The sequence below is a fragment of the Takifugu flavidus genome, chromosome 21 (genome assembly GCF_003711565.1).
Source record: "Takifugu flavidus isolate HTHZ2018 chromosome 21, ASM371156v2, whole genome shotgun sequence".
Lineage (NCBI taxonomy): Eukaryota > Metazoa > Chordata > Actinopteri > Tetraodontiformes > Tetraodontidae > Takifugu > Takifugu flavidus.
In genome coordinates, this window is record NC_079540.1 from 6127189 (window position 1) to 6194060 (window position 66872).

At 52.9% G+C, this 66872-nt stretch overlaps 5 protein-coding genes, 1 long non-coding RNA gene and 4 other non-coding genes across 23 annotated transcripts; 6 read left to right on the forward strand and 4 right to left on the reverse strand.

Moving 5' to 3' along the window:
• Positions 1–794: 794 nt before the first annotated feature.
• Positions 795–5661, reverse strand: LOC130518063 (terminal nucleotidyltransferase 5A-like). Its single transcript, XM_057020394.1, has 2 exons — positions 5273–5661; positions 795–2323 (listed from the first exon to the last, which is right to left on the reverse strand). The coding sequence occupies exons 1-2, from the start codon at positions 5426–5428 to the stop codon at positions 1304–1306; spliced, it is 1176 nt and encodes a 391-aa protein (XP_056876374.1). The 5' UTR covers positions 5429–5661; the 3' UTR covers positions 795–1303.
• An 8401-nt stretch (positions 5662–14062) lies between these two features.
• LOC130518065 (palmitoyltransferase ZDHHC18-B-like) lies at positions 14063–17850 on the reverse strand. 5 transcript variants are annotated; one of them, XM_057020397.1, is made up of 9 exons: positions 17217–17849; positions 16873–17033; positions 16647–16796; positions 16429–16566; positions 16279–16330; positions 16071–16173; positions 15888–15997; positions 15737–15821; positions 14063–15348 (listed from the first exon to the last, which is right to left on the reverse strand). In XM_057020397.1, the coding sequence occupies exons 1-9, from the start codon at positions 17450–17452 to the stop codon at positions 15280–15282; spliced, it is 1104 nt and encodes a 367-aa protein (XP_056876377.1). In that variant the 5' UTR covers positions 17453–17849; the 3' UTR covers positions 14063–15279. The 5 variants fall into 5 exon arrangements, 4 of the variants coding, with proteins under 4 accessions (XP_056876377.1, XP_056876376.1, XP_056876379.1 ...); XR_008947912.1 differs by having other exon boundaries at positions 15888–16173; positions 16425–16566; positions 17217–17850; XM_057020396.1 differs by having other exon boundaries at positions 14063–15821; positions 17217–17848.
• Positions 17851–18598: 748 nt separating this feature from the next.
• rab42a (RAB42, member RAS oncogene family a) lies at positions 18599–22295 on the reverse strand. Its single transcript, XM_057020404.1, has 2 exons — positions 21790–22295; positions 18599–21094 (listed from the first exon to the last, which is right to left on the reverse strand). The coding sequence occupies exons 1-2, from the start codon at positions 22002–22004 to the stop codon at positions 20653–20655; spliced, it is 657 nt and encodes a 218-aa protein (XP_056876384.1). The 5' UTR covers positions 22005–22295; the 3' UTR covers positions 18599–20652.
• A 216-nt stretch (positions 22296–22511) lies between these two features.
• On the forward strand, positions 22512–24226 carry LOC130518070 (uncharacterized). Of its 7 annotated transcripts, none has more exons than XR_008947919.1 (6): positions 22512–22664; positions 23055–23254; positions 23484–23528; positions 23696–23741; positions 23869–23974; positions 24142–24226. It is a non-coding gene; the product is annotated as an uncharacterized LOC130518070 (long non-coding RNA). The 7 variants fall into 7 exon arrangements; XR_008947918.1 differs by having other exon boundaries at positions 24147–24226; XR_008947916.1 differs by having other exon boundaries at positions 22514–22664; positions 23936–23974.
• Positions 23284–23419, forward strand: LOC130518841 (small nucleolar RNA SNORA16B/SNORA16A family). The gene has a single exon (XR_008948154.1). It is a non-coding gene; the product is annotated as a small nucleolar RNA SNORA16B/SNORA16A family (small nucleolar RNA).
• LOC130518840 (small nucleolar RNA SNORD103/SNORD85) lies at positions 23561–23633 on the forward strand. Its single transcript, XR_008948153.1, has one exon. It is a non-coding gene; the product is annotated as a small nucleolar RNA SNORD103/SNORD85 (small nucleolar RNA).
• LOC130518836 (small nucleolar RNA SNORA44) lies at positions 23765–23892 on the forward strand. The gene has a single exon (XR_008948149.1). It is a non-coding gene; the product is annotated as a small nucleolar RNA SNORA44 (small nucleolar RNA).
• Positions 24002–24073, forward strand: LOC130518839 (small nucleolar RNA SNORD99). Its single transcript, XR_008948152.1, has one exon. It is a non-coding gene; the product is annotated as a small nucleolar RNA SNORD99 (small nucleolar RNA).
• A 39-nt stretch (positions 24227–24265) lies between the features above and the next one.
• ctps1a (CTP synthase 1a) lies at positions 24266–28818 on the reverse strand. Of its 2 annotated transcripts, none has more exons than XM_057020390.1 (18): positions 28605–28818; positions 27532–27713; positions 27286–27456; positions 27102–27202; positions 26906–27022; positions 26473–26556; positions 26319–26399; positions 26102–26253; positions 25895–26027; positions 25727–25815; positions 25545–25639; positions 25419–25481; positions 25233–25276; positions 25067–25163; positions 24945–25000; positions 24773–24869; positions 24559–24703; positions 24266–24493 (listed from the first exon to the last, which is right to left on the reverse strand). In XM_057020390.1, exons 2-18 carry the CDS (start codon positions 27698–27700, stop codon positions 24409–24411), a joined length of 1779 nt encoding a protein of 592 aa, XP_056876370.1. In that variant the 5' UTR covers positions 27701–27713; positions 28605–28818; the 3' UTR covers positions 24266–24408. The 2 variants fall into 2 exon arrangements, with proteins under 2 accessions (XP_056876370.1, XP_056876371.1); XM_057020391.1 differs by lacking the exon at positions 28605–28818 and adding an exon at positions 27983–28273.
• A 34062-nt stretch (positions 28819–62880) lies between these two features.
• cited4a (Cbp/p300-interacting transactivator, with Glu/Asp-rich carboxy-terminal domain, 4a) lies at positions 62881–66299 on the forward strand. Of its 3 annotated transcripts, none has more exons than XM_057020401.1 (2): positions 62881–63065; positions 64228–66299. In XM_057020401.1, exon 2 carries the CDS (start codon positions 64243–64245, stop codon positions 64918–64920), a length of 678 nt encoding a protein of 225 aa, XP_056876381.1. In that variant the 5' UTR covers positions 62881–63065; positions 64228–64242; the 3' UTR covers positions 64921–66299. The 3 variants fall into 3 exon arrangements, with proteins under 3 accessions (XP_056876381.1, XP_056876383.1, XP_056876380.1); XM_057020403.1 differs by having other exon boundaries at positions 62902–63065; positions 64236–66299; XM_057020400.1 differs by lacking the exon at positions 62881–63065 and adding an exon at positions 63152–63774.
• Positions 66300–66872: the final 573 nt, after the last annotated feature.

Consider the following 66872-nt stretch of genomic DNA (forward strand, 5'->3'; position numbering starts at 1 on the left):
CAAAATACTGTTGAAGCCTTTAGTTCGAGCATTAGCATGCTAATGTTAGCACTTTTGGAGCGTTTAGGTCGATGCCTTTTTCTCGAAACGTTTCACTGGTGTGTTGAAGGCCAGATGAGCTCCGTCTCATCCCTCCGTTCCGGTGGAACTCTCCAGAGCTGTTTTCTGCAGACGTCTGCCAGCTTGCAGCCCTCCGGGGAGGAAATTCCCCCGCGGAATTTGGAGCTCATCGCCTTAATCGCTCTGACAGATGCCTCCCTTAAAGATGAGCTTTTATTAAAACATCGCCGAGTGATTCACTCGAGGGTTCCACCGTCCCGAACACCTTTAGCCCAGCAGGCAGGTGCGTTCCGACGTCGCTACCTGTGGTTTAACGCCCTGTTTAGCCTCAACAGGCCGTTCGTCCGTGTAATAAAGTGCGACGAGGAACTTTCGGAGTGACCCGGGCTGGTTTTTGGGAGGTGAGGTAAGCGTCGTTCTCGGAGCTCCGGATGAGCAACAGCTGTCGGCGGAAACCCGCTGTCGGATCGCGGAGGCAGGAAATGGCTGCGGGTGCACGCAGCCAGAACAAGCCAGTGTTTGTGTCGGGTCGGTCCGCCTGAAGAGACGTAGACGACACACTTGGGAGTGATGGAGGAAGATAGAGGGAAATGTTTAGAGTCTGGAACAGATACGGAGACGGAGGGCTTTCATGGCCCCCATCCCCAGACCGGCTCAACTGGGGCGGATTAAAGCCGCTTGTTCTCCTCACGGATCCACAAAGTCTGCAAAATAAAGACCAGCAGACCACAGCGTTCTGTTTTTTGGACTTTTTTTTAATCGTTTGAAAGACAAATACCCCGACCCTGTGTACAGAAATGCACAGTGAACCCGGATGAAACGGCCCGAGAAGAAGTTCTTTACAGAGCGAGTACAAAGGTTCAGGCACTTGGACCCACCGACGGGCAGCAGAGACCTTCTCCGGTCCCTCAGGTGAAAAACCACAGACGGAACAAGCGGCCCCGGACTAACCCCGGGATGTGGATCGGACCTGGCGACGTTCCGCCGCCGTCTCACCAATCTTCGTTTTCCAAATGCGTCATTTTGGTGACGAAATAATAGAGAATTAAAAAAAAAAAAAAAAGCTTTATTGGCTCAAACGACTTTTTACAGCAGTATCGGTGGATATAACTTAGCGGAGTCATTCTCACTTAAGGTAATCAAAACTCGTTGCTTTTTGTCCGTCTTCGTACTAACAATGACCCGCCAGAACCAGAACCAGAACCGGTACCGACGCTCGGCCCTGGACCTGAAGCGGCGGCGCTCAGCTGCAGGGCAGCCACGTCTGGTAAGAGTTACTGCACAGGTGCGACTGGACCTGCGCCACGTAGTAGTTGCTGAAGTTGACGTCGCGCACGTACGGCGCCGGCTGGTAGTAGCAGGTGATGTTGGCCAGCGCCGGGATGGCGTTCTGCTCGGCCATGACCCGCAGCGCCAGCGTGGAGATGAGCGCCAGCGTCTGCCTGCGCTCGTGTCCCATCAGGCACACGGTGCTCTCGTCCACCACCCGCCGCAGGGTCAGCAGGTACTCGTAGCGCTTGTTCTCGATGCCGGCGAAGTGGTTCTGCAGGTACGCCTCCAGCTTCCTCTGCTGCTCGCCGATGTCGGGGAAGTCAATAAAGAAGCGCGAGCACATGTAGCGCTGCATCTGCTTCATCTGAGCCTCGGAGGACGGCCGGAAGCCGCGCACCAGCAGGTGGCAGTACTTGAGCAAACCGCCCCCGCGGATCTCCTCCGGGCTGCGGGTGGCAATAGTCCTGGAGACCAGGTGCCCCAGGGCCTCGTGGAAGTCCCCGTACATGCTCTCGCCCTGCACCGTGGGGTGGAAGGCCTCGGACATGGCCGTCTCCGAGCAGCGGTCGAAGAGCAGCAGCGAGTCCAGGGTGATCTGGAAGGAGTCGACGCTGAACTCGAACTGCCGCCTCAGCGTGTCCACGAACTTCAGCTCCACGTTCTTGCCGGTGTTGTTGGAGAGCGAGATCAGGCTCCAGCGGTCCGTCTCGTTGCAGACCTTCACCATCTTTTGCACGTACGCCTCCTTCAGGGCGAGGGCGGTGATGCGCTCCCTGCACACCCCGTCGGGCAGGAAGTCCACCAGGCAGTCCAGGACCACGTCCTTCACCAGGCGGAAGGTCCTGTCGTCGGTCAGACTCAGGCCGAAGATCAGGTCCAGGTCTTTGTAGCCGAGGCCGTTGTCCTGGTGAAGCACGTGGCTGGCCGCCGAGCCGTTCAGCTTGACGTCGCGTACCGCCACGCCCCGCTCCTCCAGTCGTGCCCTGACCACCTGGAACATACAAAGATAGGAAAAAAACTGAGCGATGGACGTTTGCGAAAAAAATTCCTCCAGTCACGATTTCCTCATCTCAGAGGCTTTATTGATCCTGGAGTAATCGGACGGTTTTAGCGTCCAGGTCGTCCTGTTCTCCAGCTGAAGCTGCCGCGCACGTGTCCGCGCTCGTTCCAGATCTCAGCGGCGGATCCAAGAAAATGACATTTGGTTTTTCCTCCAGATACGGATCAGATATTCAGGCATCTGATTCGAACCTCCTTCCCGTTTCTTCCAGGAGATAAACTGGGCAGGACCGTTTGCTTATCAGTCTGGTATTTAGTCGCTTTTTTTCTCGGTCAAAATAACACAAACACGCGGCTCCTCGTGCGCATTTTTGTAGCAGGTACGACTCTGCCCCAGATTTGCTGCTACTTGTTCCTTTCATGGTTTTGGGTGCAGGTTACTGTGTGTGTGTGTGTGTGTGTGTGCTCACATTCACTACATACTGAGGACCAAAATCCTCACTCCACCCCCCCAAAATGGGGCCATTTTTCTGGGCTCCACTACTTCGAAGGGCTGTTTGAGGGTTAAGCTGTGTAATTGATCATGTCTGTGGACGAAGATATGAGTGTGTGTCAATATCATATCATATATTGAAGTCCGACTTTGCTATGGACGGCTAACCTGTTGTGCTAATGAGCAAACAAAGTACAGTAAAAGTGCTGATCACATATGGAACACAGGAACCAAACACATGACGTTCCAACCACAGATCATCACACTCAGAGAACCCTGATGCTAACGCTACAGCTAGGAAATCCGTGTTTCAGGGAAACCCACAAGCTAACCCATCATCATCTGCCTTATCTAAGGGTCCCGGAAGGTATGTGAGGAAGCGCCGGCCGCCGCCCCCGGACACGCCGTCCTTCTACGCTCGTAAAATTTCCTCCCCGATGACGCAGAAGCACCCGGAGAGCCGAGCTGAAGGGAGACACTTCCGCCAACGTCTGAGCTAATGAGCCTTGTAAAAATAGCCACAAACACAGCAGACGGTCTGTGTTGACGCCCCGGTGACCCGTCACAGTTTCCACTTCTGCAGGCTGGCTGCAGCGTTCCAGCGTAGCTGTTTTACTCAGTGGCGGCGCGCTAGTGAAGAGTTATGAGTCCCTGACTGTCGTGTTAGCTTCTGAGCTAACCCAGCTGGCGCTCCGTACAGTAGCTTGGCAGGCAAACAGGACAATGATGGTTTGACCAGAATTCCGACGGTTCACCTGCATGACGCTATTACGTCCCCCCCCCCCGATGGGCGCTCAGGATGAAGGAACAGCTGTCCGCTACGTGGTTGTTGCACCTTCACCTCCTGTTAAAGAGTTTCAACCTTCATAATCGACCACCAGGGGGCAGCTTTCCAATACAAATATAGCATTTATTCATTCGCACGAGTTCTTTGTACAACCCATAAAATGCTAAAGGCTAAGGTGAAGTCATCTGTTGTTTGTGGTTATTAATCCCAACAAAATCACCATGAGAGACCATGTAGCCTGTTAGCACTGTAGCCCACACAGGAAGTTGAGCGCTACACCTCCTCCTCCTCCTCCGTTTCTCGAAAATAACCCGGTGAGGAGTTGGTTTGCATGCTAGGCGGTGGAGTCAGGTGACTCCTCTTCATCCACCTCAGGTGTACGTCGTTAACCCGGGACTTTTCTCCGCTTCCAACATCTGGAAAAGTGGAGTTACGTCAAAACTTCGGATGCGTTTTTAAGTGCGGAATTATTTACATCCCGACGATGGTGGTCACCCGATGCTTCCGTAACGGGAGCGATGGCTGATGTTCGTCAGGATGAGGTTGAACAGACGGCGGGGGGGGGGGGAGAGGGGGGCTCCGCACCAGTGAAATTTAACTAGCCCCGCGGCTCACGTAGCAGCTGACCGCAGACGTGTGTTTTTTGAATGCGGCGCTCGCACAAAGCCCCCCATTGAGCCGCGAGCGCGATCCCCGGGGTCACCCTGGCCGAAGCGCCATCAGGATTTACCGCTGTCTCGGGTAAACGGATCCGCCGGCTTCAGGTGGGCTAAAAATAAACGTCAGTCAGCAGCACGGCCGCGGTTTTTACACGTCCGTCGGCCGTTAACCATGAATCACGGACACCTCACATCACTGTCAACTCCTTTTCCAAAACACCTCTCGGCGGTTTCCAGTGTTTTTCCTTCCTTCCAGGCCGCCGCTAGTTTCCGCTCGCATCCGTACGGTTGGAAAATCAGCCAACACAGGCGTGAGGCTGCGAGGACCCTTTGAACCAGCGGAGGCCTCCCGTGTTTGCACATGGAATATTTACTCTGATGTTAAATTGATAAGACAAAAATAGGGAGCAAAGAATCTCCGGGCTGTTGACAAAGCACACATGCAAATATTCGGAAAGTTTCCGACAGAAGAGAAAAGTGAAGTATGGCGGGGGGGCGGGGCGGCTAGCTTACAGGGACCCTTTAGCATGTTGTGTCTATCTGAGGGCCCCCCCAACCCAGCGCACGCGCTCGCTCACCACAGAAAATGCGAATCACTCTCATGAAATCCGAACCGGGATTTAAACTGTCGGAAAACTGGGAAACTAATCCTGATCATCCCAGTTTCATTTCGACATAAACGAAAAACAAAAAAAATGGAACTAAATCTGCTAATCCGCAACTCCCTGCAGGTGATTTTACCCCCCCCCCCCCCTTACAGGTGATTGAACCCCCCCTCCCCCATCTGTCATTAACACGGGATTTCCTTTTTTCATTCACTTTTTTTTTTTTTTTTTGCATATTTTAGATTCGATTATGTTAAAACGTCAAATAGCCCACAGAGGTTTTTAGTTGTGGTTGGTTAAATTAAACTAGCAGCGTTAAAAGGTTGAAAACGGACAGATTTCAGTCAAGTGTGAACCCGTTTTGGCGCCTTTGGGCCGGGAGGTTCGGGGGTCTCACCTGGACGATCTGCCGGGGCTGCACGGACAGTGTGGGGAAGTTTCCGCGGCCGTGGATCGGGACACTCTCGCCCAGGATGGAGTCTAAACGCCGCACTTGGTCCCAACACAGCACGCTGACCCGCCGGCTGTGGTCCGGGGCATCTCCGGAGGACATGACGACCGGACCCGACTGGACACGCGTCCGCAGAGAAGAGCGGCGGGGCGCAACACGACCTCCGGGAGAAGCGCGCAGGAGGCGGAGAGAGACGGTCCTCTGCTGGGACAAAGTTTGAGAAGGCTCCTACAGGACGGGGACCCGGTGAGGAATATCAGACATGTCCTGAGCAAAAACTCCCAGCCGCGCTCCGGTTCCTCCCTCCGTCACTCTGGACCCAGAACTGGGCTGCAGCTGGACTACACCCGCTTTCTACCCGGCAGGGATTAACCGGAGCCTCCTGATTGGCTGGACAGGCACGCGCGCGCACAGACACACACACACACACACACACACACACACACACACACACACACACACACACACACAGAGCTACGCTTACTTTCCGTGCGTGACAGGTTCAAAGACTGTGGGAAATCTCAGAACACCGTTGCCGCCCTCACACCTTCGGCTGTTTTTGCTAACGTGCCAGGCATTAGCATGTTAGCACAACTATAAAGAAACAATTTACCGTCGGACTGAAACGTGATAAAACCTGGAAGTCAGCAGATTAACTGGTATTTTTGAGTCTTTAAACAGAGTTTGGTTTTTTTTTTCTTTCCAAATTTACCATGACGACAGTGACGCTGTGGTACCGAAATTAAATCTTTAATTGTGAAAATTTGTGTGGCGCCATTTTGATCCTCAGACGCGTTTTTCTGTTATTTGTTCTATCAACACAGACTTTATTAGTTTTTGGGTTTTTTTTTTTTTCTAATTTTGGAGTCAGGGTCAGTTTTTAGGACACACACACACACACACACACACACACACACACACACACACACACACACCACACACACACACACACACACACAATGCCCCTAAATATCAGAAAGGCATCCACTAAACCTGCATATTTACCCTAAAAATGACCACTTTAACCCATAACCCTGGAAAAAATATCAGCCAACAATGCAAACAAGACGTGATATTTACTTGGTATTGAGATTTGCTCACACAGGAGGTGCACTTCACCCTCACAACAAGAATTTTGATGAAACAAATACAAACGGTAAAGCGAAAGCAATAAAGGCGGCGCCATCTTGGCTTGCAGACGTGTGCTAGCCAATGCTGTGGCTAAGGCGTGTCATTTGGAAGACTCAGTGTTTGATGAAGGTGGAGATGATAGTTTTCCATCTGCAGAAGCCATCAGAGTGGGAACAAAGCAGCTGTTGAGCTAGTTCGCAGGTGAAACTGGACAAAAGTTGGGGGAGGATTGACTTTTCAAACAAAACTTTCAGCTGTTAGCAGTTATTTAGCAAAATAAGTGCCGCGGCATGGAGAGATGGTGCTGGCAGAAGGTTATTTTAATGTTGAATTAGCAAGAATTAGCATCTTTCCAGTTGTAATAAATTCTTTGACAAGATACAAAAGGAAAATTGTCATTATATTTAACCAGAAATGGTTGAGAAAGGAGACGTTTTCATCCTGAAATGTGAGGCTAACCGTCAGGTTTGGTTCGAAGAAAACTGAACGAGTAAAGAAAACACGAGCGCGACGAGACGGAATGATGTTCTTCCACTTAATCGCGAGTTCCTCGTTGCTCGCCGGCAGTCTGCAGGTGCGTGTAGATGTTCTCGGAAAACACGTGAAGACTCACCTGTGGCCTACAGGCCACGGGGGCCCAGCGCGAGGGGCGGGGCCTTTTATAGCAGTCGTCTCTCTCAACAATAAAAGAGAAACATTTTGTAACAGCTAAAATGCTGCTAGCATAATGCTGTGTTTGTGCATAAATGCTAACAGCCACAGCAAACTACGCTCCTTCCGCGGTGAGAATTTTAAAGGTTCTGATGTTTTCGATCCAAGAGTGGAAGCAGGAAATTGAATGCATACCATCGGCAGGCATTTGCTCTTTTGTGGCGGCTCCTCCTGCTTACGTAACTCCATAGGGGCCCTTGGTGCCTCTTTTCCACTTGCCCCCGGAGTGACGCTCCAAGTTGAAAGGAAAGAATGTGTTAAAGACTCCGGCGAGCTGAACGCACACGCTGGATAACAGCAATTCCTGCACCGACAGGAAGGATTTCCTTCCCGATATTGATGTTAGCGGCCTGAAATCCATCTATCAAGCTAATGTGTGATTAATCGACTGACTATTGAATCTGTTGCTAGCTAGCCTGCGTCTGCTGGCTATCCATCCACTGGCTCTGTTGCGTAACAGACTCATGTGCGTCTCCATGGCAACGTGGAACCTATAGGGCCGCCTCACCGCCACTACCGGAGCAACCTGAGGTTTCCTGATTTGCGAGCTCCCGCTCAGAGGCCGTAGATCAGTGTCATCGCCTCACAGCGCCGGCGAGGTTGATGATGCCGGAGCCTCAGAGGACGGTTTAAATGGCCCAGCCGCCATTTTGTTTTTAATGAGTTTTGGCCTTCCAGCGCTCAGGTGTTTGTGCACTTATGAAAATATTTATTTTATTTTTTCAAATAAAGCGCTGCCAAGTGCCCGAGTGAGTGTTTGTGTGCGCTGGGCCTCACGCTTCCCTCTGAATGTTGCATTTTACGCTAGCTGTAACTGGATATCGATTTTCTCAGGTGTCTCTGAACGCGTAATCGTCCCCAGTTGCCTTTTGTGGCAAATAAAAGGCAAAATATCAGCAGCTCAGACTCCGAACTGGGTCAGTTCATTGTCTTCATCACAGTGACTTCGGCAAAAACATCAAGGATGAAGACAAAAGGAAAACGCTGTTGTCCAAACACGTCGTCTAAATAAAGAAACGGTCCCACGCAGGCCGACTTTGCTAGCTGTTCGTTAGCCTGCTGCAGTTTCACGTAGCGTAGCTGCCCAAATTCGGGATTTCCGGAGGGGATGAAACTGTCAACATGTGAGTTTTGAGGAGTTCTCGCTCTTGTGGACCTTCTCAGATTACTGCCCCATTCAGGGCTGTTGTCAGGGGGAGTTCAGCTCTCACCCTTGGTGCCGCGGAGGCGCCCAGCACACCCAGCCCAGGACAATACTGGTTCCTCTACCGTGCAGCAGGTGACACGTCTCCACGACAACAATGTCTGAGCTCCTCACACGAGGCCCCGTGGCTGCGTCTGTCCCGCTGCCAAGGAGGAAGTCGTCAATAGAGCCACAGAAGGAGCCTTTCATGAGTTCCCGTCAACGAAAGTCTCCCAGGCTCCACCTTATTATTGGAAACATGCTGTCAAAACACACCTGAGAAGTTAAAGCGATTCTAAAATGAAGATCAGCCCCCTGAGCGACGGCACCAGGCCATCGGCCCCCCGCCAACCGAGCCGGCGCCGTTCTGCTCACCGGACCAACGGGACCCCGTTTGGGGGCTTCTCTGCTTTGACCTTTGTTGCTAACGAGATTTTCTGCATTGCTGACGCATCAATTTACGGGAACCTGAGCTAGTGCGGGAATAAGGAAGTAGGTCGATGCCTGCAGGCCCCGTGGCTGGTCTGTGGCTGGTCTGTGGCTGGTCTGTGGCTGGTCTGTGGCTCAGCCTCAGCCTGGTACCTATAGCGGCCTGCAGACCCTAAACTGACCCCAGTGCAGCTACAGAGTGACGGTCGAGGAACAAAACGCATCAAAAAAAACCCACAAACCTGAACTTTTGTCTGTTTTAATGGTGGAGATGAATCCCAGCATGGTTGGAAGCTCAAACCTCCCAGCTTGAGGTTTCGTTTCTGTGAAGATTAAAGAATAAACAAAAGTGAAAACCAAACTTCTGGAACGCCGCTTCCGCCTGGATATAAGCCAAGTTTGGCTCCTGGACAAAAGCTGTTGTTTGACTGCAGCAGCCCTCTGACTGGAGCTCCGCCTCTATTCAGCTCCCTCTGGCCTCCAGCAGTGATTCCTTGGAGAAGACGCACGGACACAGAGCTGATTCAGAGTCTCCCGCCGTCCAGACCGCCAACCGACAGCCACCCACGTGCGCAGCGCCCCCTGCTTTAAAGGGCCTCGCGGCCGTGAGCGGCTGCATTCAGCGCCTCCACAATCACAATCCGTTTTATTGCCAGCTCGGTTCCCCGATAAATAAAACCCCGCTCTGGTATTTTTAGCGCGCTGAACAAGTGTTGCTATTAAGGAGCGTGGACAGAGGACAGACGGGTTATTTCAGGATGTGCAGGAATGCGTAGGTGCTAAAAATGCTTCAAATGCGAAATATAGCAAACCCCGTAAAGGTGCGCGTCAATACACAACTTTATCGGAGCTGCCAGCGTAGAGATGCAGCCACACAACGTGGCTATAGCCGCCGCGGACGCTAGCTAGTTTAGCCCGGGGTTGTTGTGCTCCATCAAACTGGTATTTCCAGTTTAGAGGACTGGAAGGCAGTTTTTATAAATATGTTGTCTTCAGCATGCAAAAGTGTGTCCTCAGGTGTGTCTGTGGTGGATGTGAGGATCCCAGGCTGACCTGCCGACCTCCCCCTTGTAGCACGCTGCAGTTTCGGCCGTGAAAAGGTCAAAGGTGAGAGCGGGAGCGACTGGAACGGAGCCGGCCTGCGGGAGATTCTGAACGCTGATCCTCCCCTGGTGTTTTCCATCTGCTGAGGTCCGAGCCGCCTTACCTGCCCCTCCAGCCCCCCTACCTGGGTCTCTGCCGGGCCCCCAGAACAAAGGCCCTGTGATCCTCGTAACGCGCCGCGCTGGAGATTGGGCACAGATGTGAGGCTGTTTATGCTTACACCAGAAACGGTTTTACGGCCACATAAATTCAGCAGAGCGCGTTTGATGTCACCGATCCGCAGCACGCCGGCCTTTGGAGGCTCACGCCGATAATCTGGGTATTTAGAGACGGCAGATCCACCTTTATCAGGTCTCTGTCGCTTCGCCTCGTTAGCGATAGCGTCCTGTAGCAGATTAGAGAATCGTGTGCAGGCGACATCGGGGGTGTTTCCTAGTTTTTATTTTTACGGCGTCCTCCGGGGGTGGTCCTCACCGTCAAAGCTCCGGGCACAAACGCACCACGGCACCGCGTTTACGGTCGCTCGCCGGCTAAAACAGAAGGCGTCATCGGAAAGCCTCGGCCTGGTGCTGAGCCGGGCGGTTGTTTACGTGGGCGTGTCGCACCTTCAGAGGCGCTCGCGTCAGACCCTGCTCCCCTCATGAGTTGCATAAGATGGAAAGACCGATAATCTGGTGTCAGGTCGCCTTTTGTTCCATTCTGAGCTGAGACACTATGTACTTCCTGTTCCATCTGGCACGGTGACGTCTCGTAACCATGGCGACATATAGTGGTGGACTATATGAAACTATTATTTTCAAAAATGACTAAAAGCTGGTATAAATATTACAGTAAAGATAAATGTGCACTCATCTACTGATCTAATCAGTGCATTGTGGGAAATGTAGTTCCTTAATATCCAGGTTCACTAACGTTCAGTTGCCTTTTTTGGGTGGAGAGTTTTATTTATTTATTTTTATTTTTTTCAAAGAAACCAGAGTCCTCCAACATGGTCCAAACTGGACCGCCAGCTTGGTCGACCAGTTCCAGCGCAGACACGTAAATGAGCTCGTGCAACCGTTCGGGTTAAGGTTGGGCAAGCACACTGGTTGTATTTATGGCTTGGGTGAGGCTATGGTTACGCTTAGGCAACCGAAACATTTCTGGCTTCGGTTATGGGGCCATAGATTTAGCTAGACGTTAAAAGTTGACTCACGGAGCGTTCTGGGCTCTCTGTCCTGAATTAAAGGCCACGCGACCACCGCGGGACCACAACAGCCTTACTGTACTCCCGACCTGCTATTTCTCTGCTGTATTTACTCTCACATTGTCTCTTAAGCAAAGAAAAGTCGCATTTCTTTCGACAGCTCGTTTGGAAATGAGCTGTAGGCCGAAGCTTTGGTTTCGCTAATCAGACGCTGGTTTCAGCTGTTTTATTTCTTCAGTTTCGCCTTTTTCTGAGCTAAAACCTCTTCACCTGATTTTCTTCAGACCTTCCGAACAGTACCGAGGGAGGGGCAGGAGAGCCATTATTTTCCCACTGGATTATTTTTACCCTCCCACCACGGCTCATTGATAGAATTGCAGTCCTTTGCTCTATTTCAGGCTCCTTATTTTCTGGCTCTTATTTGTCACAGCCGGCCAGAACTTAATTTTGTAGCCTTTGATGGCCAGAAATCCTCCCGACATCCTCTGCCTGGGGAAAAATAGCTCGAGTCACATCATCTCGCTTCATTATGAAGGTTTAAAGTTCTAATTGGATGGAAATTTGGGCTTTTTTTGTGCGCTACGACGCACGGGAACGTTTCAGTTCTTCTTGTTCTTAGTTCCATGTAGCATTTTAGCCCGTCTAGCTAGCAGTCACCCGGCCATGTTGCTGCCTCCCATCTGCCTGAAACACCCTAAATTACAAACCCTTTTTGCCTTCATTGCACTTGCACGATAACGCAACTTAGCTTAATAAAATTAGCAGCCGTTTCCATAAAAATAGTCCCGATTCCTTTAACGGCTTCCTGTGCTGTGGCCCCCTAATTTGAACAGAGGTGTTTTTAAGGAAGCAAAGTTGATGACGCGGCGCAGCTTTGCTTTTGCGGTTCCAGGAAACTCCACAATTGCCCACATCTCGCCTGGAAAGCTAACGTCTAATGACGCCGCTGCCTCCGCTAACGACGAGAAGGTCCCCCTCTGCACATTCAGGCAGCTCGCTCCCCCGCTGGCGGACCCCACACGGCGCCAGAGGCTGAGCGCTCGGTGGTTAAGATGGAGGCTGAGGCGCTGGACTTTATGCTAATGAGACCACAAAAAACCTGACTTTGATTTTTTGTTGTTGTTCTTTTGTGGGAGGAGGAGGGGGGTGGGGGGGGGGGGGGGGGGGGGGCTGAAAGGGAGGCTGTTGAGCAGAAGCACCTGGATCTGAGAGACCAGAGAAAAGAGTCCTCACCAGCCTCAGATCTGCAGTCCAAGTGTGCCCTCCAGGTTCCAGGCTTTGCTTTAGTCCATCCTGATGTGACTAGAGGCTCAGGTGGAGGTGGGGAACCATCTGTGGAATTCCAGGCAGCTCTGTCACCGCTGGGGGGCCGACAAGATTCAGTCTGTGCTGGAAACAGAGATTCCAAAAACCCTCTCAGCTGAGTTTACGTCAAAAACGTCTCCTTTTTAACGTGAGACCCACTGAGGTCAAGAACCTCCGGTGGACAGATCAAAACTGCATCTGCAGTCCAGCCCAGAACCATGATGACTGCCCCCCCCCCCCCCCCCTGATGGACGGGTCAGAGAACCCCCTGGTCCAGATCCATTTCTGCTTCCCTCTGTCACTTCAGCCCGTCCACGTGTTCATCATCATCCTGGTGACGTCAGACCGGGCTCCCCTGTTCTCCCCCGGGGACCCCCCCCCCCCCAGGAGTCACGGCCTCTGGTGCCTGCATGTGTCTGAGATACTTTGTTTTTAGAGCTTGATGGTGGAGGTGGGGGGGTCACAGAGGGGTCACATCAGCCCCACTTGGTTCTGGTTAGTGATCATCTGCAGGCTCGGCTCAGAAAAAGTCAACACTGACCCAAAATTTGAGAGGTGGGGGGGTCTCCGGGGTTAGCGACCCCTCCCAAAGACCTTTCTTTAACCTTTCCCCAGCAGCGTTCAGCATGAAAGAAATTACGAAAGAAAATATCCAAACGGGGAACGAAAATAAATGTCAGGGCAGAGAGAACACGGGAACGTGCACGTGAGGGGACCTTCGGAGCGTTGAAAAGGTGGACGTGCACAGACGGCAACAGTTAGCATAGTTGCATTAGCGCACGTGGTGCATGTGATGGACGCGGATCCTGGAATCCGACTTAAAGCCTCGGGCACAAACTTCCGAAGCATGAAACGGTTTATTGTTTGGAAAGGTTGTGTCCCCTTCGTTTATAGACGATCCAAACTTGGTTTGAGGCAACTTTAAACTGGGGCAAATATTTAAACACGGCAACGGGAGCCGAACGTCCACAGAGACGCGAGTGCAGGGGGCAGATGTGCACGGCAGAGGGGGGGGGGCAGCAGTCCAGCGTCTGCTCTCCGTAAACATTTATTTGTCCTTCCGAGGGACTCGTTAAACCTTTTTGTGGCCCACAGCAGCCTAATTTGTCCCGGCATTCCTCGGAGCATATGGCGAGAGAGGGAACCCCGCTTCCCTCGTAAGCTGCACACATGTCAGGCAAACGAGAGCTCGTTAAGGTGTCTCGGCCCCCCCGCAGACGTGTGGCGTGAAGGCAAACACGCAGCCTCGGAGGACGGGGACGATTTACGCGGGATGGATCGGGGGGGCAGGTTCGCGGTGGGGGGGACTGGAACCGCTGCTGTCGCCCTGCAGCACAGACGAACCTGGAAGGTCGTGACTCACCCACGTTAAACTTTATGACAATGAAGAAACACAAACACGCTGCATTCCTCAGGGTTCACTGTCACTCCGAGTCCCAGGAGCAAAGTTGCCAAGCAGGAATTCTGAGCTGCGTCATGAGATGGAAGTTGTTACAGAAAAGAGGCGATTTAAGAATCTCTGGGTAGTTAAAGCAGCCAGCAGCGCTCTGAACTCACCTTTTACCTGCGCCAGGAAGTTTAGCAAAGAGTTGATGCGAGTTTTATTCCCAAACTGGAGAAGAGAGACTTCCCCGCGGCTTCGTACCGCCACCTGGCGGTCGCCCGCGGAACTGAAGACAACGGAGCCTTTTTGGTTTCGCTTCACTTTTAATTTCCTCCATATTGCGCAATATACATCGCTTGCCACGTGCAGCGTGTGCATGCCTGTGCAGGAGTGCGTTTTGGTGCAACTATTTACATGTTCTGGTGGAGAATCCTTCAGTTACATCACAGACGTTGCATATTGACCAGGTTAGTGCCTGAGAATAGAACACACAACCACCGTTAACGGACACCTTCTGGGCTGGCCACAGGAAGGGGGGCAGGAAGGGGGGCAGGACCGGTAAAGGTGGGCGAGGGGGGAGAGTGAATCATAAGCTGCGTCTGTCGTCGCCCCCATGCACCACAGCCACTGGTGTTTAGGCAGCTACGGCTAGTTTACAGCGACGTCCGCACAAATGTGATGCTAATTCAGAGTTAGAGGGGGAATATTTAGGGAAAGTGGTCAGTGGATCCGCCGGCAGACGGTGGCGGGTCGGGCCGGACGCCGCGACAGAAGGTGGCAGGGTGGAACCTGTGGCTAGGTCCCTCAGACATGCCAGGTCATGCTAGCCAACACTGATGACATCACCCTGTGGGGCTTGTTTGTGTTGAATCATGAGTGAGCGTCGACCTTTGACCTGCTAAGGGTCCCCGTGTGACAGATGTCAGCTCACTCTCCGGGACTCGCTTCCAACCGCGTGGGCTCCTGGGTGGGGAGGGTCAAGAGGGTCACGTGAAGAGATACCTTTAGGTTGCTTCATTCCACTGAACTGTGCGCCACCGTGTTGCTCCTGCCGGGGCAGGTGGGTTCTGAGGGTCCCCCCGGGGTCCGTCGTGGCCCCACGAGAAGATGAGAAGGACTGATTAGAACAGCCTGCGAGGTTGAAGGGCGGATTAGATCACTTCACCCGCTCAAGATGATGGACAGCAGCTGGGAGTTGTAGCAGGCGGTGGAAAGGATCAAAGCCCTCCAATCACGTCTGGAGACCTGCTAACAGCTGCTAACAGGTAGCTAACAGCTGCTAACAGCAGCTAACAGCTAACAGCTGTTAGCCTGTTCAGACTGGAGTTTTGAGCTGTGACAGTTCTGGTTGATCTTCTGGGCTGATTTATGCCGCGAACAGGTCCCATAAGAACGTGAACATGTCGTTTATACTCAGGACCCGTGCACTGATCAACTGTGCACGTGCACAGGTGACCGTCGCCGCGGCAGCAGGAGCTAAAGACGCGCGGCAGGACATGCAAACAGAGGACCACCTGTGTTTAATCAGGCGGTGCAGGACGCAGCAAAGTCCAGACATGTGTCCTCCTGCAACAGGACACAGGACACGGCTGGAAGACAGGACTGATGGGAGACGTTAGGGACAAAAGGATGCTTTGTTTTGTTTCAAAAGGTGAAAGGAGATGAAAGACAGGGACTCCCGATCCAGCGTGACGGCTCTGGCGCCATCCAGTGGTGAGAGTCCAGACTGCAAGAGGCCGGAAACTGACGTCTCCAACCTTCAAAGGAAAGACGAGATCTTTGGTTCTCAAAGATCAGAAGATCCCGAATTGACTGCTGCTAATGGCTACAGGGACAGACCGCTAACAGCCCCGGGGGGGTCGTCTGAACAACGTAGCGCCGACGGCATCAGGAGGCGTCAGCAGACGAAGGGTTCGGGGGTTCCTGCAACGCGAGAGTCGGCCGAGAAGCTCCTCCCACCACATTTATCTGACTTACAGGGGCGGCGGCGGGCGGCTGCGTGTCCCCGTCCCCGGCCTGGACCGACTCGTCCTGGGGCAGGAAACCTCGTCTGTCAATCAAACTGGACAGAGAAGAAAGTGCTGATCACTCTGCATCTGTCAGCCACATGAGCCAGCCGGGGACGCACCTGGGGGGCATGGGTCCGCAGAGGGTGGCGCAGCAGTTGAGGACGGCGCTGCGGTGGCTGTACGGGTTGGCGACGCCCTCCCCGCTCTTCCCCGACCACGAGCCTTTGATCTGTCACAGGGGGGACGGAGAAGCGTCTCGTTATCCGGGCGCCTTTCACCCAAAGCAGAAAAAGTTCCCTCACGTCTTCGTTGGTGGTCACGTTGGAGGCCACCAGGTACGTATGGAAGCCCGACAGGCCCAGAATGGACCAGACTGAGAAGAAACAGATCGCCAGCTCGACGGCAGTGGGCGGCGTCAAGGAACATAAGCGGGAGACGCTACGGCCACCAGCCGGGCTGATCCGGTTTGTCCGGACCGTTTTGGTTCCGACATTTTAATCTCAAGGATATCTGCCAGGGCTCTCCTGCAGGGCGAACACCAGGCCTCGGCCCCCCTGGGCCCCTGAAAGAGGAGAAGAAGGAGAGTGACACGGGGCTCCGGACGTTCCGGCTCTTCCGGCAGAGGGAGCCGCTTCCCGGCGGAACGCCGCTCGGACCTACTCAGCGCCAGATGCGTGGCGACGCAGCCGAAGATGAACGCCGTCAGGAAGGACAGCGACACGATGAAGGCGTAGAAGAAACGGTAGTTGCGCTTCCCCACGCAGTTCCCCACCCAGGGGCAGTGGTGATCGAAGCGCTCTGGAAGAGAGAACCAGAACCGCCTGAGCCTCGGCGCGCACGTGTGTGTGTGTGTGTGTGTGTGTGTGTGCACGGCTCACCCACGCAGTTGTCACACAGGCTGCAGTGGGAGGTCCGCGGGGGCCGGAACATCCTGCAGGTGAAGCAGTACTTGAGCTTCACCGGCTGCTGGTTGATGGCCACCTCCAGGGTCCGTGGCGGCGGGCGGTAGCTGGCGTTCCCGGAGCCGTCTGTGGAGGAGGAGATCACCCCGTGTCAGGAGAGGCTCCCGCTTCGGAAAGACCCCGTCGTCACACTGGACCTCACCGATCTGCTTCTCCACCTCGGCGGCCTCGTCCGGCGTGGCTCGGGGCAGGATCCCCGGGTCGCTGAAGCTGGTCCGGAGCAGGGTGAGCAGCACAAACAGGAAGAGGACCCCCCCGATGGCGGGTATGCAGCTGGTCAGGTGTTGGACCAGGAAGGGACAGCTGGGACACAGACGCAAGCAGGAACATTATGACTGAGCAGAGAGTAATAAGCAGGTTATTGATAGATTATAAGGTTCTGGTGAGGGGCTGCAAAGGTCACGTGGCCGGTCGGGGCCATCCGGGTGACCCTGGGAGACGTATCTAATGCAGAGAACCCAAACTTCCTGTTCGATATCAACTCACTCGAATATGAAGAAGAGGCCGCAGGTGAGCAGGATGAGCCCCAGGGTGAGGGGGAAGACCCCGCTCTGCCGGGCCATGATGACCCGGCCGCCGCAGCAGAAGCGGTTCTTCCCCGGGAAAACTTCCCACCGTCTCCTCGGCCTCCTCCGCTCCTCTCTGCCGTCCCGGGTCGGGGGGGTCGGCGCCGGCGTGGGTCGCGCCCGCGGTTCGATCTGCTCATACTCGCAGCTGTCCATGCTGGAGTTCGGCTCTGTCCCGGTTCGGACCTCCGGGGCATCTGCCCAGCATCCCACACCCCCGCGTCACAGCGCCGCCGTCGCCATCCCGCGAAAGAACCTTTTGACAGAGGGGGGCCACATGTAAATAAACCCTTCCAGAAACTAGACTATCTGTCGGTTCCTCCGCACGCCTGGTTCCGTGAGGACTCGGCAGCCGTTAGCATCCAGCGGTCCAGGGAGCCTAAAAACCACCGCTGCTAGCCTGTTAGCGCAACATCTGCACGTTTTTACGGAAACCCCCATTAATTGAGTGAGAAGAGAAACTTCTTAATTTCATCTATCTGTTCTTCTCCCACCAGTTCGTGACTGGGCTGAAAAAACAGACCGCCGGTTAAACTGGTTGACGTGAAGCTGACGCAGCAGAAACAGGCGTTTCCGGTGGCATCCCGCCAAAATTAGTGTCGTTTAAAAAGAAATATGTGGAACTATTGCCGATTATTAAATCTTAATAACGCAAAACAAACCAAATTTACTTCAAAATGTTATCCCTGTGACGTTCAATTCAAATATTATGGATAAAATTGACCACAAATAACAAGATATTCAACTTCCGGTTTGTCGGTAATATGACGCTACATTAAACAGTTAATGCGATATAAATAGTGTGTTTCGCATGTTGTAGTATGTTTAACTATGTTTTCTTATCTATTTCATTACGAAATATCCATTTTCACTTTTCATGTTATTCACAAGATTGCGCTGAATTAAATGCGTTGTTGTCAAAATCCCCAAAACACGCAAAAAAACCAAAATCTGGTATGATATTTTCTTGATGATTAAAAAAGAGAAATTAAAAAAAGACGCATTTAAATATGATTTTCTTTCATAGTTCCGCTCTTGTACGCACGCGCGCCAACCGAAATCAACAAAATAAGCATATATATACGTATAGATAAACTATCGACGTTAGGTGCTATAGAGCTGATAAACATCTAATGTAATATGATACCTCTATAAAATATAATCTAGTAAAAATAAAATGAAACAAAATAGCACAAACTGGAAATTGTCGTGTGTTATAGAGGAAGAAATGTGGGTCATCGTGAGTTCTCCCCGTCAGCCAGCAGATGTCGCCAAATTGCTCGTTGAAAAATGGACTCCATATTATTGACTGAACATCTATTTATTTTTATTCTTAATCCAATCAATAAAATCACATCGAAAGAAATACAGCATTTACAAAATAATAGACATTTATTGACTGAAGCTGTGAAATCACGTGGATCTGTGCTGTAGAAGAGGCTGATGAGGTCTGGAACTAGTGAGGAGTCTTCAGTGTTGCTCCCATTTGACTTTACTATCAAATCTAGATGTCATTTCTCCTTGTTTGCGCTAAAGCTTGTCATATAGTCATCAAAGTGACTTGAGACTGCAATCTGAAACTATTTTACACCAGCAGATCAAGGGAAGTGTTGCAAATATGGAAATAAGCAGATTTCATCCAAAACATCCATCATGTGTCCATCAGGACCCGAGAACACGCTGCTAGGAGCACCATTTGTTAACATGTAATGTTTGTTAGCATAGATTTTATGGGGACATTTAAACGTTCAGAGAGGGGCGAAGACTGTGGTTGTGAGGAAGGCAGCGACACAGACGGGCCACGGGGTCGAGGAGGGACTTCGTCTGCCTCAGAACACGACATGCTAACACCTGATCGAAGAACCTGCTGCTGTTGGTGGAGTCATGTGAACACACTGGTGTGTGTGTGTGTGTGTGTGTGTGTGTGTGAGAGAGAGAGACAGACAGACAGACATCAGGGGGTTTTGTGGTGAGATGGTGGTGAGTGATGGAGGAGAGGAAGTGAGGACTCAGGGACCGACTAAGGGGTTTTATTGTCTGCTCCAGACTTGTGGACAGCAGATCGATACCGTCTGCAGCTAAAACCTCTCTGGAGACTTTAAACGCTCCCTGATTAAGCTTCTCACTGGCGCGTTGAAGGTGATGAGCAGCTGTTGATGGCGCACGTGGCTCCGGTACATCTCGCTAACGTTAGCGTCACGTCAACGCGATGCAGATGTAAAAATGCTTTTATGTACAAACTCCAGCCACACAAATATAACTGTGGTTCTGTCTGTAAGCAGATGTTTCACGCAGGTACTCATGAGTCCTTCGGCAGCTCTGAGGAGAGTCGGAAACAGGCGCATTAGAGGACCGTGCTAGGCTAGTTTAGCTTAAAGATTAGAGTCGCCTCTTGGAACCAGCAGGTTGTGTAAAACTGGCTGAGGTCTATACAAGGAACCAGGCTCCTGCTGCTAAGCTAGCATCTCCTCACAGGTTTGTTGTTTACTGAAGGAAAACTGTCAGAAAGGCCGCGCACGAGGCTCAGTTCCCCAAATTTTGTAGCCTTTTTCTTTGGAAAAAAGAAAGGGGAAGTAAAATTGAGGGAGCAGCTGACCTGTCGCCTGACAAAAGACCTCGAGCCAACGTGAACGCTGCGTTCTGGTGTTTGTTGTGTCTGCTGCCACGCTAACGTGGGTTCACCATCACCGGCGACACTTGCAGTTTAGCGTCATGATATTTTAGCTTCTGCGGGTCTTCGTTGGAAGAAGCTATTGGTTAAATCTGAAACATGCTACACGGTAAGGGCCTACCAGCTGAAGCCTAAATGCTAACACGGGCCGAGCGTCACTGCAGGAAGGTTTCCACACTCTCCAGTTTGATTTGAGCAGAATCCGCCCAAACTGCTATCGTTAGCGTCCCGTTAGTCCCTCTCTACATATAATTCTTTATAAAAACATAACTATTCACAGGAAAGACTTAAATCAGTTTTAGCGTGAGTGTGCACACGGCTAACAGCAGCAGGAAGAGCACGATGACGTCATACTAGCGATCTGATTCAGCTTCCATTGACATTTTAGCTTTTGTCCCTATAGATCTCGCTAATATTTACAATATCACAGTTCACACGAGACTGCGGGCAAACGCGAAGACACGGAGGACGGATGTCGGACCGCCGGCGTCGGGTTCGTCGGCACCTTCGGCCTTCCTGTCATGCTACACGACATTTACAGACACGACCCTCCGGGTACACATGGAGACGCGGTGACCCCCCCCCCCCCCACGAAGCACGAGGTGAGGGAGTGATGGATGGCGTGAGCCTGAGTGATGGACGTGTGGGAGGAGGTGGGATCCTGGGACAGGACCGTGGTCCGGGATCAGCAGTGGCAGCCCTTCTCGGCCGTCGCCATGGCGACTTCCTCTTCGTCCTCGGCCGGGTAGAGGACCTTGGCGGTGAGGCCGCTCTTCACCCCGTCCCAGCCGTCGCGCGTCACGATCTCCCCCATCTTCATCAGCTCGTAGATGTCTCTGGTCAGCAGCTCGAAGGCCCGGTCCACGTTGCTGTTGCACTTGGCCGACGTCTCCACGTAGCGGACGCCCAGGTCGGCCGCCAGCTGCTCCGCCTCGTCCCTGCTCACCTTGCGGTCCTTGTTGAGGTCGCTCTTGTGGCCGATGAGGATGTAAACCATGTGGTGAGGCAGGATGTGCTCACTCACCTCCTTGTGCCACTCCCTCACATGGTCGAAGGTCTTGCGGTTGGTCAGATCGAAGACGAGAAGCCCGCCCACAGAGTTCCGGTAGTACGACGTGGTGATGGATCTAAAGGTGGAAAGAGGGAGAGCGTTCAGATTTACCCCCCGAAACTTTGATCTGCTTTGATTCGTAGCGTGTTTCATGTCTAAAAGTCGGAACATATTCAGCTAAAACAGGAATTCTATTAGCGGGTAACAGGAAGAGAGGCAGATACTTCCGGAGGTTCCTGAACGCAACACGAGGTTCCCCACCAGGTAACAAGACTGCAACAGGTAAACGTGTTATTTCAGGAGGGGGGGGGCTTCAAACTCTTTAAAGGGCCGGTGTGGCGGCGCGTGGAGGAAACCTCCGTCGGAAGGATGAGCTTCAAAAGAACGAGCAGATGTGAGAGCTGCTGCTCCGCTGACAGACGCTTCAAACGGGCTCAGCAGAACACGCAACAGGATGATGCGGAGGCGGCTCCGGGTTCGGGCCGTTGCCCAGGCGACGGAGCAGAGGCCTGGATATGCAGGCTGTCCATCACCCGTGAAGGCAGCACCCTCCTGGGGACGGTTCGAACCCTCCCCCGACCCCCTCCGCGACGGTCCGCACTCGCTTCATTACGTCGCAACAAAGAGGAAAATCCTTTAATTGAAATTAAAGGGTTTAATTCGATAATAGCAGCCAATCGCGTCATCTAACCGAGGCCTGGAGATTTAAGGGTGAAGCCCGGCCAGACAGCGGGGAGGGCCCCGCTGCCATCTTTAGTCCTGCTCCCCTACCTGAACCGCTCCTGTCCCGCAGTGTCCCACAGCTGCAGCTTGATCTTCACGCCGGGCTCGATGTCCAGCGAGCGGGCGTAGAAATCCACCCCGACCGTCGGGTCCGCCACGTCGCTGTAGATCCCGTCCGTGAAGCGCTTCAACAGCGACGACTTGCCCACCGTCGAATCCCCGAGCAGAATGATTCGGAACTGGTATTGCCACAAAATATCCATGGCATGACTCTCGGGGGGGGCAGCGGGGCGAATGTGGGGAAACAAAGCCGTGAGCGCGGCGTGTTTACGGTCCCGCCGCCTCCCGGTGCACCCGGTGCTCCCGGTGCTCCTGGTGCTCCTGGTGCTCCTGCTCAGGAAGAGACCGCAGTCATGTGACGGCTTCACCTCTGCTCCGCACTCAAAGACACGGTTGTGTTTTGAAGTCACGGGGCAGCTGCCTTTGATCGGAACCTGTTAAAGCCAAACCCCCTCAAAAAAATAAATCGTCCGCGTTACATAAAAGACGGACGGGCTCGCGGGGGGAGGTCTGGCTGCTGTCCGTGGTTCTGAAGTCCGTCAGCCCGCCACGATATCCAATGACGTCAGTGATTAAGCGATATTACTTTTTTTTTAACAAATGTGTGGCCGAATAAACGTTAAAACGGCTTTTGGCGCTTGTATTTGTGAGTTGAAGTAACAATAAACCGAACGGTGGGAGCGTTTGTTTCAAACGCTAGAAACTTCATATCCCATCGTGCACCTGGGGGGCACGTGGGCCGGATAGACCAATCAGCAGCGGGCGGCGCTGCAGAGCGCATATTAAAGCGCGAGACCGACGCTCTTCCGCTCTCTTTTCCACAACTCCACGAGGGTGAAATGTAGGAGCAACTTAGTGCTTTGGTGAGTTTTTAAAGTTACTGTTATTAGTTTTTCCACATTAGTATCTGTTAAGAATATTTGCTTGCACATATTCCAGTTATTTGAACTGGATACATCAAACGTTTGTATAGTTAGCTTTAGCACATGTAGCGAACGTAGGCCAAAAGTCTTACTTCATCATGTCGTCTTGCTTTTAAAAACCCGCAACTTACGCTACTTTCGTGTTCTGGTCACATGGTTTCCTACCTCCTTCAGCTTTTCTTTTTAAACCTGACCTTTCAATGCTTTCATGAACCACGTGGTTGGCCCACGACGCCTTTAGATTCTTTGGCGTTTAACATCAAATCCAGATTCTTCTAGATTAGTGAAATGGGGTGAACATTTCTAAAGGTACGGTCTCCTTCCCCGCAGATGGAAGTCACCGAAATGTCCAACGAGACGCCCACGCGCCTGAAAGCCGTATTGGGCTCCTCCTCATGGGCGGCTGTGGCCCTCCACCAGGGAGCGGACCCAGGGGGTCGCTGATCACCACATGAGCCCAGAAGGTTGAGGCCTGCTGACAGAATCATGGCTGACTGGGGCGAGCAGGAGCTCCATCCACCACTCCAGAGGTGAGCTCCTCCCCTGGGAGCCTGCTCCTGATGGCTCCTATCGAAGCCGCCCGTGCACTCTGTAGCAGCGGGCGGTCAAACGGAAGCCGAGATGAAACCTTTCACCGACGGTCGCTGTTCAGTTGTAAAGTAACTGCTCCAGCAACATTTAGGGGAAGGACACCTGCTCTTGGAAGCATTCAAGTCTGATGTCTGCACATTCAGACGTCTAATCCTACTGTCTCTGCAGGTGATGCCGGACCTGGAGGGACCGTGATGGCGGGTTTATTACCAGGTGAGTCCGCCTCCATCCTCCAGTAGACCAGTTCTGGCTATGATGACACACTTGCCCTCACTGAGATCAGGCTTGACTGAGACACTCGTACTCTCCTGAGCCACATTTCCCCCCTAAACTGTTGTTGGAATCACAGAAATTGGCCTTTAATGACTGTTTTCCTGCAGGTGCCCCCTGAAGGCTGACTGGACCAGGCACCGGAGTCCTGCTGAGGTAATTTCAGTGGTTGGATGCTAACGCATGCTATCCTAAGGATCCAGGCTTGTCTGTAGTTCTGGGTTCTCCATGTGCGTGCAAGAAAACAGGGCAGTCTTTGACTGCTGTGGCCTCATGTCATCAGCAGCCACTCAGCTGTCCGACAGTAGCAACTGTTGAGACTCCTTCAGTAACCAGTGATCTCTCTGCAGACCTGTGCTGAGCCCCAAGAGGCCCCCCCAGCTGGGTAAGTTCAGTGACTTTTGGTCATTTGATGTTCTGATCTGTGATGACACCAAATCAATGAGGACTGCTGGATGAAGCTTGCGGATATGGGACTGAGATCAGCCCAACGCAGGACCTTCATGAGGAGCGCTCCAAAAAAATGCTAAGTCTTTATTTCCTGCTCTCATTCCAGGGTAGAGGAACGTCACCTGTCCAGAGAAGTGGCTACACTGGACATCAATGAAAATGCATCTTAAGCCAATAAAGAATCAACCTCATTTTTGTCTCTGCTTCATAACTTCATACATGACACCAGCTGCTTGGTTGAGTTTTTATTTCTTGACATGAGTTTAAATGCTGCAAACAGTAAAATGGGTATTTACATATAAGGCCACAGAGGCTGGGGAACTGGCCCCTAAACTGGTGCCACCAGGCCCCAATCCCACAGGTCTGGGGCTCGTCACTCACTGGAGATGGACGGTAGCTTCAGCTCTGATATCTCAGAGTCTGGGGTGCTGCTGCCACTCTGGTCACTGTAAGTGTCCCTGCAGCAGCATAAAATAAAGCTTAAGCGTCAGCTCAAAGCCCAACACAGACATGGTGACGTTACCGTGGAGACAGGCGGCAGCCCTTCTGCAGGTAGCTCTGCAGCTTCCCAGCTGAGGCCAGCAGCAGACCCAGGTAAGGAGGCGACGGCTTGATGGGCCGAGAGGTGAACTCGGGGTGGTACTGGACACCCACGAAGTACGGATGGTCTGAGGAGGATCAACAGGTGAGCGACGGCTCGGGGTTACCTGGGCAGGTGTTGCCAGCTGCATCCTTACCATCAAGCTCGATGACCTCCATCCTCTCGCCCTCGATGTCCTGACCCACAAAGCGGAAGCCCTTGTCTTCAAAGTGACTCTTGAGTTCTGGGTTCACCTGAGCAGAGGGAGCCGAGCTCAACATTCACGCGCTACAACGGCGGGCGGGCAAGCGCGGCAGGATCATACGCACCTCAAAGCGATGTCGGTGCCGCTCCTCCACGTACTCGGCGTCTCCGTAGAGTCTGCCTGCAAAACAGAGGGTGGGTGAGACGGGCGGCGCCGTGGCGAGCTCGTTCTGAGTCGGTTCCTTACGCAGGATGCTGCTGGGGGACTTGAAGAGCGTCCGCCTCTTCCCGAGCCTCATGGTCCCGCCCATCTGCCCGGGGTTGTGCTCCGGCATGTCGATCACCTGTGGACAGAATCAGACCTCAAGAACAGCTCTGAGGTCGGGTCAAAGGTCGGTCCGGGTCTAACGTACCACCGGGTGCTTCGTTTCTGGGTCGAACTCTGTCGAGTTGGCGTCTGAGCAGAACAGGAAACAGGAGAAAGTCAAATATCCTCACAACTTGAAGCTTTTCTGACATTTAAAACACGAGTTCTCATTATTTTGGTAGTCATGAGCCAATCGATCACCACGGTAACCAAACGATAATGTGGCGCTCACCTTCCCAGCCCAGCTCGTTCCTGGCGAACTCGCACACAGCCAGCTGCATCCCGAGACAAACGCCTGCAGGGACAAACAAACGTCAGCCGGAGATTCTGGCGCCGGCGCCCGGACGCACGTCCTCACCTAGAAAAGGTTTCTTCTGCTTCCTGGCCCAGCTGATGGCGTGGATCTTCCCTTCAGTTCCTCGGACGCCGAAGCCTCCAGGAACCAGGACGCCGCTGAGGAGAGGCGGGACAGAGGGAGAGTGAGTGAGCGAGCGAGCGGCCGGCGTGGCCAACACCACGGAGGCGGAGCTCCTCACTCACCCAGAGCTGCAGAGCTTCTGCCACGCCTCGTGGTACTTCACCGGCTCCTCCTGCAGGGTGCTCGGCTCCAGACACGCCGAGTCGATGTACTGAGGAGGAGCGACGTGGTTACGGCGTGTTGTGTGTTTAGGACCGGAAGATTAAAGAATGAAGAAGGCGCCTTCATACCTTGACCTCCAGTTTGTGGCTGATGGCCAGAGCCGAGTGCTCCAGGGCCTTGATGACGGAGGCATAGGAGTCGGAGAACTTGGTGTACTTTCCCACCAGCGCTATGGAGCACTGCTCCAGCAGCCTGTCCGACCTGCCGACACGTCCACACTTTAGATACCAGCAGCAAAACGAGGCAAAGGCCTCGGGGGCGGGGCCGGGACCCACCTGTCCGACATCTCCTTCCACTTGGTCAGCATCTTCCTGGGCCTGGTCTCGATGGGCATGTTCAGCCTCCGGCTCAGGTAGCTCACCACGCCCTGGCTCTCCAGCAGCAGCGGCACCCTGTAGATGGACGACACGTCGTGCACGCAGATGACCTGCGAGGAGACGGCCGGGTCAGTTCAGATCAGAGGCCTGGGTCGGGGAGGGGGGGCGGCTTTACCTGCTCGGGTTCCACGTGGCAGAACATGGAGATCTTTTCTTTGACCGAGGTCTCCAGAGCGGTGGTGCAGCGGCACATGATCTGTGAGCAGAGGTCAGAGGTCAGGGGATGATTAAAGCCATTGATCAGGATCCTCATCGATCAGCTGACTCACAAGATCGGGGGACAGACCCAGACCTCTGAGCTCTCTGACGCTGTTCTGGGTGGGTTTGGTCTTCTGCTCTCCGGTGGTGCCGGGCTGGACAGAAAAACAAGAGTTTAACCGGCTCAAACACCAAAAATGATGTTTTTAAAACAGGAACTGCCCCCCCTCCCCCTAACAAAGAAACCAGAAGTGAACTCAAGCCGTTGGACTGCAGATCAACCTCGAAACTCCAAGATTGGCACAAATAACGAGCAGTCAGCAGCCCTGAGTCAGCACGAGTTCCTATCAGGCCCAAAAAGACCAGCTTGTGGCTCCGCTGGGGGTTTAATCAGATCCTGTTTGATAAAAGATCCTTCCCTAATAACTTTACGATCCTTTCAGAGGTCTCGGGTCGGTGCTGGTGCAGCTAAGATGGAACCGCCTGAAGGGGGCGCTCTGGTACCTGTGGGATCAGACTGACGTGGATGTTGCAGAAGTTCTCCCTCTTCACTTTAAACTGGAACTGCCTGAAGGCCTCGATGAACGGCATGCTCTCGATATCTCCGACCGTCCCTCCTAACTGCGCACACACACACACACACACACACACTCAGTGACATGAAGCACAACACACACGTTACAGTGAGACACCAGCTCACCTCGATGACACAAACTTGAGGCTCCACGTCGTCGTCATCTACCGACACTTTGGCCTGTTTCACCACCCACTCCTGGATGGCGTCCGTGATGTGCGGCACCACTGAAGAAGAGAACCAAAGCAGATCTATGGGTCAACGTCCCCCGTCGACCGTGGCGTGACCCGGCGACCGATGGCAGTCTTACCCTGCACCGTCTTGCCCAGGTAATCTCCCCTCCTCTCCTTGTTGATGACAGACTGGTAAATCTTGCCGGTGGTCAGGTTGTTGTCTCTGGTCAGCCGGATGTCCAGGAAACGCTCGTAGTTCCCCAGATCCAAGTCCACCTCGCCGCCGTCGTCCAGCACAAACACTTCCCCTGCACGGCAGTACAGAATCATCACACACAGTCATCGATGCTGCTCGTTAACGACCCAGACGTCCTCTGATCTACCGTGCTCATAAGGAGAAAAGGTGCCGGCGTCGATGTTGATGTAGGGGTCGATTTTGATGGCGGTGACATGCAGGCCGCACGACTTCAAGATGGTGCCCACGCTGCTCGCTATGATGCCTTTGCCAATGCCAGAGATGACCCCTCCGGTTACCAGGATGTACTTCATCATTTTGCTCTGGTTTCTGAAAGAAAAACCATTCAATCAAATCTAGGAAAAAATGGAATGTGTCTTTTTATTTGCCTGAAAGCAAACGCTAGACAACTTCCCCGCTTTTGAACAAAAAATAACTTTTTGCAGAGGCTCCAGATCAAATTAGAAGCATTCATGTTAAAGTCCTCATCAGAAAAGTGACCAAATCTTTGGGTACCGCTTTAACGTGGCACAACGACGTTAACAAGCTAACTGATATATTTCACTTTAAAAAGGAAAAACTAAACACTGTTCACGAACCAAAATAGTAGCACGACGCTTTAGTAAAAGGAAGGATTCTTGTGGTTGCATCTCTAAAACAGAGACAAACAACGTTTCTGATCAACCCAGCGAGCCGCGGCGGTGTGGCGTTAGTTGCTAAATGCTAGGATGCTACAAACGAGTAGTAGCTAACACCGACATTAAAGTCAACGAGCCTAAGGGTTATCCCGTTCGCGTTTGAATACACGGTTTGCACACAGTAAATGTTAACAGTGAGCAAGCTCTTGTTTGAAAAACACAGCAAAGATGCTCCCAAGAAGCTAACCAAAGTTTAGCTTTGGAGCTCGAAGCTAACGAACGAAGAGCCGAGGAGTTTCCGGGTGCTGCCTTCACAATAAAAGCGAAATGTATCTACTAGTTTAAAAAAATATCAAGAGATGCATAACTAAGCATGTTAAATTTAGAATATTCCGTTAATACTTTCGATTGACAATGCAATTGTACAGCTTTGACACGGGTTTACACTGTAAAGTTATATTAAAATGGTTTCCAACATTTTATTGTCTTCCAACCGGAAGTTAGCACGACGCATGGTCATCAGCGGCTAACCAAACTACGAACGAGCAAACGTCTACGGTTTCAGCGTCACATTTAAACTCACCAAAATATTGATGGGCCCGAACTATCAGTCCAAGCAATGGAAGGCGGCCACCGTCCGCGATTTCTGCGGTCAGAAATGAGAAATATGATGTCGAGCAGCGCCGCGTTGTGTCTCCGGATCCCCTACAGACTCATCCGTCCTCAGCTGGAGTCGACACGTGCGGACCACGACTCATCGCCGCGCGCTGCATCGACCCGTGCTGCCTTCACGTCACCTCGGGAAAAAGAGAACACAGAAACAATGTTTTCAATGTTAACGTCCCATCCTCGCCTGCTGTTATTAATATTCATCACATCGTTCCAGAGGATGATTATTCAATTATTTTAATCCATGAACTGGTTAACCTTCACATAAAGCTGTATTTTATATATAAATGACGTGTTACCTACAAAAAGTTAACGTAGTGTAGTGCAAGATAATCCACGAATGCGACGCCTTTATTTCTTTTCTGAAATAAGGAGTAAAACTCAATCCCCAAAATATCAAAAATATTAATAAATAAATGAGGTTTTTGAAATCAGAAGAAAACAAGGCAACACGCGCGGCTTGCGCAGACCACCAGGGGGCGCTCGCGCCTCACGTCGACGTCTCAGGCGACAGAAAACAGGAAATAAAATAAATGTACTTTTCTCCTGAGGAGAAGCTGCCAGCAGGCTGATAAAGAAACGCTTGATTTAGCCTGACAGCGTGTTAGAGGTATTTATCAGAACACATTTCCCAGCTTCGAGCCTCTTTGAATTAATCACATCTCGCTTCCAAGGGGCAGAGAATAAGAAAAACCTCTCCAACGCTGCACAGTTCATGTTCGTGCTTCCTTAAACCCACAAAGAACGACATCAGTACAGCAGCGCTCGCCAGTGAGGCCGGCGAGCTTTTGTCAGACGCTCTTCTGCTCTGATAGATGCAACAATGCGTCAGTGTGGCTGTGATGTAATCTGCTGCTCAGCCGGGATCGATCCTGCAGCGGGAACGCTTCGGCGCTCTGAAGAGCGGACATGTTTTCCCCGTGGGGGTTACGACACAATGCTTCCTCTTTCTCTCCCAGACGCGCAGCAGCACTTTGGGCCGCGCGGCTCCGCGTGCAGTAATTGGCCGCGGCGCTCTGCGACGGCGTGCGGTGGAAAAGGTCAACGGTCCTGCGATGTGGGCTGGAGCGCGTTATTGTCATTGTGTTGGGTGTGATGGGGAGTCCAGGGTGGTGGTGGTGGGGGGGGGGGGGGGGCACTCACAAATTTGTCCAACTGTGTCCTGTGGGGCTGAAGCACCGAGGGGTCCGCCGGGCCCTCTGCCGGGGTGGGAGCTGAACGTCGAAACCACCCAAACGATGTTTCAGAGTCGACTGGCGCTTCTCTGCAGGAGCCAAATCTCTGCCAGAGTATCTGGAGGGGGGGTTAATGAGGGTTTTAATTCATTTTTGAGCAGAGCTGTGATTGAATTAAACTCCCACAGAAGGGCTGGATCCTCCGCTCACCACCGGCCATTTCCTCCTATTAGAGGCAGAAGGCAGCAGACGGGTCCGGCTGCGGGTTTAAAAATCACCGCGTTCATTTTTATGTCTATTCTGTTTACAACTGTTACAGGAAATGTTCACGCTGTTCCATCCAAGCGAGTCCCGCCAACACTGAGCGGTTAGCCTAGCTTAGCATGACAGGACACGCTCGTCCACCCATCGGGACCAGAGCTCAGCTGGCAATCGTGACCTTTCACCTTGTAGCTAAAACCAGAGGAACGCTCCACTTAGACACGGATCCCAGCAAGAGGAACTGGTCTAGAGGAAGAACCATCTGGGGCACCTTTCCAAGGCCTAACCCAGCTGCCCCCCCCCCCCCCCCCACCAGACGTCCACCTTTTATTATGGTTTCATTTTCGGGGGGGAAGTGGTTGATCCAGCTTTATTTATGTCAGCGGTTAAACAAACGAATGGACGTTCCAGAAATGCAGAGATCGTGTGTTGTTTTGGATTTATGCGGCTGGGGGGGGGCAGCGGCGGCGGTGGTGTGGGAGGGGGAGGGGGTGTTTTTGGAGCCTCCCCTCTGCAGCCGCACCACAACAGGACCACCAACCCTGACGCGTAGGACGGTCATGGTCAGGAGAGGCCGAGAGGGAAAAAACACCAGCGAGGACGCCAACGTAAACCGCCCCCCCAGGCGGTGTTGGGGAGGAGGACCTCGTCCGAGGGCAGCAGGGTGACATTCAGACCCCCGGCTCACACACACACACACACACACACACACACACACACACACACGCACACACATACGTACGTGAGAGCTTTAAAAACTAAAGCAGAGGACGAGAGGAAGGTTCGCCCTCGTCTCCCTCTTACCTCCATCAGGAGGTTTTGATTTACGTTTCCAGGAATAACGCCGCCGAGACCGGGAGAGAGACGGCTAATATCATTACGCGGCCAATGGAAGGACAAAGATGGAGCGGTGGGTCGGGACGAGCCGGCCACCGCCAGGGTTCAACCCCCCACGGACCGGCTACCGATCCGGGCGTACAGCCGCCTCGCTCCCGTGTCCAAGCCTGAAGGAAGAGGCACTTAAGTAGCACCTACCCGAGCGCTAGCAGCTAACGTTTGAAGGATGCCGATATGAGACAGTTAGCAGCGCGAATCATTTGCTTCTTGCTTGTGTTTCCACTGCTGTGTAGGACAGATGGTCAAGGCTACATTGGCTACATTAGTGACCTCATAGCGCCACAGCACCGTGTAGCTAGCAAAGAAATTTAGCTCAATTCAAGGAGTACAAAGCTGAGGATCATCTGTGGGGGGGTCTGGTTGTTAACCTGCAACAGAAAAAGGGTACAAAGGTACAGTTTGGCGCTCAGCTAGTTAGCGTGATGGCTAAGGCCAATGAAAACATCGTGGCTAAAATCACCAGTTGGGGGAAGAGTGCCATGATTTTTGTGGTTGACGGTTCTCTGGATCTTCTCCTGTTGTCGACCTGAACGAGTCTAACCGAAAGGAAAACCGGGTCAAATTTCACAAAGGGACAAAGGGTCAAACTCCGGCTGACTCCGGCAGCAGCGCTGGCAAACTGACAGGTACGATTACCGAGGAGTTAATGAGCAAACGGACGGCAGGTGCAGCCAAACCAGTGGCTCGAAGCTCTGAGGCACAGGTTAGCCTCTCCCACAAGCTAGCAACGCGAGTCATGACGGGTCAGACGAATGCAACCGTATAATAACAGTAATAATAACAACAGTAATAAAGGCTGATCCGTTAATCGGCAGGTTGTCGGTGGCTCGGGGAGGCCGAAGCCCGGCCTCTGTGATCCGCGGAGAGAACTCGTCCCCGCTTTCGCCTCTGGCTTATTGAATTCCCTCCAGCCGCCGCAGGAGGAAAATCCTAATTGACAATTTCACGCTGGCTCCCGCCCTCCCCCGTTATTCATTTCCTATCATTAGCCCGCGATGGCTCTTAACAGTATCCCATCTCCTTATTAAACCGACTTACACGTTTCCTCCGCTTCGCCGTCGCCACGGCGCCCGCTCACCGCCGGGCCCCTGGCGAGCGCCGACTTTGAGGAGCTGAATTGGTTGTGTAATTGTCTGTTGCGTAACCGAGCGAATTAGGCGGGAGGTGCGTTTGAAACGAGGCCGCGGATTGGTAACGCCGAAGAGCGGCGGTAGCTTTCAGCGGTGTTGAGTAAAGGAGGGATGTGTGTGTGTGTGTGTGTGTGTGTGTGTGTGTGTGTGTTCAGGGACAGGGATAAAGCTGATGCGTAGGTCTGGTGTAACAGCATGACTCATCACTACTGAGCTGATGGACACGCTGCCCCTCCCCCACTGAGGAACCCACTGTCATGATCAAACAATACAGCCAGTCAAACCGGTTAAATCCATAATCCTAACTAATCATGCGGCTTCCCACTTCGTTTGCTCCCGAGTCACCTGTCAATCAGGGGTTTCCGTGGGACTATTTTCTTCCGAGCAACAGAACGCCGCCGCCTCTTCTCTGACCCAGACTGCGGTGGTGACGGGTTCCAACCTCCGTGCAAACAATGATTCCAGCCAGGAATGCGGAAAGGTCAGACTCTGACATCAGCCGATCCCAAACGGGCACGTTCCACCACAGCTGGTCGGAGCTGGAAGCTAACCAAAGAGCCGCAGACGCACAGTTAGCCCGAGCGCTAACTGGCCTTAAAAATAAACGTACAAAAAGTACGTCAGCGAAACAAAATGAGGTCAGACTGTTTTTCTTCCTGAAGGCGGATTGTTGCCATGTGTTACCATAGTAACAGGATCAAAAGGTGACACGATGTCACCCGAATCACAACCAAGGAGGAGTTTTCCAGAACGAGGCAGGAAGTTGATAAAGTAGTTCGGCTCGTCTCCACGGCGACCTGGAACAGCCAGAAGGTGTGAGCGAAGCGGATGTTTCCTCCATAAATCAGCCTGACGGTAGAATTAATAAATGCTAGTCCACTTCCTGTTGGGAATCACAGCCGCCCCCCCCCCCACACAGCATCAGTGGGCGTCGGCCACCCCGACCCTGGTTGTCCTCGCTCACAACCTTCACCTCACATGAAAGCTTTGGTTTATGCTAACGTGGCGCTCCAGCATGTTGACGTACATGTAGCAGAAACAGAGTAGAAACGGTTTTACACAAACACAACAAAAAAAACAACACGTTCAGCACAAAGACAGAGATGAGCTGTTTTTCCCATCACGGACAGAATGTCTCGCTAGCAGGAACACTCGCGGCTCGCTGATAAGGCTTAAAAACACTCGTTACTTGGCTCCTCCGGCTCCAAAACTAATTCCTGTAAATCCTGTAACCAAAGTCCCCCTTTTATTGTAGAGAGACATAAAACCTGACTGATAAATCAAGGCATCAAAGAGGGAGACGACGTTAGCGCCCCCTATCGGCCGCAGGAGACTCAGCAGGAATCCGTCCATCCAACAGCCCCGTAGCATTAGCCTACGTTAGCTACGTTAGCTAAATCGAGGGCATAAAGCCCAAACATCCTCAAGTAAATGTTGAATAATAATTAAAATGGTGAATTGGCAGCATGCTAATGTCAACTAGCACCATCAGAAATAAGGGTTTGTTGTCGGTGAAAGGAGAACAACCCCCCCCATCCCCCACCATCCCCGTGGGAGCAGATTTTACCAGGACAACCAGGCGACAGATTGCCGGCGCCCAGGGACAGGCGGAAGGTGGAGGGAGGCGATTCCTGCCGGAGAGGCTGCAGCGCTCCTCTGCTAAAGTGCAGCCGCTCACACATGAAGCGAAGCCGCTCGCCGACTCCTCTTTCCTCATAACCTGCAGCAGATCAAGCGTGCGCCATTTAGCTGCTGAGGCATGAAATAACACAGACGGAGAGCTCAGGGGAGAGATTCTCTTTCTCCCTTTTCCCGGGAAAAGACGAGCAGAGGCCTTCCGCACTCCTCCGTGCTCCCATAATGTTACTGTCTTCAGTTATTTTCGTCTCAGTGGCCATAAATCGCGCTTTCGTCCAATCGATGTGTTTTAGCCAGCACTTTGTCACTAGCGCTGCAGCTAGGAGGCTAATTGAATTTAGCTTCCTTCGCTGCTGACAAGTGGCCGAGCGGACGCTCACTGGGAACGACGTTTGTTTGTTATATTGTTATTGCGGCGCTGCTGCCATCATAATCCAATATTCCTCCAGGCCCATGTCCTGAGCTGGTTGGATGTGTTTTGCTGGGAGAAATTCTCCGCTAATGAAATCTGTAGCATCCTTAAATGATTCCGTAATGTAATCAAGGAGAAAATGCGCCTCCATAAATAATTCATAATGGCGGCGGGGTCATATTTGGGAGCAGAGGTGACTTTGGCTTTGGAATAGTTCATCCCGACTTTGCCGCTTTGTTGTGTTTTGTCGGGTTTCCCGTCGACGATACCTGGCGGGGAAGCGCACGCGCGGAGGAGAAGCTGCAAAAGAAACGGGAGCCGTGACAACGTGAGGAGAACCACTCGGCTAAACCATCAAACTCCCGTCCGGTGAGAGTTCTCTCCGTCCGCTTTGTTCTGTCCCATTGTTCTTTATATCGCTCCTGCAGTTCAACCATCCCACTGTCTTCTCGGAGCTGTTAGCATCCATCGTTTGCTCCTTTCAGACCGAGGCCTCGTTCGGCATATGAGCAGAAGCTAATCGCCGGTCATTAAGCCAACTTCTTAAATCTCTAAATGCAAATTTGCTGAATGGTACAATCCTTTTTTTTGTTAACTGGAAATGGAAAGATAAGCTCATGAGGGGCTAGTTAGCAGTTAGCTGGCTGGTTTTAAAGGTTCAAATGGGTCTCGGCCTCATTGTGATGACTTGTTAGCAACTCCCTAACACTAAATAAAATGGCTAAAATGTGTGGAACATGGGAGCTAGAGCCCTGGATGGTGGTTCCATGGTGATTCTCTTCCTTCTAAGGTCTCATCCGAGGTTCCTTCATGTCGAGCAACAACGACAACGCAACTGCGTTTTGTGTGGCCAAACCCACGAAAAGGTTAGCAACATCTCTAGACCAGGATAACTTGACCTGCTGCTTTAGCCAGCCAGTCGCGGGCTTCATTCTATCGCCATGGAAACGGCTAACTGCACCGTTTGGTAAAATCACAATGTTTGTTTCAGAAGAAAAGACTTTGATGGATAAAGCTCCTCTCCTGCAGTCGGACGCTGGCTAATTGACTCCGCACCTGTGCACAGAACCGCGGGGCTTATTTTGAGAGCCGCAGGTGTAACACGGCAACGCAGGATCGAAGAGCGATGGAACAGCTGCGACACGGAACTGCGAAGTCGGTCGGAAGGCAACAACAGAAGCTGGAGTCAGAAGCGTGAGAGAATCCAATAATTCAGAAGATTTGCACAAGGACCTGCTACTAAAGCTACTAAACAGCCATAAACGAGTAGAATTAGCTTCATGCTACACGGGGAAGCAAATATGTCCAATGTTTCACGGTGCGTCTCTCTTTGCGTCACTTCTGGAGCTTCTGTTTCACGACCTTTGTGACATAAACAGGCTCAAAAATACCCGTCCAACCAGCAGAGAAGTTTGAATTCTGAAAAATATGTTTTCTGTTCTGGTTTCAGATGTGGGAACTGAAGCCGCGTCTGAAACCAGCAGGACAGGATCCAGTCGCAGCCGGGCTCAGAGGCCGAGCTGAGGTTCTGCTCGGTCCTTTCTGGGGCCGAGAGGGGCGACGCTTCCACGGAAAAGGGAAAAAGGGCCTTAAAAACTAAAATAACCTGATCAGATGAAACGGGGCACCAAAAAAATACAAATGGCAACCGGGGGGGGGGGATATCCACCAACGTTGGCCACAGGACCTGGAAGAACTGTTGCTTTCCTGTAGCCTATTAAAATAGCCTCCTGCGCTGCACCGTTAGCATGAGCAGAGAGCTGTGGGTTCACCTCTGAGACCTCACCAGGGCATCAGCTAACCCTGACTGGCAGTGAAAAGGAGACCTTCCATTAGCTTGTGCAGCTAGCTCTTGTCCCACAGAGATGCTAACAGGGGCTAATGCCCCCCCAGTGGTACTGAGTATGGAAGGAGGTATAGAAGGATGGACGGATGGAAGGATGCGGACAGCTTTATATCTGTAATCTAACGTGGCAAACCTCGAGGTGGGGGGTGGGGGGGCTCCACCCGGGGCCGTCTGCTCCCCAGGGGGGGCAGAAGGTGTAGAATGTGACGTGAAGGACGAATCACGGGGTTCGGGCAGGACAAGGACATGTCAATGACCTCCGCGCTAACGCTAACCCAGCTGCACCACCATGTGAGGACGGCCCTTAAATACCTCACCGAGGTGTCGGACCCACAATGCAACACTGCGTCCGTCCCTCTGTCCTTCTGTCCATCCTCCGTCTCCTCCCCCACTCCTCCCCCTCTCAGTGTCCCGCTATCAACAAAGGAGAGGGCTCCACATGTGTTTGTGTGTGTGTGTGTGTGTGTGTGTGTGTTGTGTGTGTGTGTGTGTGTGTGTGAGACAATGCCTCATTTCATTCAGCTGCTGTTGTGTGCGTGAGAGTGTGTGTTTGTGCACCGCCTCAGGAGCGACAGCTTGCAGCTACGCTCGATCCTCACACCCTGCTATTACTGCAGCACGCACACACACACACACACACACACACACACACACACACACACACACACACACACACACGCACACACACACACACACATGGATCCTATGGACAATGAGACATTGTATCACATCAAACAAGCCCACCAACAGAGTTTGTGGCGACAGTTGCTGCCAATTGCCTACGTGCAGCTGTAATTATCGTGTTATTACACATGTGTGTTTGTGTTTTGTTGCGTTATAATAACGAGGATTCGAGCCGTCGGTCCACTGAACACAGCCAAAACGCTCATTTGCATCTCCACTTGTTGCCCATCACTCGATCTGTTTCCAGAATCTGCTGATGTCAGCTTTGTTAGCGCTACGTGTGTAAATGCTAACCGATTCGGCGCCACAGCGGGGCTGCCGGGTTTCACTTCGGCCCGTTATGCCAACATTCTTACAGGACTGAGTGCTGTTTTGTCAGGTGTTATAATACCTGTGAAGTAACGCGCTTCAGCTGCCACTTATCTCCTAGCGCCGCGGCGCCGCTAACAGGAAATGTCAGGAAACCGTTTAGCTTTTTACATCTGAGACGACCAGAAACTCGCACACGTTCAGGCAGCGCAGATGTTTAGCATCAGCAGAATCTGAAATCACGCTATTTGTTGCTGTTCTCGCTGAGGGGAGGGGGCGGGGCTTATGGGCCTCGCCAGCGTTCAGCGTCTTCCCATCGTGCTGCAGGCAAATAAACAGATCTTTTGTTTAGGTTCTTGGAGGAGCCATAAAAAGCAGACTTTGCCCCCCCCCCCATCCTCCCGCCCCCCCCGTGCAGCAGATGGTTAATGATTCATGGACGCCGTGCACGTGCTTGGGCAAGTGTAGCATGACTGCGTGGATGTGCAGCAACAACACCGCGGCCTGTCAGAGAGCCACGGCGTCGCTCTGACGCAGCTTATCGGGTCTGTACGGGATCATTATGGGATGGAAACGCTGGAACGTGTCAGGTATGGCGTCAGATCACCACTTTGTCTTTTCCCCCCTCGTAGACGTGCACGAGCGGAACGTGCTCGCGCACGTGTTTGGCTGCAGAGGAGGGAAGTAAACATGGACCCGCTGAGATGGCGGCACCACGGCGCTTCCTGCCCCCCCCCCCTTCCACGTTAGCTTTAATGAATGAAGTGATGATCTCAGAGGTAACCATGTAACCAGAGCTCGGGCGCCTCGGCAACCAGCCCGCCGCGGCCTCGGCAGATGGTCCAAGCTGCCCCAAATACCCGAAGTTGGATGGAAACGTTGGACGGGAGCCGAGCTGAAGCGGAGAACAAACAAACGTGGAGGAGGAAGCGTCGTCGCCGTCCTGGTTCTGTTGCTAAGGCGATAAACGCCGCGTTAGCGTTGACGCGACGCGCGTGCGGGTGTGTGAACCCAGCCTTCATCTCCATTCACCATTAAAAGTCAATCAGATAATTCCTCCTCACTTTTCCCCCCCGTTGCCGTATCTCCGCGAGCATCTCACCCCCTCCTTGCCTTGGCTCCGCCCCCCCTTGTCCCGGTCCTCTTCCGAAGCCCGACACCCCGGGGATGCGCCTCTCCTCGGGTTACAACCACCCCTCCATCTGCAACTGCAGCCATTCATCCGGGAAGAAAAGACACCCGCAGCTGCCTGTTAGCCTCCTTCTGCTCAGGTTAGCGTTCGCCGCTACTTCCCGGGGCTGGAACCAAACAAAGAGGGGACGTGATTAACTGGGATCCGCGGTCGCGCGACCAGAAACTCCAACGTGGACAAATTAGATTCCAGGTCAGGTTTCGGCCGGTGGCGACCACAAAAGAGGGTGAAACAACAGCTTTGGGTGATTTAGAGTCAAACTAGAGACAGGAAGTGGAACCAGCAACCCTCCTGCTGCCAGGCAACACCGAAGCTTGAAAATATCAAGAATCAAGAGCATTTATCAAGAGCTACGGCTAAACCACCGATAGCACCGTGGCGCCACCTGCTAGCCCTCGACTAGCATTTAGTCCGCTATTGCTTGCAATGCTAATGAAAGCAATACGATACAATCTGCTTTGTCGGCAGCGAAACCGACGCAGGTTTGTTTTCACAAGCTCCATCCACACCAGCTAGCAGCAGCTAGTCGTCGTTGCTAACGCCGAGCCGCTACATCCGCTCCAAAGAACCCAAACAGCTGAACAAGGAGGCTAACGTCAACACCACTGAGATTTTTACATCGTTTCCAAACACGTCATTGAGTTTATAGTTGAACTCACGCGGCAAAAAAACCCACTGAGGAGTTGAATTGACTTAAACAGTCATTAAAATCGCCTTTAACACACACACACACACACATACACACACACACACACACACACACACACACACACGTCAGTCCAGCGTCGTCTGAAAGCGGTGTAACATTTTACAGGCTGGATGTTTTCAGGCTGCTCACAGGCAGAAACGGCAGCTCGGAAAAGGAGGTCAGATCCCGCCGTCCTCCCAGGGAGCGGAACCACCTCCCTCCACGAACAGCTCCTCATCCACAGGCGGCCCACATTACTCTCATTCCATGCATTAGAGAGCAGCGCGCTCAGCGGGTCGGAAATTTAAAGAATCCACTTTCAACGTGGCACGATGTCGGCGTCAGGAATAGCTCTCAGGGGAGCGGGAATGTGGTCCCGACCAGGACCCGGGCCACCCAGAACCAGCGCTCCAAGAGAGACGGCAGATATGGTGGTTTTGTCGCTGCCTGGTATCACAGTGAGGACGCCGTGAAATGTTGAAGAGGTTTGAAGAGGACGTGCACAGAACGACCAGAACACCGCGACCCAAAGAACCGTCCAACGCCCTGCTAATGTGGATGCAACACCGGCCCAGACCTGAGGGGGGCAGTCCGGCAGCGGTGGCTCAGAAGGACATGATAACCCACTCACAGCCATGGGCGGGTTCTGTTTCACTGCGCGACCTCTTGACCTTTAACCCAGGATGCTACTTCCTGCTTTAGCTACCCAGGACTTCTTATAGTCTCCATAGAACGGTGCAGCTCGTCTCAGACCTCCTTCAACCCTCCGTCACACCATCGTCCACCACGCAGGACGTTCTCCTGTCAGCGGGCATCAGCGCCTCCGGACCGATGAACGGATCCACTGTGCGGAGCGGGTCCAGAGGTCACCCAGTCATAAACGGTTGTCCGTCAGCGCCGACCACCTGCTGCCTGCTCGAGATGACCTGACGTCTGCCACCGGCAGATGATGAGGAAAGGGCTCCGTGGCTGGAGGGCTCTCAGAGAGCCCGCAGAAGAAAGGGACGGCTGTCCGGGTCCGCTGGCCTTGACAGGGCGTCCATTCAGCAGCATCTGCTCCAACAGGCCGACACTTCCAGGGAAACAAGCCTTTTCTTTATGGATCCGTCAATCAGCTCCTTCACGCGGCAACGCGACGCCGCCACGTTTGGAACCGCCGAGAGGTCGACCTGCGGGAGCGTTTGCAGTCCTGTGACCCGTTCAGAGGTCCAACAATGAGGACGGATGTCCTGCTTCCAGGACGTGCACAGACCCGATCTTCCCTCGGACACGTTAAAGCTGCTTCAATCTCCACAGTCCACTTCAATAAACGACCGCGTGTTTAAAGAAAACAGACATCAAAGCTTTTCAAAAAGAACTTTCCTGATAGACATCAAAGACATCCTTTCAGGGTTTCTGGAGGTGTGTGTGTGTGTGTGTGTGGGGGGGGGGGGGGTCTGCTTACCTATGACTTTTCTCCATTATAACTGAAGCCATGATAATCGGCCGTGCGTCGTCGGGGGCGACCACCGTCCTCACCGCCAGATGTAATCAGGCCGTGATTCTCCAGCAGGTCCGACTGGTGGCGAGAACATTGATCGTCCTGCAGCTCCGACCTTTCAGTGCAGCAGCAGCTCGGCCGCAGTCTTCCGAAAAATCAATGTCTGAGCGCCCCCCGTCTCCCTGGGCCCCGTAGTCCACTTCCTCTACAGCATCAGCTCCCCGCCACCAGCACCCACCCCTCCGCCGCCACTCCAGAATCACGCTAACGCGAGCGACGGCGGCTAACTCAAACATAAAGTCACACGCTGGTCCTAAAGCGGCACCAGAACCAGACTTGAGGAGGCAGAAGCGAATGGAATTATTTCAAAAAACTTTTAGCAAAGCACGTTCTGGTTTGTTCTCTGCTTCCTGTCCTGGCAGACTTCAAACAAAACTTTCACAAACAGCCAAAATCGTTTCCCTTCACTTCACCACGTTTGCTTTTATCTTTATTCCAGGATTTATCTCCGCTCTCACAATGGTGGTGCCTTCACTGACGCGTCCTCGTTGGAGGAAATCTGGCCTTCACACAAAGCACGCAACTAATTATGAAAGACAATCACAGGACCGGAGTCGAGCCGCCGCCATCGGTGGTTTTGTTCCAACTTTGTGCTGAAGCCAAATGGAAAATATCAGCGTTCGTTAGCAAATCGCGTTACAATCATTCCGACCGAACCGCTCAAGCTAACGTGGCGCTTGAAAAGAGCAACAATGACAGGTTTTAAATGAACCAACAAGCTTGGAGAACGTCCACGTTGCCATAGCGATGATGTAAATTCATAATCAGAGGAGATCCGCGCGGGAGGGGGGCGCCTCCTTTATGCTAACGGAGATTTTGGCCACCAGGATGAAGTTGCCTCCGGATTCCCTCACAGACCGGAGGCCGGAAAACGAGCCGTCGTTTTCCCCTTTTGTAGGAGAGCGGCTCCGGCCGTGAAGTCGTTACCAGAGCGAGCGTTCCCCCTTCCAGCCGTGTTCATTGATCTGCTGCAGACCATTATGGACCCCCTGCCCCCCCACTCATATGCTTAGACATGGTGGGAAACACACACATAAACACACGCATGCTGGGGTACCGGGTACCGGGTACCGGGTCCCAGGTCCCAGGTCCCGGCTCAGGGTTCGCTGTCGGCGCCGAGTCGGCCAGTTTGGTGCTGGCAGACGTGCCGGAGCCGAGCGAGTCGGGCCAGAGGAGGAGGAGCTGGAGCCAGGGAGCTCTGCCGCCTGCCAGCCTCAGATCCTCTGATTGAATTTGATGTCAGGCCCTTTAAGAGAGGAGATCATGTAAGACAAACAGAGGATTAGATTGGAAACATGGCCCCGAGTCATTTGTCTCCTCCCCCCACTCCCTCCCCCTCCCCCGCTCGGCTTCTCTATCTGGGAATGTCGGCAGGAGCCAAGCGGAGGCTGGTTGGGAGACGCGACCAGTCTGGAGACGTTTGTCCATATTGCGTCTGAATTTGACGTATGTGAAGATGAAGATCGGAGTCACATCCGTCCCCGTCGCCCCGGTGGAGCCGGCGCCAAGTCCACGACGGCGAGACGGGAACCAGAAGAACTGGGCGGATTGTTCTGCTTTTATCGTCTGAAGGGAACAAAGTTTTGGGATCCAATTAGCTGTGATTATCTCCGTTTGGAGTTCTGAAAGGGTTTCCAGGGACAGATTCGGATCGATATCGGCAGTTTTCCCGAAGCTCTTTCCACAGAACCGACACCGTTGGTGGAAAAAGCAAAGGTCCGCTGCCACGTGCACTTTTTGCTGCAGCAGGGGGTCGCAAATGTTCCAGCGGGCCAGGCGGAGGGTTCCCAGCTAATCTGCATCCGTGTCTTTCCTGTTCAGACTCCACAAGGCCCAATTGTTCTGGAAATTCTGTGAAATTCACTGCAGATTAGCCGCAGTCTCAAAGGTCACCTCGGCATGGGGTCGAACCAACTTCAGCTTCCTGAATTTCCCGTCCAGACGCGTGAAGCTACCTGCGGCCCAGTTGTCTCCCGTCCAGGGACAGAGAGGAAACTGTTGAGCAACACAAGTAGATCAACAATGTGTGATGCAACGCGCTGGTAAACATCCCCCGACCCGTAGCGGCGCTGATGCTAACAGCCCGCCAGCTTCTCTTTGTCTATAGAAAATATGTAAATGAGCAGAAGCAAACCGCGGCGCTCCTTCAGTTTCCCAACAATGTGGCGCCGCAGGATTCTCCAGCGGATTAGCGCATCATCCCCTTTGTCCTTGTACCTGGAGTGGGTAGAGGAGCAACAGTCTCCAGGCAACTCCGAGGGGAGGGAGGCAGCAACAGCAGCCACCAGTCACAAGACAGAGAGCTGATAAATGGCTGATCAGTCACGGAGGCAGGGGCAAAGTCTCCGGGTCAACGCTGGCAGAGCCGGAGCTGCCGCCCGATCTCGTTTAAACGCTTGATTCTGCACAGGCGGACAGACTCTAGCAGGCTTCAGCGTTAGCGACGCCGCAGGCCGCGCTGCGTAGCGACCGCCGGTGTCTACAGGCTTCCCAATAGTTGCCCGTTAGCATTTTCATGACAAGTGAGAGGACGCTCGGCGGCACTGTAGCGATGAGCTAAACGACGCTCGGATATCGGCAGTGGAGCTACATAAGGGGGCGGGGTCAGGAACAAACCACGGGCCTTTAAAACCTGTGTTTTCATCCATGATTAGCACACATTCATTATTATTCTGAAGTGGGTGAAATGCATTGTGGGATACCTGGTCACGTCTGATGCATATAAAATAAAATGGGCGGAGCCAGAACAACTGGAGTGCAGTCGGCAGTGTGGCGGGAAGGGCTGGTGATGCGTCGCGAGTCCGAACCTTCAGGAGCAGAAGAACGATGGCGGCTGGCGTCCGGCACCATCGCTCGTGGTCGTGGACGTGGTCGTGGACGTGGTCGTGTCTCTGGATTGTCAGAGAGTCGAGGCCGCCTCTCACATACATGGTTGCTTTTCAATTTCCCCGTTGGCTTACGATGCATATTCTGAATGTGCACACACACACACACACACACACACACACACACACACACACACACAATAGGAGCGGTGGCAGGGCGCCACTCAGCCTCACATCCCGTTGTGTCACTGCACGCCTCTAAATTATTCAGCGTCACTCAAATATTGATATGGAAATCACAGCTGACGGAGAGCAGAGAAGCTTCTCCTCCTTCTGCTCCCTCTCTCCGCTTCGCCTCCTCGCCACTCGCAGCTTTTGATGCCGCTCGTCCGAATTTTATGTCCGTTTAAACCGGAAACGGCAGCGCTTGCCCCCCGACGTTCCGGCCCTGAACGGCTGCAGGTCAGGTTGTCAGAGAATCCGCTTTAATTCACCGCCTGGATCAGAACCGAGCTTCCTGAACGCGTCAGGATCGATTCCAGGATCGATTGCAGTCAAACCAGGAAGCAGGTGAGAAACACCTCAGGAGAAGAAATGAAGCAGGTCCTCTGTGGTGGGAGGAGATGTTCAGAATTCCAGACTCCACCAGTGTTTTTGGAATGTTTCCCAGCTTCCAGGTGTGATGACCTGGGAATGAGGCCGCCTGCTCCTGTAAGGCAACGTTGAGTCGGGAACTTTCTCCACCGGACACCATGTCAACGACATAATGTAGTATTCTTTATAAATTGGGGGTTATGGCAGTTTTAAATGGAGTAAAAGGATAATTAGCTGAATTCCCAGCTGATTCCGAATTGAATGACTGACAGTTAATTGCTTTGAAAGGCTTAAGCTGTTTTGTAAAATTTAAATTTACCTAATTAAACTGCGTAAAAACACGTCCAATGTCAGAGCAACAGTTTGAGAAGCCTTTTCTCCTCTTTGAACAAAATATACGGGACACTACCCATAAAAATAGGGAAATATTTGGCACTGCGCTCGTCCCGGTCCACCAGCGACCACTATATCGCCTCCCCAGGCAGCCCACGGTACTGCAGGGACAGCCAGGCTCAACAGAGGAAGTCCAGTACAAATGTAGCTCTGACTCTGAGAGTTTGGGGCGCGACAGGTCCAGGAAAGCCTCATTTTATAAAAACCCATGTAGCGGTCACATGACCTGTGTGTGCTGGAGCTGGTCAGCGGTCGCAGGTATTGTGATGGAACACTGTGTGGCTTTCGGTTACATAAAGCTCCTCCAAACATCCAGGTTCCTTTGTGGCTCTCAGCTGTGCAGACCAGCAGGAGCAGCGAGGACTGAGCGATCCAGACAGGCTTCGATTGGATAACAGCTTACATAATCCGGCTGCCTGGGAGAGCAGCAGAGGGTCATCCCTGTCAGCTGGGTAGAGAACCGGTATTTCAGGAAGCTCCTGCTCGGCTCCCGACGGGGCCTCGGCTCGCGTTGCACCTTTTTCTGATACTCGCAATCATCTGTCAGCAACACGGAGGTGTTGATGACCACACACCCTCACAGGGTGTATTTACACAGTTAAGATGTGTGCTTTTTTCCCCCCCTTGTTGCACATTTATGCTAGCGGCTAATACACGCATGCTACCTGAGTGCTGAGTCACTGTTACTCACACAGATGATCAAAACCCTTAAACATGTCTGAGACGCTCTGGCTGCAGGAGTGACTCAGCGGAAGCAGACGCCGCCGCCAACGTCACAGCGAGGCCTCGTTATCGTCGCAGTGGTTGTGATGATTCCAGCGAGCGTCACATCGGTTCTGCTGCCATCGGTTCTATCACCTCGCTATCTAAACAGGCCGGGGGGAGGAACAACCGAGCCTCTCTGGTGTCCTCTGTGAGGGAAAAAGAGGCTGCAGGGGGACGTCTCCGTCCGGTGCTTCTGAAACAACCGGTTCAACAGTGTGACGTCGGGCGGCGGTCTGGATGACGCGGAGCGTCCTGATGACAACATGCCTGAGGCGGGTGGAGTCCTGACAGGAAGTGGTTCTGGTCTGAAGGGGTTCGTGTGGACAGAAACAACGTCCCTGGACGCACAAGGGGAAAAGGAAAAAAAATCAACAATGGCTCTAATGTTTCCAGACAAATCATTGTGTAGCTGTTAGCGGTTAGCCCTCTAGGGCGTCTTTCCCAGGGAAACGCTGCAGATTCATTCATGAAGCCACAGATCCACTTTCTGGAAGATTTGAGTTCGTTGTAAATATCTATTAGCAGCTTAAGCCGCTAGCTGCAGCTCGCTGCCACGGTTGTTAAGAGGGACAAAAAAGATCTGGCCCATCAATGCCTGATCTGGTTGATCAGTTGATGTTTTCTCTTGGCTCCGCCCCCTTCACCGTTTTCCCTTGGCTCTGCCCCCTCCACCGCACTGGCAGGTCGCCGCTGAAGGGCCACAGAACCGAAGGTGTGGTCCCACTGAAGCCACGAGGGTTTCAGGCTTCCCGACGCTTCATCTCCCGCCTTCTGCAGACGTTGCCTCAGGAATTACCCAGAGTTCATAGTGCTAAGTTAAACAACGGGGTTACCAAAGAGCAAAGAAAGAAAAAGTAAACAAGAAAGGAGGAGGAAGTACATCCTCGGAGAGTCTAAACTGGCGTGGAGTATTATTGTCTGGGTGGTTGAAGGGTTGAAGGCCTGATGAAGGATTTCTGGGACCTTCTTCACTTGTGGGTGTGAACGTTCCACCAGTGCTTTTATTTCTGTTTTATTTAAGTTGGTCACACAAAAACCTGGTTCCCTGGCTGTTCCAGGCTGTTCCCTGGCTGTTCCCTGGCTGTTCCAGGCTGTTCCCTGGCTGTTCCAGGCTGTTCCCAGGCTATTCTGTGGCTGTTCTCAGGCTGTTCCCAGGCTGTTCCCTGGCTGTTCCAGGCTGTTCCCTGGCTGTTCCAGGCTGTTCCCAGGCTATTCTGTGGCTGTTCCCAGGCTGTTCCCTGGCTGTTTCCTGGCTGTTCCAGGCTGCTGGATCGACAAACACGACAGGGAGACAATAGAGCCACACGTTTTAGAACATCTCCTCTCTCAACCTGAGAGTCAGTGAATGCAGCACGGACCTTCAGAACCCTCAGGTCCGTTTGACCTTTTCCCCTCCTCCGCTGATCCGATGCTAGCGGTGCTTTAGCATTCTGGTGTTGAACTTGAGCCTGCACCATCTTTGATGGAGGTTCTGCGCGAGCGGGCGAGATGTAAACAAGGCCGTGGATCTCCGATAGGTCCCAGCTTGGGTCCATCTGAGGTTTCTGCCTTGTAATATTGAGTTCCAAAAGTCCCTCGGGACGGTTTCAGGCTCCACCCACTTAGCCTTAAAATAGCTTCAGGGACGAGGTGGGAGTGGAAGCTCTGCTTCTACCGTCATGGAGTCCATCCCGGAGGGGCCGGGTCACCAGGGGAAAGCCCCCGTGAGGCGTGAGCGAAGCCTCAACCCCGAACGAATGACTCAAACAATCACGTGCAGTCAGATGCTGTTGTCTTTGTCCCCCCGATGACACGTCCCCCTCTGTCCCCCTCTGTCCCCCTCTGTCCTCCTCCCACCACCCAGCAGCTCAATCCCTCTTTGTGCTCTTGAGCCGCTCGTCTGTGTTGAAGAGACCTTCTGTCTCCAACAGGAGGCTCATCAGCGCCATCTGACAGATGAAATGAGGAAATATGAGGAGAACTAAGTGGAACCAGCTGCGTCCGGATACGTGGCTGCGGCGCGCCGCCGTGCCCAGCGGCCTCCGCCACTGATAAAAATAATCCTGCCAGCTTTGGTACCAGCCGAGCGTCAGTGACGGCCTCGACCGGCCCGGAGGACCACGGGCTCCGTCTTTAAAAACCCATTTTTAACTAGCAAAGAGCGCACGTCCAGCTCTGTGATGCCGCTCACACCAAACCTCTGTGTCAGGGATATCAAAGGTTGCGAGTTGAGCTCCAGAACTGGCTCCAGGCTTCCCTGGAGTAAAAGGCGCCTCTGACAGCAGCCAATTTGTCCGTCAGATTTAAAGGCGCCATCAAAAGGGAACGCCAGGAGGATCCACCAGGTCCAGGAGCTGATGGCTTCTCTCTCCAATCAAGCCTGAGCAGAACAAAAGCCACCAGCAGGGCTGAGTTACGACCTGACGGGGGGGGTGAAGACCCTGTCCCCTGGCCGGACCTCTGACATCACCTTATTTAACAGAAATCCACCCAACGCATCTGAGAGCTTCTTGAAAAATGGGCAGTTTTCCTGACAGCAGCTGATAAAACCCGGAAGTTCTCCCAGTGGGTCTGGCCCCCCCACCTGTCCTGGTCTGGCTCCGGGGCGCTGCACACCCTCGTCTTACTGTCCAGCCATGTCCCCTTCCCCCGTGACTCGGGTCCACCACGGCGCCCTGACACCGCGTTAGACGCGGCCCATCCGGCCGGTCACGGGAAGACGGGTTGAATCCCGCCTTTGTGCGACGACGGCGGATCGGTTGTGAATCGGCTCCTCTGTCTGATGCATAAGAGAGCGATTCAGCGCCGGAGTGGAGTCAACAGAGCCAACAAAGAGCGCGCGGAGGACGCCGCGGCGGGCTGATGCGGCGGAACACAGGCGTGGCGGCGGCGCTCCGGATGAACAGCACCGGCCTTCAGTTTACATCAGCCGATCGGCTCCGTCTGAACCTGTGACCAGCTGCTGACTGAACACATCGTCCACGCTGTTACCGTGGCAGCAGACGCCCGTCACATGTCACCAAGGGCCTCGATTAACCGGTCACATGACCACACGGCCGGAAGAGGAACGACGGCAGACGAGGCTCCCGAGTGGGAAATGTCGACAATTAACGTGTCGCTAAACGCTAACGTGTCGCTAAACGCTAACGCAGCCTAGCATTAATGTAGCAGTACCAGGGACGGAAGTTTGAATTTTAGGGACGTGTCATTAGCGTTCGAAGCTAAACACGCGGCTAAAGCAGCTCCAGGTTCCGTCCGACGTGCACAAATGTCAGTGCCACCGCAGCAGCTGTCAATGCCGCGGGGTAAATGGCGCGGTGCGACCCGTGCGCGCCTGATTAGCTTCTGGATATCCACATCGGAGCCAGATGTTTGCGCCGCCTTTCCCCGACAGATCTGGGGGAAGCGGGAGCGCCGCTCCTCTCTCGCGCTAATGAGATGAGCTGGGATTTGCTCCAGTCTGCCGACGCCGCCGTAGCCCGTGTCAGCAGCTAAGCCTCCCATCGCTTTAGCCCGTGAGGGCGCCGCACCAGGCCGGCGTGGGCGTGGCGGCGCTCACCTCTGACATGGGTGAGTTTCCTTCCGGGTTCGAATGAAAGCGCCATCGTTAATGAATGAATGAATGAATGCTTGTCGTGGTGCGTTTAAGGACTGACGGATGGGTCGGGAACTGACAGCGCCTCTCCACACTGTTGTCAAACTCCACTGAGACCTCCCTGTTGTCAGGACGCTCCTCTCAAAGGACGAAACTACCTGATTAAACGGAGGATGAATAAAACATGAGCATGAACGAGTGAAAGCGCTCTCATTCATGCTCTAATCCCTCCATCCACCTCCGTCTGTTTGTTCTCCTGCCCTTCACTGCCCACATTCCTCAGCCTGGCCCAATTTGAAACACAAAGGTCTGACCCCTCCACACACACACACACACACACACACACACACACACTCACACACACACACACACACACACACACACACACACACACACACACACACACACACACAGAGCTCCAGGTTTTCGCACATGTAGCTGTTCTCTGCATGTTTCCGATGCAGCCTGATCTCCGGTTGGGTCCAGCTACACCTGTACAGAAACCACCTCCGCTATCGGGTTTTCCTGGGAACTTCCCAGCGTTTAGAAACGGGATCCGTCTTCATTCTTGGCCAACTCAAATATTTTGGGGAAAAGAGTTCCTGCGCTTAAACAGGATCCAAACCGTGGCGTTGGGGCGTTTAAGCGCTAAGCTAGGCCGACGAGCTAGCTCAGATTTAGAGTTTAAACATCCTCTCATGTGGAATTTACAGATTCGGAGACGATCTCTCCCGCTTCGTTCCAGCAATTACTGAGGTGCACGGAAGTGAAAACTCCTCCGAGTCCGGACACTCTTGTTTCTAACGCCTCGCGTCGGCGAGGAGCTGGGCTCCGTTTTCATGTCCGCTTCACTCATAATTAGTCGTCACAGCGGGATAATCAGCAACCGCTGAGCTATCCGACGCTAGCGGACAGTTCTGAGGGTTCTGGGTCGTCTCAGTTCTGACCCAAACCTGGAATTTAGCCGCTTCCCAACATGGCTACTTGTCCTGGTGAGACGTGCTGTCCTGAGGACACAACCTGTCCAAGTTAATGCTCTTGCTCCGCCCCTTTTTGACGTGACCCGTGCGCTACCCCACAATGCATTTCACCTCGGCTAGCGACAGCGATGGCGGGACGCACGCGACGACAACAATCGGCAACGGATTTGTCTCCTAGTTAACAGAACGGTTACTGGTTAACAGCTCGTTGTCCAAACAAAGCAGCTGAAACGCCGTCGGAGCGGCGCTATTTTTACTCCGCTGCCTCCGATCTTTGATCCTTATCACCTCGGTTCTGCCAAAGCTGCTCGGCACCGCTCTGAAACTCCATCTGTTGGAGTCCCTGCAGGCTGGCTACCTGCTGTACACACACACACACACACACACACACACACACAGTTTGGCTGCTGAAGTGTTGGGGAGCTGCTGCCCTACATCACCAAAGTGTTTGCAAATTGGAGGCAGAAGTGGGTCAGAACCCACCCAGCAAACCGGGAGCAGCGATCCGCCGGACCGCCAGCGTCTCTTAATGATTCGCCATTTTACGCCTGCAGAGGAATGTTCTGTCCAAAAGGAAAGTGCAGCCCCCCCCCCCCCCCCACTTCCCCCCAAAAGCTGGGAAGGAGTCAGAGTTTTTTTTTTCCCCCTCCCCCGTGCGCGCGCACGTGCACGTTTTGCTTTTGAAAAACCTCGCGGGGAAACAAGGAGGAATGCTCTAAATAACCACGGCCACGAGAAGATGGAGGCCGTCCAAAGCCCGGAGTGAAAACTCCAAACATGCTGTGGAGCTGCCAGTCGAAAACAATCAGAACGCTTCCGGAAAAAAAATGCGTGAAGTGACCAAAAAAAGTCCGTTTACAGAGCGGAAACGGGCAGCAAAGGCACAGAATCACCTGTCAAAAGCCTGTCAAAACCTCCTCTTTGAACCTCTGAAATCAGCGTTCGCTTGAGCTAATTGCTAACGTCGTTAGCTAACTAGCTTTCAAAGTCCAGTTCCAGTCTGAACCTCGTTGACCTCCGCAAACACACCTGTAAACAACAACAGTGTTATCAGAGGTTACACCTCCACTCTAAGCCAATCGCTACCTCTGAATCGGGTCACATGACCATTCCGATCGTCTCAGGTGAGCTGGAAGGAAGCAGGTCGGACAGGTGAGGCCGAGCCCGAGCGTGGTGACAGGTGTCTGTACAGGTGATACCGTTCCAGTCCAGCTAGCCTGGAGCAGCACCCGTTAGTAAACAACAGATAAGATAATGTTGGACATTTTATACAGGAAAGGAACATTTTGAGGCCCTTATACAGAAAAATACAGCTGTTGTCACGGTAACCGCATGGACGACAGGCTTTAGCTAAGATTTTGGAGCTTAAAAATGAAAACATTCACACTAATCTACCTCACATTGATCCAGAACACCGAGCGTCCTGCTGGGATGTGTCCGAACGCTAACGGGATCTGACCGCACGGCCGCGGCAGCACCGGACCGCCGGGGTTTTTGTTAGCCTGGTTTCTGGAGACTTAAATATTTACATTAAATAATGTAAGTACAGCCGATAATAAAACTAGAGTACTGACGTGCTAATGCCCCTGAAGAGCTTTGTGTCTTTTATCATTAAGAACTACTCTGATTTAGCCCTTGAAGGCTAATCTGTGCGTGAATATCTGTACCTGTAGATTTGTGTCATTCCCAATAATGCTAGCATGACTGGACCATTAGCCCAGCTCTGTTCCTTTCGATTCTGTTTATGCTAAATTGCAGGTGCTGATACACCATCGAGGCAGGTATTTCTGCACAAAACTAAATTAGCCAGCGCTAAGTGGGCTAATGTGCCACGCGAAGTCAGCCCTTGTGAAATTTGGGTGATGTTTTCCAGCGATTTAAATGGACGCTGAGCGCGCTTCACTAGCTTGAAGAGCACTTCAGGAGCTAAAACCCACCACACGTGTTCCACAGGAGCGCTGCGCTAATCGTTGTTTTTGACATTAAAATGTCAGCTCGCAGATAATGTCGGCTATTCGCGGCTCCGTCCTGAAACGGGGAGCTAGCCGCAGAGGTTTGCTCTGTTTCGGGGAGGTTGGTGAAACCCGATGGTGGGAAAGAGCAGCGAGCGTCTGAAAACGAGCCAGCCAGTCTCGGATCATCAGCGTCAACCGCCAACCTTCAGAAATCCCAGCGGGGCAGCGCATGACCTTTCCCCAGGGATCGCCATGGCGACCGCCTGTTGAAGCAGCAGAGCGGGCTGCCGTCACACTGCGAAGCTAAAGTTTGTGGAATGATCAGGATGCTAAAAATATCTCACAAATATCTCGACGCTAATGCTAATATAGCGGCTGTTGTTCTGGGTTTCCTTTTTAAAGCCCAGGGTGATTACAGTTGTTATTAAATAGTTATAATCTGCTAAAGCGAAAAGTGCCGCGTCACAGTAATGTGATGTAGCCTAGCTTGCTCATAAATTCCATGAGGATAAACATCAAAGCAGGAAAGATGTCCTTTATAATGGTTGGGCATATTCCACAGATAGAAGCGGCACGTGTCGGCGCGTCAATGATTTCCCGTCAACAGTAATCGGATCACGACATCTGGATCGTAAACACACTATTCCAGCAACTTTCTACGGTCTCAGAACCGCCCAGAATCACAGCACTTGGATAAGAAATGACACTAAATTACTTTGTTGTCACAAATGAACTGATTAGCATTGAGCTACGATCAAAGCTAAGGTGTGATAATTCGGAGTTCGGATCATCGGGTCAGAACCAAACGCGGTTCTGAGTGACTCAGCTCTGCTGCTCCAGCTGACCTCCAGAAACCTCGGTCCAGTGGCGGAGGCTTGTTTATTTGACGTCCCAGAATGCACTGGGACAGAGGAGACGGGGGGGGGGAGGGGCTGTTTAGAGGAACAACAGCAGGGATCCTTCAGCCAAATGGACACGTGTTTATTCTGGGATGTTTCCTCATCGCTCACTGGAATCAGAACAACAACAGAAAAAAAGGTTGTTTACTTCTGAGGCCTCAGCTCAGCAAACAAACGCCGACTCTTTAATCCGGCTAATTTTACGACATGGTAGCGAAACCGGGAGACTGTTGTTGACAGTTGTGGTAGAAAAGATCAGATTAGAGGGAAAAGTTCACTCAAGTGATTCTTGGCAACGGCTCACGCTCATATTTCAGCCCTTTTAGCAACTTTTATGCTCGACCGTCTCACAATCCACCAGTAAAATCCTACAGTTAGCATCCTGATAAGTGCTTCTACCAGCTGTTAGCGGTTCCTCAGTAACTCAAACGAGCCTTAGTTTTGCTGATGGTCTTCATAATGGCAAGTTCTACAATTTCTAGTACAGCCGGGGGTTGGGGGTGGGGACAGGTGTAGCCTAGCATGTGCTAACCATAATATCGTCTGAATTCTTTTGTTGGAATAGATGTAGAATTAGTAAAAATCATAGAAATCGCGTAAAAGACAAAAGCACCAGAACGCTACACACACTCCAGGAAGTGTTAAGGACATTTAGCAGAGTGGTGCGATGCTAGCTGTACGAGAATTTGTCCTAAAATCTTCTACCTGAGTCCACCATTTTGAATTGAGACACTTTTTAGCATAACGTATTCTGTGAAATCTGCGTTACGGTCGATTTTTAGGGATCAGATAATTCATTATCGCAGTGACTTTGGGTGAATAATGTGATTTTTATCGGAAATGTAACAAACAACGATGGAGATGTAATATTTGCTAATTAAAGTCAACAACGGGGGAGTCTTGAGAGTCTGTCCATAAAACCACACGACATTTACGGGTCAGAACCAATAAAAAAAGCCTTAAATTGCCGTCCGGGGCCTCGGAGCAGCCGCTCTTCGCTGACAGTCGCCGAGCAGAAACCGTAAATGCTGACGTAATAACGGCAACCTGCTCCGTGACGGGGGGGTTGAACCCCCAGAGGACGTGTGTGTATTAATAACTGCTGTTCCTCCTCATTATCACCCCCGAAAACACGAGCAGCAGCAGCGTCACCCAAACAAGCCCGTCGGGAATCTCAGGCTAACGACAGAGAGCGAGGACGGCGAGGCAACAATATAAATGTGAAATAACTGATTAACAACCAAACTCCCTCTGGCAGGCAGCGGTTAGGCTCCGCCCCTTTGCTACAGGTGACCGTTTTACGCCTCCATTGTCCACGTGACGATTTTCAGTCTTGATTGATAGCTAGTTGTTATTCATGAAAGGGGCGTGGCGCCGATCCGTGGGCGTGGCCTTTCAGATGGGGCGGGGACATTCACATATAGGCTTCCTGTACCCATGCTTTGATGACCTTTCAAAATAAAATGCTTTGTGGCAACTGATGCCCGTGGAGGCAGAAACCCAGAAGCCTGAAGAAAAATATAAAACCCAGAATATTAATTTTACAAAGTCAAAACCTGAATTTGGGTTTTGGGGCTCGTGTGGCGTTCAGGAGCCACCACCCTGATGCTCTTGTTGTTGACAAAGATCTGAAACGTCCCCCCTCCCCTGGAGTTGACACGGGGGGAGAGGTCATAAGGGTGTGATACTGGTGCCGGCGCTGCACAAGTGGGACCGCACCAGCTCTGAACCCAGAACCAACCAATGAACCCGGTTTCTGAGCGTCCGCCACAGCACCAGCTCAGCTAACAGCTAACAGCTAATAAATACTGACCCCGTCCCAGAACCTCCTCCCATACCGGCGGTTCAGGGTATCATTCCGTGTGAAGGGAGTTCTTCTGTCCATCAACCCAAACGGGTCAGCACCTCATTAGCAGCCGGCCGCACTAACTGCCGGGCGGCGTGCTCGGGCCACTTTATTGGTGATAAACAGGCGTGCCAATAAAGAGTCAGAGCACTGAGCTGGCAGTCAGGGAGCGTCTCAGGTCGCTTGGCATGTAGCACCACGCTGGGGCTGGGATACGGCGGGAGGGGGGAGGGTGAGGGGGGAGGGGGGAGGGGAGCGCTGCAGCTCACAGCGAAGCCCAGCGAACACAAACAAAGAGGCAGCCCAACGGCTCTCTCTCTCTGGGTCTCTATGTCTCTCTCTCTCTGGGTCTCTATGTCTCTCTCTCTGGGTCTCTATGTCTCTCTCTCTCTGGTCTCTATGTCTCTCTCTCTCTCTCTCTCTGGGTCTCTATGTCTCTCTCTCTCTGGGTCTCAATGTCTCTCTCTCTCTGGGTCTCTCTCTCTCTCTGGGTCTCTCTCTCTCTCTGCCCCCCCCCCCCCCCACCCCATACATTGCCAGGAAACCAGGTTGGGCTCAGATGGAGGGGGAGGGGAGGAGAGGGAAGGAGACCAGGACCCAGCAGGTGTGCTCCTCCGGCTCTGCAGCGAAACGCGGCCAATTTTCAACACAGTTTACGTGAAGCTGAGCTGCATCTCGGATTCTCCAGTACCCGAACCCACGACCCCCCCAGGGAACCTCAGAAGGATCTCCGATCACGCAGACGTCCCTGGGGGGGGCCTGGTCCTCCAGTCTCCTGTGGGGACGCGCTCGCCTTCATCTTGGGTGAGATGTTACCCAGCCACAACGTCATATTTCTGGGGAGGACCAGGCTCAACGTGAAGGGTGCGTGTCCCCACAGAGATAGGAAGACACCACAAATGAGCAGTCGCCCCATTTCCACTGACATTACCAGGAATTTATTTACTGGAAATTGGTGCCATTAAATATGGCTGATGTTTTAAAGGGGGGGGGGGGGGGGATGTTACAGAGGTCGGGCTGCTGTTGTCCTTCATATTCTTAGAATCCATTTGTAAAATTCTTCAGCTTTTCTAAGAATTTATTTTGCGGCGCGCTACATAGCGCCAAACGATCCATAAAAGTTCCTGCGGTGGACCTTCAGCCAGGTCAGACGAGTAGCAACGCTTTAGCGCTGCCGTTGCTCCTGATTTGTTGTTTCTTTTACTGGAAAAGAGGTGATGAAGGTGAAAAACATCATGTGACCAGTTCAGGTTGGTCTGACTTCCAGCCTATCAATGCTAACCCCAGGTGGGACCATCGAGGCCAACAGCACAGCAGCCGTTCAAAAAGCTACAAAATCAGGTTTATGAGTGTGTTAACATGGTGAGAGGTGAGCTTTCAACTGTTACCATGGGAACCAACCTTGCATGTTTGAGGGTTAGCAGCAAATTTAGCACAGCAAAACATGTGGCATTAGCTGGTGCCGCTGACGCCAGGACCCAAGCATGGAGGTAAAGCTCCAGATGCAGCACGGGGGCACGACTGACTTCAGCTCGGTTTGCCTCAGGCTGAGGGTGCGACACCCCCACATTCCAGGTGGTCAGAGCGGGACAGCTCCGGCCCCCAGGGGCCAAACGGAGACGGAACCGCTCGTCGAAGCCTTTAAGGGCTCAGAGTCTAGAGCTGTTTACAATAACAGGACACGGCGAGGAGCACGTTGACGTGCGGGAATGTGCTGACCTCAGCAGGTAAACGCCACCTGCCTGTGTCACACGCCGGCCCCGCCCCCTCCCCCGCCCCCCCCCCCCCCCCCCCCCCTCCCCCACGCAGCGCCAGTGTGAGCCAGTTCTTTAACAACAGAGCGGCTGGAGTTGCAGAGGTGCTTCTCTCCACTTCCCCCTCCCCCATCCACGTGTTCCTGCTCATCTGGACGGGCATGAGGAAGGCCACATCAAACACGTGCTCCACGCCACCACCGCCGCCACCCCCCTCCCTGCCCCCGCCGTCTCTCGCTATCAGCCTGTTTTCCTCCGTCCAGCCCATTTTTCCCAGTGCTGTGTGATTTACCCGAGCCTGGGAGACATGTGATCACTCTGCTGGATACCAAGAACTCTGGGCAGCCGGTGTTTTGGGAGGAGGAGGAGGAGGAAGAGAAGCAAGAAGGAAAACAAACTGACATGAGCAGCCAGCTATCAGGACATTCTGTTCAGACACAGAACGTGCACCTACTGCCAGGACAGAGCCGCCGTGTTTACCCAGAACTCGTCACATTAAACATTCTCGCGCTGCTGCAGTTTTGACCCCGTCGGAGGTCACGAACGGCACCTTTGTGGCCCCGTTCGTAGCATGTTAGCGCCACAGGAGCCGGGAAGGATTGTTGCTAATGGAGACACATGTAGGTCCATATCTGGATTCATGTTGGGGACTAAACACAGCTCTCAGCTGCAGCGTACACACCTAGCCTGCTTGCTAGCAAATGTCGGTGCTTGTTTGTGCCACTGCAATGCTGGAGCAGCGGTTTGATCCTGTCGTTAGTCCTAATGTTTAGCTGCTTAGAGGTTCTCTTGCTAATTGGTCCACGGGAAAAGGAAACATGAACGACAGAGCGTCAAAAATGTCCCCCCTGTCCAACAATCGTCCGGTTTCTTTTCTCAGGAGGTGTGGGGCAGAAGGAGTTGTGCAGCAAGACTTAGCCGTTAGCTGCTAACAGCGCGGCAGGTGCGTTTAAAGCAGACGTGATCTTAGCACCAGCTAGGCTCAGAAGACGAGAGGAACTCCAGCATTGCTAAGAAGAAAATCCAAGATAGCCACTACATTCCTCACATCCTCGTCCATTTCTCGGACTGGATGCTAACGAAGGCTAAACTCGCGTTATCATCTCTAATTTGTGCATCCGAGGGGTGGATTCAGGTGTGATGTTGTTCACAAACGTGGCCTGGATCAGCACGGCGTCACAAATACATAAATTGCCTGTTATTTGCTTATGCAAGCAATTAATGGGAATCTTACTGCGGAATAAAGCCCAAATGAATCCGCCGCCGCTCTCCTGCAACCTGAGCTGACCCAGAAACGGCTGTTTTGATGATTATTTCATGCCGTTAGCAGATTAAAGCTAATTAATTCCACTCTTTCCTTAATCAGAAAAAGTGAATATCAGCTCAGCCCACCAGTGTTTTCATTTAACCTTTTGCTATCTGGCAAATGCTTCATCCCTTCGCAGTCAAAACTGCCCTTTCCAACCTTTTTTAGCATGAGCGGCGCGGCTAAGTGTCACATTTATGAGCGTTAGTCACTCTTTCCCACAAACTGCCTCCTCGTACGCGCCGCTTCCTCAAACACGTCGCTATTTACTCTGCAGCTTTCGGGCCCTCGACGCCTCGACACAGCAAATAAATCAAGAGGAATCGGCTTTTTATTGGCGAGGACGCGACTGACGCACAACAACCAGGTTTTCCTGTAGCTTGTTGTTCGCAGCCGAGGCTTTTCCACAACAGGGGGGTGGGGGGGTGTGAGGGTGGGGTGTGTGAGGTGGGGGGTGGGGGGGGTCCAACCCTGGATAAGAGTTTCCTAACACCGTCCAAATGGAGAGAGAGCGCAAACAAAATAACAGGGTGGAGAAACAGCATTCCAGGAGCGCTAAGAATAGCAAACTGGACCCTGCGCTCCCGGCACGAAGTTCACCACCAGTCTTAGGCAACAGCGCCATGACTCCCGGCACGTTGGCCCGACCTCGCCGGGCCGCGACGTGCGCTGCTGCCTGAGCGCAGGTTGAACGCATGCTTCAGATAAGCCGGGCTGCTCCTGCTCGTCCGTCCTGGGGAGGTTTAATCCCTCAAACTGGTTTTTTAGCTGGAGCTGTGGGAGGTTGCCAGCAGAGCAAATATCCGCCCATTCCCAACACGGAGGAGAAATACTGGATTACCTCTGTCACAACACCACGAATCTACCAGCATTAGTCAGAAAACAGAACTGAGGTCCACAAATTGGATTTTTCATGGTTTGGAGTCATCAAATGACTCCCAGCAGCCTCTAAAAATAACTTTGTCGTAATCTCTCCATCATAATTGCTATAATTGCTCAGGCTCCGCCCCCTCCGCCTCTTCAGCGACATCATCAACAAACAGCAGCAGAAATTAAGGACACAGAAGAGCCTCGGCTGATTGTAACCACAGAAACCAGTGCTAGCGCTAAGTCTGCAGCGCTAAAGATCAAAGCAAATATTTGGACTGTAAAGAACAAAAGACCCGGAAAAGAAGCAAGACAATGCTTCATCTTTTCAGTGATGATTCAGTCATTTTTCAACCCTTCTGCCCTCTAATTACAGATCATTACACTTTCGTTAGCGTCGCTTATTCAATCGGGGGGAAAAAATATCAAAGAGGGCCGGTTTAGGGGTCAGAAACTCCAGAGTTTCTCATCTCATTCGTGGGATTAACTGTGGATATTTTGGGTTTTCCGGTTAAACATGGTCACAAGAGTGAGAACTCTTCACTTCACTGATGTGACGTGAACTTTGTTTCACGTGATTTTTTCTCTTATATGGACAAACAACATCTCGGCAGAGGTCACTGACTCACGGCTGGAACAACAGGCACATTATGTCGACATTAGTCACGAAACCGAGAAAAACACACGTCCATCTATCGTGTCATCTCGGCTTATTCGACACTGTAAACACTTCCTGTTTTGCCTTCCGGTGACCTCTCGGTCCCACCTGCCTTTAAAAACATCTCATTCCATCTGAAGCTCAGAGGATTCCAACCTTCCCGCCCAGGCTGCAGCTAGCATGGCTGCTAACATGGGTTGCTAATTAGCCGTTGCCGGACTCAGATCCTCTGATCCGGGGCCGTTCTGGTCGGTCCCCTCGCAGGTTTTGGCTGAGCCAGCAGGAAAGACGAGCGGGTCCAATGACAAAATAAAAGACACTTTGGACCAAAGACGTTCCGGAAGATGCAGGAAAAGTCAAGCGAGGAAAACTAACGTGGCGTCTTTCACTTCGGCGGCGCCGGCGGCAAGGACGGGCGGACCTTGCTGTCGGCTGGTGTTGGTATCTGCAGAACAGCCCCAGAATAGATTTGCATAGTCATCCGAAAGGACCCCACAGAGGCAGCAAAGACCTGCAGAGAAACACTCGCAGTTAAAGCGGCGCGTCCTCAGACCGAAGAGGAAGAGGAGGAAGAGGAGGAGCCTCTGAGGGCTTTGGGTGACTTTGGAAGCATCTTCTCAAGGTTTGCCCTCAGTGGCGCCGCCGCTCGACAGGAACACGCAGCCACAGTCGGCGCCGAGCTTTCCTTTGTTCCTACAATCCACCAGAGGCGGCGGCCTCTGGAAGCTAGCGCGCACGCCGCCGCGGCGTTGGCGCCGCCGGGGCTCGTCTGCACACATCTGCTCTTCACGTTTAAGAGTGTTTGATGACATAAATTCATCAACCGGCAGCGTTTGTCATATGTAAACAACCCAAATGACCTTATAAGGGCATCACAAGTGGCCAGGAAGTGAGCTGCAATACAAATAGTGTGGCCCCGCCCCCTCAGCATGGGATAGGCTAGACCTCCTAGACCCTGATGGATGGATGGATGGATGGATGGATGGATGGATGGATGGATGCATAGATGGATCACATGTCCAGTTTTGATTCCGAACGATCCGTTTATCCGGACTCGCTCAGATCAAACTCAAGGACTAAGGGAAAGGTGTGAAGGTCAGAGGTCAGCTGTGACCCGTCTAACGGCGTGCTGCGTCCTGCCCTCAGCCGTGCACGTTTTGAAACCGGCCCCGAGGACGGTTGTTGCCGCCTGGTTCTTCTCCTGTGGCAGAAACGCTTCCCGAGAGAACCTTCACACCAGGAGAAACTGCCGTCAAAGACGAGACGATCCGCAGTTTATCTCGGATTAAAGCGTTCTCAGCGTCTCGCTCGCTCTGAAGTGGGAAGTCGCTCGACACAAACCACCGTTTCACCAGTTTCCTGTTGCAGACAGCCGAGCTTCCTGTGTGTGAAAACAAGATAAAGAGTTAACAGGATCAGACCTGATCCAGGCAGACGGGACTGGGAAAGGTTGCCTGATGCGGGTGTGTGTGTGTGTGCGTGTGTGTGTGTGTGGTGTGTGTGTGTGGTGTGTGTGTGTGTGTGTGTGTGTGTGTGGTGTGTGTGTGTGTGCGTGCGTGTGTGTGTGTGAACTCAGAGGGTGTTGTTGGCCAAATGGAACTGCTGGAGCGCAACCCGGCTCACACCAGGAGACCCAGGAATCTGAGAGGGACCCTCCCCCTCCCATGCAAACACAGACATTAGCAGAGGAGCAGCACCTCCCCACACACACACACACACCACACACACACACACACCAATAAAAGAGCATATGTTCTTGTTTCTCCTACCTGCAGCAGCAGGTGGGAGGCCCCTCCCCACTAATTCGTGCAGGGGCAGAAGCGACGAGGCCCCTTTATTGTTAAACCCCCATCAGAAATCTGATCTGAGGTCTGTGTTTCCTCTGGCTGATGACAAAAAACCAGCGTTACTCCAGGACCGGCCTGAGGTCTCTGCTCCTCCAAACACGACACAGTTATTGTCTTTGAAAAAGGCAGCTCAGATTCTGTCTTAGGCCGTTGCTAGGCTAGCTTGTTTTCATGCTAAGTGGACCTGGGACGAGTATCCAGTCTGGATATTTCCAACTGTACCTTAACCCACATAGCGCAACTTGTGTACGACTGCTTCCATTTATCACATATGCTATATGCTAACTTCACTGTAGCGAGCACAAAATGTTGCAGGCAGCTAGCAAGTATCACGTTCCAATGAAGAGATTGCAACCATCTGCTTAGAAAACAACACCAGCACCTGGTCGCTATGAAGAAAAGAAGCTAATCAGTTAACAAGCTAACTCATTAAAGCCATTATCTTTATTCTGCACTGCAGCCCACCACTAGGGGGCCATCAATTATCATTAGCATAGCTCTATCTGACCTGAAGCCTGTTATGTGCAACACACAGGCTAATTAGGAGCTAGCAGCTCAGAACAGTCAGATGCAATCACCAGACTGGTGGTTGTAAACATGCTAGCATGGTCCAATGCTTTGCGTCAACGTCTGCTGGACGCTGGGTGTAAAGACTCGAGCCTGATGGGTAATTTCTTCAGCTGACCTTTCTGCAGATCTGCTTTCGCTGCGCTCCTGTCCTCAGGAGCGCGACGGCGGCGGCGGCTAATGCGGCGGTCTGTTGTGATTACCTCGCGTGCGGCTCTGCCCTTCTGCTAACAATAATTGCCTTTTGTGGCAAGTGCATTAATCACGTAGTGACAATTCATAAAGCCCCCGTTGGAATAAGACCATACAGGAGGGACGGAGGTGGGGGCCGCGGGGCCTCGGGCACCAGAGGCTGTGAGTAATATGAAACCTGGACATGTGGAGGGCGGGGGGGCAAAGACAGAAGCTAACATGCAACGTCAACCTGAGCTGAGGCTTTTGTTCCCACAGTTGCACATAAACAAATCACGGCAATTACTCCTTCTTTTGCATAGAAGCTGCGGTCGCTACGTAGCACAACAGGAGGCTAATGTGGACGCAGAGCCCATGAGCAACGCTCAGCGACCCAGAGTCGCTGGTTCCCTTCTTCAGCTGGACCGGCGCATAATCCTCAGACAAGCAGAGGTCAGACGGAGCTGTCGAATTAGCGCGCGCGGCCGTGTCCGACAACATTTGACGACGCTCAACAGAGCAGGAGCAGTGTGAGGCCTGAAGATACTGAAGCTAAATATTCTGTTAGCTTCAGAGCTGCAGATTTGAGAGACGTTAGCATTGCATTCACGGTATAGCAGGCAGGTGCGATTTACCACACAAAGGAACCAAAGTGGCTGCTGTAGAAGCTAAACAGGAAGAGGTTTTCCCCCAGAGCAGAAGAGACTCTGGGCTAACATCAGCTCCAAGCACCCTTAAAATCGTGGAACACTACCTGAAAAGTCTTTGAAAGTCATTAAATCCTGGAAATGTACGTGCTATGTGCTAAGCACCGAGAGATTAGCATTTTCTCCGGTGCTGGCGCCTTTTTGTGGCTCGGTACTCGGTAACCTATCGGTTGTTTTGTGGTGTAGCGGGTCGACCAGCAGAACCTACGAGTCACGTGTGTCGATGGCGCGGATGCTAACGGAAGTAAGAAACGTGGCTTTTTAATGTTTATCAGACGATCGCTCATTTTATCTTTTAGTCAACATCCCATAATTTCTGTAAAGTGGGTGGAGATGGAATTCTGGGGCTGGTGCGCTCATGTGACCTGAGGGCGGAACCAGGCGACGCTACAGCGCCACCAACCGCGGGGGAGGATAAACGACGTCATGATCTGAGTTCGTCGCTCCGGATCAGCTGGTTAAAATGGTTCCCGTTTGGTTCCCGCGAGCTCCATCCTGAAGTTCCTGATCATGATCCCGGTAGAGGGGACGAAGCAGGACCCGGAGCTGCGCTGCCCCGCCGGATCAGTGGAGCCACTTACCGAAGGTTTCTTTGCTCAGTGATTCGGAGGGGGGGGGGGGGGGGGGGGGAAACCAATGGCAACAAAGGAGACGGGGAGGACGGAGGCTCCGCCCCCTCCCCTCCCCGCCCCTCCCCCTCCCGCTCGGTGCTTTATAGACGCACATAATCCCGGAGTTGACCCAGAAAACAAACTCCTCCGCCTGCACCGCGTCGCCGCAGAGTTCGAGTCCGCCGCAGGGCTGCATGTAGCCGCAGCATCAGCCGGAGAACAGAGCCCGCACAGCCCGCACAGCCCGTTCGGACCCCCGCACGGACTCCACGCTCACACACCGGGTAGGTGTCCGGGTTCTTGCTCAGGTGGACCGCCGGTACTCTGCGCTTCTGCTGCGGCTGGTTCGGAAACAGGTCGGTCGGACCCGCGGCGCCGCGGACGCGCCAAGCGTGATTTTAACGCGTCGTTTGCGGTGATTTGCGTATTTCCAGGCGGGATCACGAGGCTCGTCCAAAGTGGCGGGTTCCGTGAACCCAGCTGGAGGTTCGGTGTGTGTTTGTGTCAGTTCTGAGCGGGTTTAAAGCCCCGCCGGCAGTCGTGGATCACCTCTGGATCTCTGATCCTGCTGGTGCCGGAGGTTAAACAGGCGGACGGACCCCGCAGGACCCGCAAAGTCCCGCCTGTGAGCCCCAAACCCAGTTGGAGTCAACCAGGACCAGTTCTGGTCTGATCCTGGCGATCATGTGTATTTGAGGATGAGGGGCTGACGGTGCGTGCGTGTGCGTGTGTGTTCCTCCGCGGGCTGCGGGGGTCTCTGCTGCCCCCAGCTGACACCCGGTGCTGGTCCCTGCAGGTCTCTGCTGGTCCACCGCGGAAGGTTTTCGGTTCTGGACTCCGATGTGACTCCGAGGTTGCGAACAAAGGAACCGTGTTGGGGGCTAAAGTGTGTTTAAGGTGTCACAGAACCACACAGACACCAGCTGATCTGGAATGACCCCCCCCCCCCTCAACTGGAGCCTACCCACAATGCAACGGGGCTACATCGCGCTGGTTAGCTTCCACCTTTTGTGACGCTAAAGTGAAAAATCCGAGGCGTGTAATTTTAATCATGGGTCAACACTGACGGAGCACCAACCGTCTGTTTTTACAGTGTATAGCACAGTTAGCATGTTAGCATCCGTACGTTGTGGCTGTTATGTTTCTAGTAGAGGGACAAAGGGCTCATTTTCGTCATTTCTGATGCCTAAAAACATCTTTTCTGGACTTCCTGTTCTCACCAGTAGGTGTCGCCAAATGCTACAAACTGTTGTTGTTGCTACCGTTGTTGTCGTTCCAGGCTACCCACGTTAGCCGCCGTCAGCTAGCCGTTTAATCCAGTTTTCTTCCGACCACCTAACCGTCAGGCTAATGCTAATTTGAGGCCGGCGGAAGTGTTGCGTATTTCAATAACGCTGTCGTGGCCATGCTAAGCTAACCCGGGCTAACCTCCTCTGGTGTCTCCAGGGCGACAGGTCGGCCATGGCGGACCACATGATGATGCCCATGACCCACGGCTTCAGGATGGGCATGAACGCACCCCCGCAGCACAACGGCCAGCCCGGCATGCGAGGCCTGCCCGGTGGTCAGGTGATGCACTACGGCCGGAGCCCCCAGAACATGGAGGCCATGCGGCAGCGGCCCGGCATGGTCGGGCCCGGGGGCGTGGCCGGGCCCATGAACGGCGCCCAGATGGCCGGACACCACCACCAGATGATGTCCGGCACCATGATGTACAACCAGGGTCCGCAGCACCACCACATGCACCCCCCCCAGCAGCAGCAGGGCGGGGGGCACCCGCAGCAGTATCACCATGGCAACCTGACGTCCCAGCAGCTCATGGCCAGCATGCACCTGCAGAAACTCAACACTCAGTACCACGGGCACCCGCTGGGCCCGCCCGGCGCCGGCCACCTGCCCAACGGGGCGCAGTACCGGGTCGGCCCCAACCAGCTGGCGGGCATGCAGCACATCGGCGGCCCGTTTGGGCCGAACGGCATGGACATGGACCTGATCGACGAGGAGGTTCTGACCTCGCTGGTGCTGGAGTTCGGTTTGGACCGCGTTCAGGAGCTGCCGGAACTCTTCCTGGGACAGAACGAATTTGACTTCCTGTCGGACTTTGTGTGCAAACAGCAGCCGAGCACGGTGAGCTGCTGAGCACGGCGGCTCGGGAAGCCCGGCCCGGCTCGCCCCGGGACCGGACCGCCCCGGGACCGGACCGCCCCGGAGGACCGCTGACGGGCCGCAGTAGCACAGCGAGAGGAGACAATCTCTCTTTTCTGTTTGGGTGTTTCTGTGTCGGTGTCGTTCACAGCGTGGGTTCGGCCTCAGAACCACCAGAGAACTGGACCAGAACGCACCGAGTTCCACTGATCTGAAGCCAGATCGGGCCACCGTGGTGCAGCGGGTTCTGTCTGTACCCATCTGGCCCCGAGGTTCTGGGATGAACCCTGAACGTGGTGTCCGGACCTGTTCTGTGACATTCTGTGTTCTGTAGCAGCAGCATCTCACACATTCATCAGCGGCGGTTCTGGGAACGAGGACGGAGCCATCCAGAACCGACCCGTCACCCCGACCGAAGGCTGGTTCTTCGGTTCATGCTAAAGGCGGCGCGGTCCCGTGAGGAGGAGCGGGAGAACGCCACAGTGGGAAGTACGTGTCCGCCGACCGGGACGTGGTCGGTTCTGGGGTTCTTTAGAGGGTTCTGGTTCTGGACCACAGAGTAGAGATCATCCAGAACAAGAGTGTTTTAAAAAAAAAAGACAAAAAAATAGTTAGCATTTGTGTTATTTGTGTCTGTGTGGTCAGTGCAGTGAGGCATTTAAACGCTGTTGCCCCTCCGACGTGCTGGGGGGGTATTAGTGGGGGAGGGGGGTATTAGTGGGGGGGGGGTCCCCCGCAGCACCTAGCTTCATCATTATTCATGGTTCCATTGATGAAGCTAGCGCTTTAGCTGCAGATTAGCTAGCGGCGCTGCTGTTTCCCAGCGTCCCGAAATCGTCGGAAAACGCCGGTTTCGCGGCGCGAAAACGGCCGGAATAAAGGAAGCCTGCTGGCCTTAGCGCGACCGTGGCCTCTGAGCGATGCTACCTGTTAGCGTAGCATCGTATCGCTGTACTGTAGAATAGAGCCCAAACCCACCTGGAACCTTTTTAAGGTACTTTGTTCTGGACGGGATCGGCTAATTTCGCTGTGTTGATGTGAGTCTGGCGACCATGGACCCCCCCCCCCCCCCCACACAGGTGCGAGGCCTGTAGCTTTAAGTGGACTGTTTGATCTAGCGTGCCCCCCCCCCCCCCAACTTTCCCACAATGCAGCTGAGAATGTACAGTTGAACTGTTGGTGGGAAATCAAAGCTGGTCTATAAACGTGAGATTGTACTCTGGTTCCAAAATTACACTCATTCATTTTTGCCCCCCCAATACCCCAATACCCCGACAACACCCCCCCTCCCCCCAAAAAAAGCTTTTGTAATGTTATTGATTCTATTTTGAGAAAATGTATTTATTTTCAAATAAAATATTTATTTAAAGCTGGTTTCCCGTTGTCTCTCCTTCCGCCCGGTTTAAAAATGGGACTTTTTGCCGTTAAAAGTTCGTTAGAAACTTCGTTACGTAATCAGAGTTGTTGCCTGATTAGTCAGGAAGCGACGGCGGACGTGTTCCAACCAGGAAACCACATGACCGCAGCACAAACGGGCGTCCCGAGTGTTTGTTTTGGCCCGTTTGCCACTCAGAACCTCCCCCGGTTCTGACCGTTACCGGACCGGTGCCGCGGGGATGCGTGGAGGGAAAAAATAAATAGCTTCATTAAAATTCTAATTAGCTGTATAGTGAAGTCGCGTTGAGGGGACCTGAAATAGCGGCTACATGGCGTTAGCCGCGGCGGCTACGCGTCCTTGAGCTGTTTCTTTTAAATGAAAATGCGCTGATGACCTCAGATAAGCGCTACCAAAGCGCCCTCGGGTCCCCCCAGGTGCTTTTCCAGCAGATAAAACAGATCAATGACCTCTAAGATGACCTTCAGGATAACAGCCCCCCCCCCCCCCAACCCCGTCCGTTCCTCTTCCTGCTAAAGATGCTAAAGGGCAGGAGGAAGCTAACGCTAGC

Bases quoted from the DNA above. Each gene is read 5' to 3' on its own strand.
- LOC130518063 (XM_057020394.1), bottom strand. From the start codon at position 5,428: ATGTCCTCCGGAGATGCCCCGGACCACAGCCGGCGGGTCAGCGTGCTG. The intron at 2,324-5,272 runs GTGAGACCCCCG...TGTATGTTCCAG, and splicing joins AGCCCCGGCAGATCGTCCAG to GTGGTCAGGGCACGACTGGA.
- LOC130518065 (XM_057020396.1), bottom strand. From the start codon at position 17,452: ATGGACAGCTGCGAGTATGAGCAGATCGAACCGCGGGCGCGACCCACG. The intron at 16,797-16,872 runs GTGAGGTCCAGT...CCTCCTCCACAG, and splicing joins CGAGGTGGAGAAGCAGATCG to ACGGCTCCGGGAACGCCAGC. The intron at 16,331-16,428 runs GTAGGTCCGAGC...CTCCTCTTTCAG, and splicing joins CGCCACGCATCTGGCGCTGA to GGGCCCAGGGGGGCCGAGGC.
- rab42a (XM_057020404.1), bottom strand. From the start codon at position 22,004: ATGGATATTTTGTGGCAATACCAGTTCCGAATCATTCTGCTCGGGGAT. The intron at 21,095-21,789 runs GTAGGGGAGCAG...TTCCACCTTTAG, and splicing joins GCGGGACAGGAGCGGTTCAG to ATCCATCACCACGTCGTACT.
- ctps1a (XM_057020390.1), bottom strand. From the start codon at position 27,700: ATGATGAAGTACATCCTGGTAACCGGAGGGGTCATCTCTGGCATTGGC. The intron at 26,557-26,905 runs GTACCAGAGCGC...TTTTCTGTCCAG, and splicing joins ACGTCAGTCTGATCCCACAG to CCCGGCACCACCGGAGAGCA. The intron at 24,704-24,772 runs GTAAGGATGCAG...GATCCTCCTCAG, and splicing joins GGAGGTCATCGAGCTTGATG to ACCATCCGTACTTCGTGGGT.
- cited4a (XM_057020400.1), top strand. From the start codon at position 63,715: ATGACCCCCCCCCCCCTCAACTGGAGCCTACCCACAATGCAACGGGGC. The intron at 63,775-64,227 runs GTTAGCTTCCAC...TGGTGTCTCCAG, and splicing joins AACGGGGCTACATCGCGCTG to GGCGACAGGTCGGCCATGGC.